The sequence below is a fragment of the Macrobrachium rosenbergii genome, chromosome 56 (assembly GCF_040412425.1).
Source record: "Macrobrachium rosenbergii isolate ZJJX-2024 chromosome 56, ASM4041242v1, whole genome shotgun sequence".
Taxonomy (NCBI): Eukaryota; Metazoa; Arthropoda; class Malacostraca; order Decapoda; family Palaemonidae; genus Macrobrachium; species Macrobrachium rosenbergii.
Genome location: NC_089796.1, coordinates 76547479 through 76619567, shown reverse-complemented (window position 1 = coordinate 76619567; position 72089 = coordinate 76547479).

The window sequence follows — 72089 nt, the reverse complement described above, 5'->3', positions numbered from 1 at the left end:
TAATCAGGGACCTAAAAATTGATTTCATAAGCGTGAACAAGAAGAATTTTACCTAAATCTTGAATTATTTGAGATTTGTGAACGCAATTCTATTATTTTTTCTCAACGAGATTAAAAATATACTTTTAAGCCGTTAGTAAATTTTTCGTTAGGTAACGAACAGATTCTCTTGACAGTCTTTCCAAATAAATCTCTGTCACTCCATATGGATAAAATCTAGCAGCAAAATACATTGGAACGTTTGATAGCAATAAGTTTTCAGTTTGCTCTAAATAAAACCATGATATCAGATACATTCTCTTGTTCATTTCCTTGCATTGCAATGCATAAGAATAATATATATATATATATATATATATATTATATATATATATATATATATATATATATATATATATATATATACATACATATATATACATATATATATATATATATATATATATATATATATATATATATATATATATATATATATATATATATAGTCACACATTACAGGTGAAAATAAGAATGGTGTAGGTCTGACCAGTTTCGACTTTATTTCAAGCCATTGATGAAGGACTGATACAGGGAGAAGTTCAAATATATATATACAAGTTAGTACTGACGACATACACAATTGCCTTCAGATCCCCACTCAGGCTGGTCCGAGGTAGGAGTGGCCTTTAAAACTCATTGTTAAAATCACAATAGACTCTCAGGGGACGTATTGTGATAAACAGACCATACCTCACCTCAGATCCACACCTGACAGGTGTCATGGAGGGAGTTTGGAAACTCATTAACATTACTACCCAAAAACTGTTTACAAATATGATAATCCTATTTTCATACATCATATTTTAAACACAGTACGAGGTGTAATGTAATGAGTTTCCAGAAACCCGCCTTCCATGACGCCTGTCAGGTGTGGATCTGAGGTGGGTATGGTCTGTTTATCAGCAATGTCCCCGAGAGTCTATTGTGATTTTTAGCCAAATGAGCTTTAAAGGCCACCTCACCTAGACACTGGCCTGAGTGGGGATATTGTGAGTACTCAACGGTTGTGTATGTTCGTCAATAACTGTTCTTAGTATATATATTTGTGACTTCTCATACTCTGTATCAGTCCTTCGTCAATGGCTTGAAATAAAGTCGAAACCGGTCAGGATATATATAATATATGATAATAACATATATATATATATATATATATATATATATGTTTATATATATATATATATATTATTATATATATATATATATATATATATATATATATATATATATATATATGAGCCTCGATGGCTCGGTCTTACTTTCCGGACAGGTCTGTGGCTGTTCAATCGCAAGCCGGCTGATCAGAGAGGCAGACAATCCGTGTAGACATCCCGGGATTATATATGAATCATGGATACTTAAAAAGCAAATGGATAATAATACACACACAAACAAAGCCACTACATAAAAACATAACAAACATCTCATATGTCTCGAACTCTCACCATACCGCGCAATAACTTCTCGCTGCTGGGAAGAAAGGGCGTTAGGTATGGTATGATATGAAACATACGTACCGGGGTCTAAGCGATCAGGCAGGGCAGCCGATCGAGACCACAGGTCTATATAAAGCCAAATCAAAGTCCTTCAAAAGAGGCATCGTGCTTACCATACAAAATGGGAATAAAAAGCACGTTAAAAAGAAGAAGAAGAAAAAGAATATGTAGATACATATATCTACACACGCACACATATACATACATACATACACACACACACACACACACACATATATATATATATATCCACAAACGCACACACACACATATATACATACAAGTATGTGTGGGCATATGTGCATGCGTATGTGTGCACGTACCCCCAAAGAAATAAGAAGCAGTGAGACAAATTTTTTTACTGGTAACAGCATGAGATGTAGCAGCAATTCCCAATAGCCAAGTATTACAACAAATACTGAGATTCCCCACACCCCCACCTACCCAAAATAAGTGTTGAACCTTAACCATAGTACAAGTGCTCCCAGATCGCGACAACTGTGCGCTACAGAACTAAAATGCAATCATCATTACACAAAATTCCGAACTACCTTTTAGAGTTTAGGAATCCGGAAAGACACAAAAAAACGAGGAACTTGGGCATATGCCCTTTACCATTTTCCAGTCGATAGCAAAAACTACCAAAATTACTTTTAAGTTTCTGTCGACTTCCAAAAATTATTTTCTGCGTGCTTCCACGATTTAAACTATGATAAGCAATATTTTTTTTTTTCAAGGCGGATGAGAGAACAATCTCTTATTATCTATTCTCTGGACGTACTCAGTCTTGCGGGAGGGAAAATAGAAATATAAACTGCGAAAAATCACACAAATGTGAAATTGCAAGTTCGTATGACGATTTCCTGAGCCTCCATCGTTTTTTTTTATTCTCCAAGGTTTACCATTTTTATGAGGAGAGACCTAAAAAACCAACAAGGCAAAGTGAATAAGAGAGCACAACCCTGATGAAAAATCTTTCATGCACACAAATTTGCGCCATGTGACATTTTCAATATGGTCACTGAGAACTGCGTATATTTTAAAAAGCACCATTTCCCAGACATAACCTATTCAGTCTCACGGAACTCTGAAGTCAAACAGCACCTCAAACGCAACATTCCAGATGCTAGTTGGGTAAAGAGTCTAATGAAAATGGCTAACTGCAATGTTTGCAAAGTTCAACTACCTCTGTTGGAACTGCATTCATTTGGCGAATGTCTAAGCGCTAGCTAGCGTTAACGCTCATACTTTTCATAGTGTTAATTTCACTTCTTCAGATAAAAGGATCATCGAAATGTTTCAAGAGGGACCTTTTCTCTTCATAAAACCCGGCAATGAAAATCTATGAATGCGTTTCTTTGTAAAGCATTACTGACCAAAAAGTCCATTTATATTTCTTGAAAAATTATATGGCTGCGTCAGCAGTTTTTCTGTAATAAAGTTTCTCTATTTTTTTCTAACGATTCTTTTCCTGTAGGGGGAAAATCACCTCACAATTCTGCCCAGAAATGGAAAACTGCCGTATCTGCAAAATTTTCGAAATTGAGATATGCCACCTACTGGGCTCGTGAAACACTACTACACAAGTCACTGCAGTTACAGAATGATTCTTCAATGCTTTCCACGAGTATTTAGGGGGTCCCATTTGCAGTATCTGCAAAATCAGTAGTAAGGCAAGGGAGTATCTACATTTTTCTCAGTTTTGTATTTTTGCAGATAATGCAGTCTTCCATTTCAGGGCATGCGGAATCTTGTCTATCGATGCTGTTCGGGCGGTAGGATTTCATGAAGCCAACAAGATTTCTTGATACTGAAAAACACAAAAAAATCTCCAGGAATTACGAAATTGTTCAAAACTTCTGGTACGTCCATAACAGAGACATCATATGGTTGGAGTAAATGCTGATCAACCTGGCTGCAATATTTTCCACTCTAGCGCTATATTACTTGAAGGATTTTAAGGCGATCAGGTTTAACTAGAAGAGTGTACAATCAGTTCATAATTTCTAAATTATCTTACCGTTAAACCAATTTCTAAATTATCGTACCGTTAAACCAATTCCTATATTATCGTACCGTTAAACCAATTTCTGTATTATCGTACCGTTAAACCAATTTCTAAATTATCGTACCGTTCAACCAATTTCTAAATTATCGTACCGTTAAACCAATTTCTAAATTATCGTACCGTTAAACCAATTTCAGAATTATCGTACCGTTAAACCAATTTCTAAATTATCGTACCGTTAAACCAATTTCTATATTATCGTATTAAACCAATCAATGATCGTTCCATAAATACTGGAAAAACCTTAAAATTTCTTTCGAGACAAAGTCTAACCAACTACTGAAACAAAAGCCGACCAAATTGAGTAACGCTTCAGAAAGCAGAACAACAATATACAGTAGTCTTGGAATTTTTTGAGGCTATGAGCAATGTTTCAGAAAGCAAAACAACAATATACAGTAGCCTTGGAATTTTTTGAGGCTAAGAGCAACGTTTCAGAAAGCAGAACAACAATATACAGTAGTCTTGGAATTTTTTGAGGCTATGAGCAATGTTTCAGAAAGCAAAACAACAATATACAGTAGCCTTGGAATTTTTTGAGGCTAAGAGCAACGTTTCAGAAAGCAGAACAACAATATACCGTAGTCTTGGAATTTTTTGAGGCTATGAGCAACGTTTCAGAAAGCAAACCAACAATATACAGTAGCCTTGGAATTTTTTGAGGCTAAGAGCAACGTTTCAGAAAGCAGAACATCAATATCTAGTAGTTTTGGAATTTTTTTTAGGCTACGAGCAACGTCTCAGAAAGCAGAACAACAATATACAGCAGTCTTGGAATTTTTTAAGGATATGAACAACAGTTCAGAAAGCAGAAAAACAATAAACAGTAGTCTTGGAATTTTTTGAGGCTATGGACAACGTTTCGGAAAGTAAAACAACAAAATTCACTTGGAATTTTTTTTAGGATATGAACAATGTTTCAGAAAGCAGAACAACAATATACAGTAGTCTTGGAATTTTTTGAGGCTACAAGCTACGTTTCAGAAAACACAACAACAATGTACAGTAGCCTTGGAATTTTTTCAGGCTACAAGCAACGCTTCAGAAAACAGAGCAACAATATACAGTAGTGTTGGAATTTTTTGAAGCTATGAACAACGTTTCAGAAGCAGAACAACAATATACAGTAGCCTTGGAATTTTTTGAGGCTATGAACAACATTTCAGAATGCAGAACAACAATATACAGTAGTCTCGGAATTTTTTTAAGGATATGAACAACATTTCAGAAAGCAGAACAACAAAATACAGAAGTCTTGGAATTTTTTGAGGCTACGAGCAACGTTTCAGAAAGCAGAACAACAATATACAGTAGTCTTGGAATTTTTTGAGGCTACAAGCTACGTTTCAGAAAACACAACAACAATGTACAGTAGTCTTGGAATTTATTGAAGCTATAAACAACGTTTCAGAAAGCAGAACAACAATATACAGTAGTCTCGGAATTTTTTGAGGCTTTGAACAACATTTCAGAAAGCAGAACAACAATATACAGTAGTCTCGGAATTTTTGGAGGCCATGGGCAACGTTTCAGAAAGCAGAACAACAAAATACAGTAGTTTTTGGAATATTTTGAGGCTATGAGCAACGTTTCAGAAAGCAGAACAACAATATGCAGTAGCCTTGGAATTTTTTGAGGCTATGGGCAACGTTTCAGAAAGCAGAACAACAAAATACAGTAGTTTTGGAATTTTTTGAGGCTATGAGCAACGTTTCAGAAAGCAGAACAACAATATATACAGTAGTCTTGGAATTTTTTTAGGCTACACACAACGTTTCAGAAAGCAGAACAACCATACAGAGTAGTCTTGGAATTTTTTGAGGCTAAGAGCAACGTTTCAGAAAGCAGAACAACAATACGCAGTAGTCTTGGAATTATTTGAGGCTAAGAGCAACGTTTCAGAAAACAGAACAACAATACACAGTAGTCTTGGAATTTTTTGAGGCTAAGAGCAACATTTCAGAAAGCAGAACAACAATATACAGTAGTCTTGGAATTTTTTAAGGATATGAACAACATTTCAGAAAGCAGAACAACAACATACAGTAGTCTTGGATTTTTTTTAAGGGATATGAACAATGTTTCAGAAAGCAAAGCAGCAATATTCTCTTAAAATTTTTTCACGCCATACAAGACGGAAAAATATTTTTAGATTTACCGAGAAAAAACATTTTCACGCCATACCCGGGAAAAATATGACCCGAATACTGTTCTCGTGCCTCTGGTGAGTCTTCTTTGCATAAATGAATCAAAGGCTAAACTCACTTTCTCTCTGAATCAACCCTCACTTCAATGTAAAATCTCTCTCCCTCTCTCTCTCTCTCTCTCTCTCTCTCTCTCTCTTTCTCTCTCTCTCTTATTCTCTTTTCTTGACGGAAAGATTTTTTGGAAAGATTTTTATCAAGCAAAACGAAACTATATATATATATCAAGCAAAAAAGAAAACTATATATATATATATATATATATATATATATATATATATATATATATATATATATATATATATTCTATAACAAAGAAGTAAAAACTAAACTACTTTCAATACAGGTAAATAATTTTTAACGGGTTTTAATTTACTTATTTTTTTTTTAGTTATTAAAATACTTTACTTTTCAACGCAACGATTCTCACTCTCAAGAAATCAAGTGACATAATAATAATAATAATAATAATAATAATAATAATAATAATAATAATAATAATAATAATAATAATAATAATAAACAGCTTGCAACAATAAGAAAAGTGTCTCAGTTTCAAATGTTACGCTGAAGATGATGAATGCATCATTATATAGCACGAGCTTGATGGCGCACGCTACACTGCGCTGGACCCCGGCACTGCCCGTCATGCCTTCCCTGCCCTCCTATCCCCTGCTAACCCCGCCCCCACCCGGGCGGACAAATAGGTTTGCAGGAGGATGGTGGATGTGTAATGTCTTCCCTACACCCTCCCGATACCCTACCTACCCCGGCCCCACCCGGGGCTGACAAACGAGAAAGGTACACTCGGATTTTATTATTATAGATTATTAAAGTTAAAGTCCTCCTGGTCCTCTGTAGGCTCATAGGGCAGACGCTGATCTCCTGTTTCTTAGGCCATAGATAGATAGTAATAACACGGGCACTGTAGCTCGCGATTTCTATGTTAACGTAAACTATTTCTCCCGACAAACAATCGCTCCAATTTTGCTCAGATATATACAGTCCATTTTCATAATTTATTTTTTGTTTGTTTGAAGCAAGCTCCTATTTCAATGTGCCCGTTAATTAAAGCTATTTTCCTCTAAGTTAAATTCATTTTCATCCAGTTTTGAATTACGCGTTTTTCCTTATCGCTTTCTGGCTTTCTTAGGCGACCACAGTTATTGGAACGCCAATTTGAAGATGTAAGTCAATCAACTTCCTGACCCTATACCTTGTTAAATTTTGATTTTCGAGTTAACGCTCAATAATAATAATAACAATAATAATAATAATATTATTACTGACCCTATATTTTGTGAAATTTTGATTTTAAAGTCAATATTCACCAATAATAATAATAATAATAATAATAATAATAATAATAATAATAATAATAATAATAATGAGTACCTGTTAATTAAAGCTACTTCCCTCTGAATTAAATTAATTTTCATTCAATTTTGCATTACGCGTTTTTCCTTGTCGCTTTCTGGCTTTCTTAGGTGACCACAGTTAATGCAACGCCAATTTGAAGATATAAGTCAATCAATAATAATAATAATAATAATAATAATAATAATAATAATAATAATAATGGAAAGAGAAACAATCGCTTTTCGTTACAGAACACGGGAGAATTAAAAAAAAATCCTTTCAAGGCTATTCCAAGGATTGCCAAAAGGATCTGCTAAGTCAAGAAGGACTCCTTCCTCCTCTGGTGAAGGAACCCCTTACCTTTACTTTGCTCTTCTCACAAAAAGTCATCTCAGAATTTTTTTTTTTATTTGTTCAAATGCGTATCTTTGTTTAATTGCTCTATCAGAACCTTTGTCAGAAAAAAAAATGAAGCTGTTTTCCGTATTGGAAAACTTTCTATAGAGAGTGTAAAGAAACTGATAATGGATCTTTCCTAGATAGTGAACCCCTAAGAGTTTTTATGCGTAATAGTGCTTAAAAAATGTTTTTATGCGCAATAGTGCTAAAAATGTTTTAATGCGTAATAGTGCTTAAAAATGTTTTTATGCGTAATAGTGCTTAAAAAATGTTTTTATGCGTAATAGTGCTTAAAAATGTTTTTATGCGTAATAGTGCTTACAAATGTTTTTATGAGTAATAGTGCTTACAAATGTTTTCATGCGTAACAGTGTTAAAAATGTATTTATGCGAAATATTGCTTGAAAATATTTTTATGCGTATTAGCGCCAAAAATGTTTTTCATCCGTAATAGTTCTAAAATAGTTTTTTTGTCGTAAGTGCTAAAAAAATCTTCTATGCCTAAAAGTGATAAAAACCTTTTTGTGCGTAATAGTACTAAAAAAAAAAAATGTGACAAAATAAGCACATGAAATAAAAAAAATATCAACATACTTATATACCATCTTGGAATATACTTCTAAACTTCAGTAAATCAAATCAAATAAATCTGAAAAGTATACTTTCTCATGGGTTTGACAGAAATCACAGATATATATATATATATATATATATTTATATATATATATATTATATATATATATATATATTGATTATAGTTACGGCAGTTACTCTATATATATATATATATATATATATATATATATAAATCTGATATATCACAGAAATATATATATATATATATATATATATATATATATATATATTGACGGGTTCGAACAAAAATGGGAGACAACTCCATTCTTCACAAAGAATAACAATAATACTGCCCCATATTGATGACTATGAGAGAAACATCTCGACCTATTTAATTCAATCCATACCCCAACATCTCAGCATACCTGCAGATAATGATGTCCATCGCTCTATCCTATTCAGTTTGAGAAAGAAAATTCTCGTGACTGACATCATGTGAGAAGATACATTATTATTCATGATCGAAGTAAAATCAAACCTCTGTAAAAGAAAGCTACCCGACAACACGGCCTACTCCAACGAAATAATCAATCTCCCTCTCTCTCTCTCTCTCTCTCTCTCTCTCTTTCCTGAAGATCTCATGAAAATGCGAAAGAGCTTTCCGAGTTTCAGAAGTCTATGCATGTCTCCTGTAACATAAGAGGACGGGTGCGTTCCATAATGCCAACGGCTTTGACATTATCCTTCAAAGAGATGTCTTGGTCTCTCTCTCTCTCTCTCAACACACACACACACACACGAGCAGTGTAAGACGACACAAATCGCTGCTGCAAGAACTTCGTCCTACATTTGAATGTATTATCTGAGCGGTAAACCCTTGAAAATACTTTAGCTAAATTTTCGATCTCAAAAGTCAAAAGCTTATCGTCAATTTCCTTATTTAAGAACCTACTTCTCACACTATAATTCAATGGCAAAATGCGCCAGTCCTTTCCACTGACACGAATAATTCAAAACGTTGAAACCTTCGGAACAAGCCCAGGCAAATCGACCAGGACCAGTTAAAATAATACACTAAGTGTAAACAGAATGGTCTACTTAGACAAAGGGAAGGCAAAAGCTTATAATAAAGTTTCGGTCCTCCGGAACTTGGCTGGCTGGTCGATGTCGACTTGATCCTTGTTATCTGTAGATAATTAGGAGGAGTTTGGTAGCAGATATGAACAAGGATTCGGGATTATTAAACTCGATGAACGGGAAACTTCGCTAATAATATTCGAACGCCTCTTCAGCTGACGTAGGAGCCTTTGCTAATTCCCACGATGAGAGACTTGGGACATTCGATTTTATCCCGGTGAGATTGCGACATTTACAATTCCATTCTATTTTTTTTCGTTTTTTTACATGAATCTTGGATCTTTCAAACCACCGGAAATGTTTCTGAAGGCTCGGAAATTTTGTATAAGGCCTACCGAGTATTCAGTGATTTTCACACAAATCTAAAAAAAATTTTCAGGTTATGAATAGCTGATTACCTATGTAGAGAGAGAGAGAGAGAGAGAGAGAGAGAGAGAGAGAGAGAGAGAGAGAGAGAGAGAAGGTAACTCAGTCATCCCTGTTAACTACAAAACTACTGCAAATTCTAAGTAACAGCAAAACTTGCAGTATTAACTTTTCTGATACATAAACAACACACATGCTATAGTTTTGGGTATGAACGAAGTAACCAGGATGACAAGATATTACTGCCTGAACTCTCATCTCCTTGTCAGCGAAGAAGCCCTGAAAATTTCCTTCAGAGAAGCTACAACTTTTGAATTAATACGGCATCGGAAAAGACACAGACATCAGACTACCATCAGCGGTAATAAATCTCCTTCCACTTTACACGCCGAGAGCTCGTCACAGATGAAGCTACTGAAGCTATCACTATCATTACTAAAATTATTATTTTATACATATTATCATCATAAGCACTGAAGTACGCGCAGATCTGAAATTAACGAGAACGACTGAATGTTCGGGCTTGAAAGAGACTAATTGGTACTCGAACTGCACCCTGGTTCTCCACGCGATGTAAAGCAAAGCGCATTCCTTGGAAGCGCCGATACATATCAATTTCGAATCACTTCAAATGTTTCGGGATTATTTACTTGGAGCTAACAAGTCCTTCACCGCAAGTTATAATTGGCCTTACAAGACACAACACTCCTTCGCAACCGCTTTTCATCCAACATTTGCCTATTGATTTCGGCCGAATAAAACACGCAGTAGTGAATTAAGGGTATATTTACCTGGGTGTATACACACACACATATGCACGCGCGCGCACACACACACACACATATATATATAGTACATCTACAGTATACTATATACATATATTACCATTTCAACAACGTGACGAAAAAGTCCCCATGATGCATACACACACACACACACACACACACACACACACACACACACACACACACATATATATATATATATATATATATGTATATATATATATATATATATATATATATATATATATACACACACATAAAATTATCAAGAGTAACAATGTTTCGTGATTCGCTCTAATTTCAATTATACAAAGATAAATAATGACTATCAGTAATGAGAATCAGACATTTCTCAAATAAAGACACAAAACTCTTGAACAACAATAAAATCCAAAAATTGAAATCTGGAGAAAAACTCTCTAGTGCAAAATTCACAAGAACCTCTGAAACAAATGAAGAAATGAAATTAGACGTGAAACAGAAAATATAATGAAAATAAGTTTAATGAAGAAAAAAGATTGATAAAACTATCAGCTACGACCTCGTAACGATGACTCGCTTAGCTACTCCCCCCAGACGCAGTCGGGTGAGGCTGCGTCACACGCCTCCCGAAAGGAAAGCGCTGCCAGACGCACGAAACATTTCTAACCTTAACCTTCAGTAAAATAAAAACTACTGAGGCTAAAGGGCTGCAATTTGGTATGTTTGATGATTGAAGGATGGATGATCAACATACTAATTTGCAGCCATCTAGCCTCAGTAGTTTTTAAGATCTGAGGGCTGATAGACAAAGCCGTCACAATAGTTTTCTTTTACAGAAAACTAAAACTGATTTAGGCAATGTGGACGGGTCCAGTAGATAACTGGCGGTCAAGCTATTAATCTTTGTCATTTTGCAGCTGACGGTAACTATCTGCAAGCGATGCTGACGGTCTTTACAACGATATTACATGACTTCAAATTAGGATCTTGCATTTCCTCTCTACTATTACTGTGCTACTACTCTACAGTGCATCAGCCAATCACAAGCAAGACAAGTTCTTCGTTGGAGGGGTGGGTAGAGCTCTCGGCTGGCACGCTGTTGGCCCAGCGTTCGACTCTCCTACCGGCCAATGAAGAATTAGAGGAATTTATTTCTAGCGATAGAAATTCATTTCTCGTCATAACGTGGTTCGGATTCCACAATAAGCTGTAGGTCCCGTTGCTAGGTAACCAGCTGGTTCTTAGCCACGTAAAATAAATCTAATCGTTCGGGCCAGCCCTAGGAGAGCTGTTAATCAGCTCAGTGGTCTGGTTAAACTAAGATATACTTAACAAGCAAGACAGAAACTCCAATTATTTTGGCGTCGGGATTGTACCCTCAGCTCGTGAAAAAACTCAGACTACAGGTTCTTGCTGCTTCATGACAAGTGACTCGAAAACCACGATATTACGGAGATCTGGCTCTTGAGCAGTAGCATCGAAAACTCTATGAAATTGCGATTTTACGCTCCATGTTCTCTGACGGTTTGAGGTCTTTATATTTCATCAGGAGTGTATCCGGTCCTATGATAGACTCCCTGAGAGAATCTGTGTGAGGTTTCAATAAGTTTTCGGTGGAACCAAAGTAATTCTCGAGTTTACATCCCGGTCATGCAAACGTGTAGACTACCTAAGGCTCCAAGAGAGTGAACCCTTATAATTAAAAATACACCCAAGGGTTCTTTAAATTTAAATTCAAGCTCCATATGAGGAAAACTATTCAAAATACCCTTCTTGAATTCTCTCCCAGGCCTATCATTATTAATATACGCTGAACAGACTATACCAGAATTTTCAAAAATGGTTGCAAATGTCGTGCAGGGCATTTTCGCATGACGTTGAGCTTGCTCCCTGAGTTCCTTGTTCCTTGTCTCTGCTATTGACGATGCGCGTCACTATCAAGATGCTTTCCTATGAAGTGAGGTTTTCCTTAGATACATCATTCTCTAGACGCTCAGCTATATCACCCAAGAAAATCAGCTTTGTACCAATGAATGACTGACAACTTCTACTGAAGTCTGATGTCTCTCATCTCAGTGCTTGAGAGTTGACACACAGTCCAGGCACCAATAAAAACCAGAGAGCAACTAGTTTAAGAATATTTGCCAAATACGGCACATATATTGCATGAACTTTCTCAAAGCTATTTCGACCTAGTGTAAAGTATTTTCTTTCCAGTTTTACTTCAAATTTCTTATGCAAAACGAGCAAGACGAACCAACCAGTATCTCAGGTTAGATAAGAAGAGAAGGGAAGAAGTTCTACGTTCCCCTTTGCGGCAAAGGAAGACAAAAAACAGCTCTTATGGCATAAGATTTATCCTAATAGGAAGGGTAGAGGAAAAGTCCTCTAAATAAGCAGCCTTTATGTGTGCCATTACCCTAAAATAAGAAAAACGGGAGCCGCCGCCCCCCCCCACAAAAAAAAATCGGTCGAGAGAATTAAATTGTTTTCTATACAAGGACTTAAGCATTGCATATTTCAACAGGGAGAAAGTAGTTACTTGCCTTAACAGGAAAAGCTTGTGATATAATATCAAAAGCCAAAATCATTCTGAGGGGCGAATATCAGAAACGAAAACACACCGCGAAATGCACAGAAGAATGAGTATTTTCCATAAATACCCAAATCCCTTCTGTGAAAGCAATGTACCCAGACCGCACGGAGTGTGTCTTCTCCGGGAGCAGAGCCGCATTTAATGCCTCTCCCGGTGATCCGCCTGTGTTACGTATTCAAATTAGTACAATAGGGTTGTACTTGGATCCATTAGCTTGTGAATGCAGAATTACCGGCGGCTCGTTTACATACGCCCGTGCAATGGGTGGGGGAGGGGAGTGGGGAGGGAGGAAGATGGTGTGTGGGTTGGGGGGTTGGGAGGGGGTTCTTTATTGCTCTCAAGACTTGCCTTCCGCAACTTCCAATTAGACTCTTCGAGTCCAAGATGGAACTGTGATTGGTTCCCGAGCGATGCTACTTGTTGTGGCTGCTCCTGATGGGGTTCGGTTTCTTTACGCAGCCGAGTCTTGCTCGGCGATAGTCTGCTTGCAGGCAGGCAGGCGAAGTTTGCGGTCATGCCACAGTACAAATTGGAGGAGTTGGTGAGTTTCTGCTGACGCGTACCTTGTGGTTTTGGAGATGAACATTTATGGGGTCGAATGTGGATCGTTTTAAGAGTAAGATCATATACTTTCCAAGCATAAATTCTGCTTTTACGTTGATAAGAATATCAAATATGCATTCCTCTGAGTTTTCTCGGTGCATCTTAAAACCCTACAGTGATTAACATTGAAAGAAATTCCTTCGGGTGTTTGAATTTCTTCCTGTAGTTCAACAAACGCTGAATTAGTGCTTTCTGCAGATCGGTGAATTTTTCGAAATCTCATATGGCTCTGTAATCAATGTCCATACATCGGCCTTGACTGTAATATACAATGAATTTCAAAGTAACGCCACGTTAGTATCTAGACTGAGTCTACAAACTCAGATATAGAATAATAAATCTAACCTTTTTTCAGGTAACTTTGAACATATTTAAAGTATAGTCAGTAAGTCAAGAAATACGACCGCTTTCTGATTAAATTACTGTATATGCGGATACAATAATTGAAAAAAATATATATTCCAAATACAATAAATAAAAATATCAAATACAATAATAACCAGGTCGATTATTTTCAACTCAGTTCACTAAGTTCAGAATTTCTTTTTTCGCGCGCCGTTCCGTTCCAAATTTGGCCTTAACACAAAGTGTCCCTTTTTGTGAACTGCTAAATTTTATTTCAGTTTGTTCTAGCACCAAAGAAAGACGGAATTCCGTTCCCTTAGCCCTCGTAATGTTTAAAGGTCCCAGTGCACCATTTTGTACATCTCAATGGTAACAGTTTCTCTTTAGCTTATCATAAAAAAAAAAAAAAAAAATGCATGATTCCATTCAATTCGTTTGTACAGGTGGTTATTGCGAGTCCGCTCGCGAGTTCCTCTCACTCCCCTGCCTCGCCCCTCAATCCATTCCATCAAATTATTCTATCAATCAATCAAGTTAGCCGTAGGTAGGTAACAGCATTATCCACTTGTTGATCGAGTGCTCCAGTAGCTGATCGTGTTTCTCATTTGTCGTCCGTCTATTTCCCCCTTCCGATCTGCCAGCAGTTCATTTTATCTACCAATTCCTTAAACAAATTACTCCCGCTCAGTAATCTAATTCCTTCTATAATAACACGTGCGTTGCAATGTCCATATGTTTGTTTGTGTGTGGACGTGTGCCTGATAGTGACAGAGAGAGAGAGAGAGAGAGAGAGAGAGAGAGAGAGAGAGAGAGAGAGAGAGAGAGAGTCATTTTGAGTTCTGTATCATTAGCTACGTGAGAAGGTTATGTTTTCAAACAGGAGAGTTCCTGCAGTTGTTCGTATGTTGGCATAAGAACTGAAACAGAAAATAAATTACGAATTGCTTCGAAGATATTCTGCCTGGCAACTGCCTTGGTTTATCCAGAAGCCGCGGCTCAGTCCGCTGGACTTGGTACTGACCTACTGCTGTAGATTTTAGTGACACAATTAGCACTAGGTAGGTGGGTATATGGTTGAATATCAGTCCCTATCTCTAGTTCCATCGATTCATTTCCAGAATTAGCATTGATATTTTCGCTGTCACCCCTATTCGTATATGCATCACAAAAGCGTCATCAGTGTTCTAAGGGAAAACTAAAAGAAATGTTTAAATCCAGCTTCGCATATCACTGCGTATAACACTGCTAACTTTCAGAAAAGTTTGTTCCTAAAGGAATACCAATCTGGCACCTGAAACACAAACAAACCTGAAAGAGGTCTGAACTCACACGGATAGAGTAACATTTCGTCATCATGGCAACCTAAGTCATTTTTCAATGATTTTGGATTTTTACTAAATCAAATCTATCTCTTAAAAGTCAACGTAGAAATGCATTGGAATAAATTTCCCAAAAAGCTTTCTGCCTAAGCCACTCAGTGGTTTAAAATCCCACTATGCCTAAGTCATGATTGTGACTTGGGCAAAAAAAATAACGGAGTTAGATGCGTAACATTTGGAACAAGTAAAAAATGCGCCGAAGTTTCTTCGGCGCAATCGAGTTTTCTGTACAGCGTATAATCAAGGCCACCGAAAACAGATCTGTCTTTCGGTGGTCTCTGTATAATGCTGTGTGAGTCGCGACCCACGAAAATTTAACCACGGCCCGGTGGTGGCATGGTCTACATCGTTGCCAGACGCACGATTATGGCTAAATTTAATCTTAAATAAAATAAAAATTACTGAGGCTAGAGGGCTGCAACTTTGGTACGTTTGATGACTTGAGGGTGGATGATCACCATACCAATTTGCAACCCTCTAGCCTCAGTAGTTTTTAAGATTTGAGGGAGGACAGAAAAAGTGCGGACAGAAAAAAGTGCGGACGGACAGACACAGCAGGCACAATAGTTTCCTTTTCAGAAAACTAAAAAGCGGAAGTGAGAGAAAGAGATTTTGATTCAACTCTACTGAGGATAACAGTGACAAGAATGAGAAAATACTCACAGCAGCAGTAGCATGAGTCTGGAAGTGGAGAAACAAATCCACAGTTATGTGGATTCGAAAATAAATCTCTACACAGAGCCTTTGAACAGATTCCAAAAAGCTCTCAGTAGAGATTTATTTTGATATATATGTACCCATACATAAATGTAGGTTTGTTTCTCCAGTGACAAGAGTACCTGCTCATATTTAAGATCACAGCTTGAGAGAGAGTGAAGACGCAGAGCAGTTTCAAAGCGATGAAATGGATCGTCTCGACTGTTCCCATTTAAAGCTAGCAAGTTAGCCGACAAAGATTTTATTCAAAATTATACTGATGGATTTGCGGATATATTAAAATCCTTCCACTACGCTTTTCTGGAATATAATACCGTAAACGAATAGTGTATATATATATATATATATATATATATATATATATATATATATATATATATATATATATATATATATATTTATATATAAATTTCTGACTCACATCAGGATCGAACCCAGGTCTTTCAATTGAAAGGCAAGGGCGCTGCCCACTAGGCCATACAAGTCATAAAAGAAGTTAGAACCTTGCCTTTCAACTGAAAGACCTGTATTCGATCTGATGTGAGTCAGAAATTTATTTCTGTTCTACACGTGATTGTGTGTTGATTATATATATATATATATATATATATATATATATATATATATATATATATATATATATATATATATACACATATATACATACACACATACATAAGAAAAGCAAGAATATTTTACAACATTCAACTGGAAAGTTCTGAATGAAGCATTGGCTAATTCGGTAATATATAACGATAATGTGGTATTCTAGACTGCTTAAAAATATACAAGTTACGCAAACATCAAAACCTCATCTGGTTTAGCGTAATCTTACTAGTTTAATTACAGCCAGGAACATTTTTGGTAACAATATTTTGGTAAGAATTCCCTCATAATTGGTTCTATTTTGTAAATTTTGGATATTAATACATAATTAAAACCTTACTGTTATTAATGTCCTATAGTGCACACAGGCTGACAGGTTAGATAATGAAAAGAGAGAGAGAGAGAGAGAGAGAGAGAGAGAGAGAGAGAGAGAGAGAGAGAGAGAGAGAGAGAGAGTTATCAATGTTCTATAGTTTATACAGGCTGACAGTTTGGATAATGGAATAAAAGGAGAGAGAGAGAGAGAGAGAGAGAAAGGAGAGAGAGAGAGAGAGAGAGAGAGAGAGAGAGAGAGAGAGAGAGAGAGAGAGAGAGTTATCAATGTTCTATAGTTTATACAGGCTGACAGTTTGGATAATGGAATAAAAGGAGAGAGAGAGAGAGAGAGAGAGAGAGAGAGAGAGAGAGAGAGAGAGAGAGAGAGAGAGAGAGAGAGATAGTTATTAATGTTGTATAGTTTATACAGGCTGACAGTTTGGATAATGGAATAAAGGAGAGAGAGAGAGAGAGAGAGAGAGAGAGAGAGAGAGAGAGAGCGAGAGAGAGAGAGAGAGAGAGCCATATTAATGTTCTATAGTTTACGCAAGCTAACAGTTTGGATAATGGAATAAAGAGAGAGAGAGAGAGAGAGAGAGAGAGAGAGAGAGAGAGAGAGAGAGAGAGAGAGAGAGTTATCAATGTTCTAGAGAGAGAGAGAGAGAGAGAGAGAGAGAGAGAGAGAGAGAGAGAGAGAGAGAGAGTTATTAATGTTCTAGAGTTTACACAGGCTGACAGTTTGATAATGGAATAAGAGAGAGAAGAGAGAGAGAGAGAGAGAGAGAGAGAGAGAACTTTCTCCCAAAGTAAAATAAGCGACACTGGGACTCTCTCCCTTGCCACTTTCTCTTTCTCTCTTTCTCTCAATGATGACGAAAACCATACATCATTAAGGGAATATGAAGTACCTTGTCTACCGTAACCAATTAGAATTTCAATTAAGTCAACTCTCTCTCTCTCTCTCTCTCTCTCTCTCTCTCTCTCTCTCTCTCTTCTTGTGTGTGGCATATAATTCAACGCAAAGCCTTTTTATTGTGTTGCTTTAATGAGGTTTCTTCTTTGCTCATTTATATTAAAAAACAAGTAAAAAATTCGCCGAAGTTTCTTCGGCGCAATCGAGTTTTCTTTACTGCATATAATGCTGTATGAAACTTTCAGCCGCGGCCCATGAAACTCAGCCACGGTCCGGTGGTGGCCTCAGCCACGGCCCATCAAAATCAGCCACGGTCCGATGGTGCCGAATTACGTTTGTGGCTAACTTTAGCATTAAATACAATAAAAACTACTGAGACTAGAGGGCTGCAAATTGGTATGCTTGATGATTGGAGGGTGGATGATCAACGCACCAATTTGCAGCTCTGTAGCCTCAGTAGTTTTTAAGATCTGAGAAGGACAGAAAAAGTGCGGACGGACAAAGCCAACTGAATAGTTTTCTTTCACAGAAAACTAAAAAAATGGAAATCCGATGCCACTTACATCTCGTCAGACATCAAAATGAGGACCAGAATAGGAGCTTTATCAAAAAACACACGCAGACACGAGCACAGAGCCATCTCTTGGGAGACGCAACAAGCAAACGCCACTCGTCCACAGAAGGAAAAGGTGGGAGGTAATGAAAAATACCTGGACGTGAAATTCCAAGGCCGCGAAGTCGTATAAAAAAAAAAAAAACATACGCTGTCCTTACAGAGAAAGAAGATTACGAACTCGATTTATAGCCTGGACTCTTCACGTAGAGACTGTGTGATCCTCAAATTCATGAGCAGCGATCCATTTTTTTTTATTGGGGGAACACAATACCTCTGGCTTTAATGATCAGGCCATTAACGACTCCGGAGATTTGTTGGTTAAAATTCGGACTTCATTTACCAGCAGTTCTTTTTATCGATTATTTCCTGCGCTGGCTACGAAGAATTCCAGCTTTACAGACGGGATATTTTCTCATGACGTGTTTATTTAATGGTGTTTATTTAATGGCAAAATTATCTGAGGCATCGCGGACGCTCTGGGCGGAAACCTGCTTCAGATATATCTAGTCTGAAACGAACATCTTAGGACGACGAAGCCTTGTCTGGAATTTTTCGTTTTAACCAATTTTCGTTGTTTTTAACTTTGAGTTGTAAATACTTTCGCAATACAGGATTCTTCAGACGAAAGCCTTGCCTTATCTTTTGGGATTTTTCGTCAATTCTACTTACTCTACCTACCTAAAAAAAGTATTAACCAACTATTTATCAAGTGTTCGTTACATATACCATTATCGGACAAATTCATTCCCCTTAAAAAATGTAACAAAGGAAAATATATAGAAAAAAACGCGCTCTTCTTGGTAAAACCAACAAAGGAAAAATATAGAAAAAACATTCTATTCTTGGTAAAACCACACTCTTCTTGGTAACAGCAACAAAGAAAAAACCACTCTCTTCTTGGTAAAACCAACAAAGAAAAAACACCCTCGTCTTGGTAAAACCAAAGAAAAGACAATCTCTTCTTGGTAAAACCAATAAAGGAAAAAACACTCTCTTCTTGGTAAAACCAACAAAGAAAAACAAAGAAAAAACGCACTCTTCTTGGTAAAACTAACAAAGGTAAAACAAAGGAAAAACACCCTCTTCTTGGTAAAACCAACAGAGGAAAAAACAAAGAAAAACCACCTCTTCTTGGTAAAACCAACTAAGGAAAAAATAAAGTAAAAACCATCCTCTTCTTGGTAAAACCAACGAAGGAAAAAAGAAAGAAAAAAACCCCATCTTCTTGGTAAAACCAACAAAGGAAAAAACAAAGAAAAAACCCCATCTTCCTGGTAAAAACAACAAAGGAAAAAACAAAGAAACAAACACCCTCTTCTTGGTAAAACCAACAACGGAAAAAACAAAGAAAACCCACCCTCTTCTTGGTAAAACCAAAAAGGAAAAAACAAAGAAAAAACCAACCTCTTCTTGGTAAAACCAACAAAGGAAAAAAACACACATAAAAAAACACCCTCTTCTTGGTAAAACCAAAAAAGGAAAACACCATCTTCTTGGTAAAACCAACAAAGGAAAAAACAAAGAAACAAACAATATCTTCTTGGCAAAACTAAAAAAGGAAAAAACATAAAAAATCTCTCTTCTTGGTAAAACCAACAAAGGAAAACGAAAGGAAAAAACCCACTGCTTGGTAAAATCAACAAGGAAAAAACAAAGAAAAACCACTCTCTTCTTCGTAACACCAACAAAGGAAAAGACAAAGAAAAAACCACTCTCCTCTTGGTAAAAGTAACAAAGAAAAAGCACTCTTCTTGGTAAAACCAATAAAAACAAAGAAAAAACCACTCTCTTCTTTGTAAAACCAAAGAAAAAACAGTCTCTTCTTGGTAAAACCAACAAAAGAAAAAACCACTTTCTTCTTGGTAAAACCAAAGAAAAAACAGTCTCTTCTTGGTAAAACCAACAAAAGAAAAAACCACTTTCTTCTTGGTAAAACCAAAGAAAAAACAGTCTCTTCTTGGTAAAACCAATAAAGGAAAAAAACAAAGAAAAAACCACTCTCTTCTTGGTAAAACCAAAGAAAAAACAGTCTCTTCTTGATAAAACCAACAAAAGAAAAAACGACTTTCTTCTTGGTAAAACCAAAGAAAAAATATTCTCTTCTTGGTAAAACCAACAAAAGAAAAAACCACTTTCTTCTTGGTAAAACCAACAAAGGAAAAAAAAACACAAAAAACACTCTCTTTTTGGTAAAACCAACAAAGAAAAAAAAAACACTCTTCTTCGTAAAACCAGACTGCCAACATGGCCTTGAAACAACTAGCGTCTCTACCACTTAGCAGAAAGTAATTAAATTGGAGGAAAAAAATTAAACGCCTTATTGGGTCTGCCCTGAAGACTCCCAGGTAATTAAAATTTCTGATGCAAGTATCGGCTTTTTTTTTTTTTTTTTTTTTTTATCAAACTGCTTCATGAGAAGCCTGGTGATGAAAAGGTGATAAATTAGGAATAATAATGACTTGTTAAACTGAGACATTTTCCGTTCCGTGCACGCACTTTTTCCAAACTCTACTTGAGATGAATTAGAAGGTTAATCATTATTTTGCCATTCATTCTTATTACGATAAATTGTCACGTAATTGGTAATAACGTTACTATATAATGAATTTATGATGCACAATAACAGAGAGAATATACAACAATCTATTTCCCATTACCTGGAATCAATGTTTGAACGCCAATGGAAAATTTAACCTTCAAAAAATTACGTTTTAGCCGAAGTTTTTGAATGATTCATTACTGTACCCGGAAAAATGATTTTAATGGAATCATAAGCTTCACAATGCAGCGAAACTGAGTGAAGTTACCGGAACAAAAATCAACTATACAGAAAACACGATTTCAAAATGACCTTGAAATTCGAACCTTGCTTTAGTTTTCGTGCCTATAAAATCATATAGCTCAATAATCTTGCATAATTTCCCATGTCTCCGACCCCGACAGCAGCCACTGTTACAGTTGTAAAAGAAACGGCAGTTCTGATATAAATTGGCTCCCTCGACCATTCGACGACCAGGATTCCCATTGACGGACACGTATGAATGGGCCGATCAACAACACCATTTATTGATGCTATGCCAGCTTTAGGAATGATCACCTCGAGACTTCCCTGAATCTACAAATCCCTCGACAACAATCATCAGTGGGGATATTAACCAATAATGTCAATGCTATCCATAACGAGGCAACAAGCCAGTCACAGTGCTGGCGACAAGTGATGGCTTTAAAAAGTAATAAAATCTTAAATCTTAACATCCAAAAAGAAGTGGGGTATGCGGAATTTAAATTTAGCGTGAAACACACGAAAATATAATAAAATAATACAAGCGCACTCTGTAGGAATAATGAATGATGGCAGAGCCGATTTACATAACAGGAGAAGCAAGAAAGGTATGAATGGTATTGACGCAGACTTGGATTGGCTATGGAAGCCAAGTTGAGCCTACTCTCCTCTATGAAATACGATATGGTTCCGTCATCATCAATGCTCGTACCAAAAAAATGAAAATGATGTTGATTCTACCAACTTTCCTTACGCCTGAGGATAAACACGGGTCCCTTCCGCTATAAATGTGAGGCCCAAAGGCCTGAGAATATCACACACATACTTTCATTATAGTTCAGGTAACATAAACATGTTCATTACGACAGTACATAAAAATACACTTTTTCCATTTCATTTTACATTCCAAAATGGCGTAAGGCATTATGGTCACGAGTTCAGTTTATCATATGTAAACAAATCTTCCCACAAGCAAATGTTGAAATATGCCACATTCATCTCTGACAGAATTACAGAAAATGAACTGTCCTTAGATTACTTTGGGTTAGAGACTGAAGAACTATAAAGGAACGTGATACGGTTATAGGTCACAGCAGACCAATATGTAGCAACTCTGATGCTAATGTACCTCCTAAGCTCGGCTACAAGGTTTCCCTGACTTGTAAAACAAAAAAAAAAAAAAGCTACTAAAGGAAAATTTAAGTCTTCAAATGCAGATCATGAGAGTAAAAGAAAAAAAAAAGCGAACTATTTTCTCTTTCTTTCCAGTTCTAGTCTTCATTTTTTATTCTGTTTTTCTTTTTGATAACAGAACAAACGAGAAAAACACTGGGACTGAAAAGGAAGTTAAAAGAAACGAAAAAAATAAATATGGCTTCCGGCCAAAGATGGCACGTGAAGAAATACTGTACATATATTCTGGACTGAGACTGGAATCTTCCAGAAACCAAGCTGTATATCTCTCTACTTCCCTCTGCCCAAGAGTACTGACAACAAAAGCCATTTTTCCCCACATCTACCATGACATCCCTTGTGCTACTGGAGAGTGAATCCAGATATTCGGACAAAAGCGACTGACACTTCACTTGCTTTTTTTTCCAGTCCCTTGGGAAGACGGCTAGCCCAGATGGAAAGACCCTACATTATAGTACTGAAGGATAAGCGATGAAATGGATTTGTATCTTGCATTCTTTCCTGAAGCAGACCAATTGATTTGAAAATATAGAATTTAGGCCAAGGGCCAAGCACCGGGGCCTATGAGGTCATTCAGCGCTGAAACGGAAATTGACAGTACAAGGTTTGAAAGGTGTAACAGGATGAAAAACCTCAAAGCAGTTGCACTACGAATCAGTTGTTAGGAGAGGGTTGGAAGCAAGGTGGAAGAAAGAGAATATGAAAGGAGGTACAGTAAAAGAGAGAGAGGGGGGGGGGGAAAGCAGACCATACGTTCGTTTTCCCGAGGCTCCCAGGATCTCGGACGATGTCAAACGTAGCAAAAAGATAAGCACTTTAGTTTAGTCCTTAACGTCTTTAATGACCGGCCCATTATAGAGCTTGGGATTTTATTGGTCGTTAATGCTCAAAAGTTCCAATGTTTCTTATTTTTTTTTATCTTCTCGACTCAACTCGTTGGTCTGCCGCATTATCTGAGCGCTTCAGTTTTCTTTGTTCATATTATGGTTCCATGTATTCCAATACGGCAAAATAACATAAGCAGATAAGCGTTATATACGCTGTAGCGGCTGTACAGGAAACTCGACTGCGCCGAAGAAACTTCGGCGCAATTCGTACTTGTTTGATTAATGTATACCATCGGTTGTCAACCTGTTTAATCCAAATTCTACGATTTTCATCGGCATTCAATCATCGCTTAACCTATTACCCTATGCATATATGCTTCGTTCATACAGTAATACTGTTTTCGACTATTAACATTAATGGAGCCATTACCATACGTATGAATTACAATGGAGTGACTAACATATGTACGTATTCATTTAACGCATAAACAATATTTATCGCTTATTCAGGTTTTTATTCATCAAATTTTTATTTACTATTGCATCTTAGCACAGCCCAGCTTGAAATAACCACTATGTCCTCTTGGCTTCTCGATTTGTCACGATTTTTGGAAATGGTTGGTACCAGTTGGTTCTTAGCCACGTAAAATAAATCTAATCCTTCGGGCCAGCCCTAGGAGAGCTGTTAATCAGCTCAGTGGTCTGGTTAAACTAAGGTATACTTAACTTTAACTTGTCACCACGAAGCCTGAGATCCAAATGCAAGAGTATGAAGCAATTCAAGGCAGGATCCGAACCCGCGTCCTCGTTCTGAAACTCGGCGTGCGGGATCGACTCCTGAGGCTATGGACGTCAGAACTGCTTCATATTCTTCCCATTTGGGATCTCAGGCACTGTCGCATCAATTCTGTCCAGAAAGCGTGAAGAGAGAAAGCGAACTGTGAAAACATATTCTGTTAACCATTTCATCCAAAGACGAGTATGAGTTTTATATACGAGAGCAGTTTTACGACAAAATAGCTGGGACAAGCAAAACATGAACCAATTAGATTAGCGAGGACATGCCCAAAACCCCCTTGCCGACGTGGAGGAACATTCAAAGTCCAGTTATACCGAAATTAGCGTCGTATTCGATAGCAAACCTCATAACCCGGCAAAGGACCGTCAAACAGCTCAATTCTAGACTTCAATTTAACACGTCAGGACACCGGCTCATATCCCATCCCGCTTTTTTCATTTCCAGAAATAATTCTGCTGATATGATTTACTTTATTAAGCCCTTCCTCGATCGTAGAGAGAGAGAGAGAGAGAGAGAGAGAGAGAGAGAGAGAGAGAGAGAGACTGAATATGTTGAAAGTATACTTTTCAATACTTATTCGACGAGCATAAAAGGGCCTACATCTATTTCGGTTGCCCGAGATACCAGCTTATGAATTCAATCTTGGGTTCTTGTAACAAAGAAATGCCAGTCTATTTGAATGTAAATTTCTAGGCCTCCCTAGGGGTAAAAGTTCGATTTTCCATTTCACAGAATAATATATAATAGATGTTTTAACGACTAAGTAGACCATATACATAGACGCACACCACACACACACACACACATATATATATATATATATATATATATATATATATATATATATATATATATATATATATATATATATATATATATATATATATATATATATATATATATATATATATATATATATATATATATATACAAAGCGAAGAACAGGAATATCTTCTTCAACATGTTATTCTATTTTTCATTGTGCAATCTTAAATTCTCTTTCTTTTATGTTTAATTTATGTGTAATTTAGTGTATAGGTTTACGTGTGTCTGTGATTTTACTTGCGCCTAATTCTCTTTTGTATAATTTTAATTCCGTGGTTTTTTTATGCATAATTTTTAAGTGTAATTTATTGCATATATTTTCAAGTATTTGCCTAATGTGTTGAGAGCACTCTCATGTTTGACATTTCATTCATAGATGTCCCTGATGATGAGACAACGGGTCACGAAACGTAGGATTAAACTACTTTACATGGCATCTGCTTATTTTCCTGCACCATCTTATTTTAACACACACACACACACACACACACACACACACACACACACACATATATATATATATATATATATATATATATATATATATATATATATAACAGGATAACTCATTTACTCTGGATGGTATCCAGCGGAGACATCTGTTCAGGAGAAGTTGCAGGCTTTCTAGGACTAACAGTCCTCATCGTCCTTAAAAAAATTGTAACTTTCCCTGAATAAATATCTCCGCCAGATACCACCCAGTTTAAATGAATCCTGTTATTAATTGTATTAATGTCTACAGAACAACTGTGAAAGTGATAAAGTTCATATATTATATATACATATATATATATATATATATATATATATATATATATATATATATATATATATATATATATATATATATATATATTTATACACACACAGGCATTTAAAGGTGGGTTTCATTGGTGGGTGACAGTCCGGGATTGAACCACAGATCATGCTAATATGAACCCACTGCTTTACAACATGTAGTAGAGGAGTGGGCTCGTTTTAGCGAGGTCTGCGGAAGCTTCTCAGTCTGCAGCCCACCAGTCGATCCAAGTTGTGAAATAATACCAGCGTCATCTGAGCTAGGAAAAATGCTTGAAGGGCATGAAACTCGGACTCATCCTTCGAAACTGGCTGAGAACCTACAGGATTTACCATCCTAGGGCCTCCCTTCCATTCTAGAAAAGGCGTATATTTACACACACACACATACATACATATATATATATATATATATATATATATATATATATATATATATATATATATATACACATATATTATAGAAAGAATTCAAGAATTATATATATATATATTAGATATAAAAGAATATCATATATATATATAGTCCGGATATTATATATTTTAGACAAAAAGAATTCAAAGAATACACACATTAAAGTTAGTTGCCACACACATACATACATACACACACACATACATACACACACACAGACACACACACACACACACACACTGCCCTTGTGGGAAGAAAAAAAAAAAAATGTAAACTTGCGAAGGAAGAAAAAGCGGCGCTCGAGTCCCAGGAAAACATCAAAAACAAAAATCACTTACTAAGGAGATCTGGACCAGAGAATCTCCAGCGTTAATGGACATAATTGCATTTTTTAGCCCATAAAAAATGGCAGTTTTTCTTGTAAACTTTGAGGTTCAATAAAAGTGAGACGAGCTCTGAGACGAAAATTGGAGAGAGAGAGAGAGAGAGAGAGAGAGAGAGAGAGAGAGAGAGAGAGAGAGAGAGTTGAAGGTTTTGGCGTGACGGAATGCATCCGACCTGAGAGAAAATAACAGGGAATTGCTTGCACTGAGAGACAGACAAACAGATAGATAGATAAAGACATAGGTAGAGAGAGAGAGAGAGAGAGAGAGAGAGAGAGAGAGAGAGAGAGAGAGAGAGAGAGAGAGAGAGAGAGAGAGAGAGAGTTGAAAGCTTTGGAGTGACGGAATGCTACTGAGAGACAGACAGACAGATAGATAGATGAAGACAGAGAGAGAGAGAGAGAGAGAGAGAGAGAGAGAGAGAGAGAGAGAGAGAGAGAGAGAGAGAGATTTTGCTGCCCCGCGAATGAATTGTGTGAAAGGAATCATATAGTATGAATCAACCCTTTCTCTTACAGTTTGTCATAGTTTGAATCAACTCTTTCTCTTACAGTTTGTCATAGTCTGAATGAACCCTTTCTCTTATTGTTTGTCATGGTTTGTATCAAACCTTTCTCTTACAGCTTAAAATTTTTGTAATTAAATGAATTCGTGCCCGGACATTTTCTTTTTCGTAATAAAAATTGAAGTTGTAAAAGAAAGGGTTGATTCAAACTATGACAAACTGTGTAACAGAAAGGGTTGGTTCAGACTATGACAAACTGTAAGAGAAAGGGCTGACTGAAACTGTGACAAACTATAAGAGAAAGGGTTGATTCAAACTATGACAAACTGTAAGAAAAAGGGTTGACTGAAACTATGACAAACTGTAAGAAAAAGGGTTGACTGAAACTATGACAAACTGTAAGAAAAAGGGTTGACTGAAACTATGACAAACTGTAAGAAAAAGGGTTGACTGAAACTATGACAAACTGTAAAAAAAAAGGGTTGACTGAAACTATGACAAACTGTAAGAAAAAGGGTTGACTGAAACTATGACAAACTGTAAGAAAAAGGGTTGACTGAAGCTATGACAAACTGTAAGAGAAAGGGCTGGTTCAGACTATGACAAACTATAAGAGAAAGGGTTGATTCAAACTATGACAAACTGTGTAAGAGAAGGGCTGGTTCAGACTATGACAAACTATAAGAGAAAGGGTTGATTCAAACTATGACAAACTGTGTAAGAGAAGGGTTGGTTCAGACTATGACAAACTATAAGAGAAAGGGGTTGATTCAAACTATGACAAACTGTAAGAGAAAGGGTTGGTTCAGACTATGACAAACTATCAGAGAAAGGGTTGATTCAAACTACGACAAACTGTGTAACAGAAAGGGTTGGTTCAGACTATGACAAACTGTAAGAGAAAGGGTTGATTCAAACTATGACAAACTGTGTAAGAGAAGGGTTGGTTCAGACTACGACAAACTATAGAGAAAGGGGTTGATTCAAACTATGACAAACTGTGTAAGAGAAGGGTTGGTTCAGACTACGACAAACTATAAGAAAGGGTTGATTCAAACTATGACAAACTGTGTAAGAGAAGGGTTGGTTCAGACTATGACAAACTATAAGAGAAAGGGTTGATTCAAACTATGACAAACTGTGTAAGAGAAGGGTTGGTTCAGACTATGACAAACTATAAGAGAAAGGGTTGATTCAAACTATGACAAACTGTGTAAGAGAAGGGTTGGTTCAGACTATGACAAACTATAAGAGAAAGGGTTGATTCAAACTATGACAAAATAAAAAGAAAACGGTTGGTTCAGACTATGACAAACTATAGGAGAAAGGGTTGATTCAAACTATGACAAACTGTGCAAAGAGAAAGGTTGGTTCAGACTATGACAAACTATAAGAGAAAGGGTTGATTCAAACTATGACAAAATACATTAACCATAAGGGTTTCTTCAGACTATGACAAACTATAAGAGAAAGGGTTGATTCAAACCCAATGACAAACTGTGTTAAGAGAAATCTTTCATTTCAGACTATGACAAACTATAAAGAAACATCTGATTCAAAAAAAAATATGACAAACTGTGTAAGAAAAGCTGGTTCAGTTAATGACAAACTATAAGAAAAGGTTGATTCAAACCAGACAAACTGTGTAAGAGAAAGGGCTGGTTCAGACTCATGACAAACTATAAATGGAAAAAGTCGGTGGTTGATTCCAAACTATGACAAACTGTGTAAGAGAAAGGGCTGGTTCAGACTATGGCAACCATAAGAGAAAAGGGTTGATTCAAACCGTGACAAAATACATTAACCATATTTAGGAATTTCTTTCCCTATCTCCTAATAATAAGATTACGACAGTTGATCCAGTATGTCTACCCAATCCAAACCTATTGCTGTTCATTAAAAATCTTTCATTTTACAAATACGATACACCTCCCAAATTATTTTAATATCTTGCAAAATTATTTCAATATCTTACAATACACCATCTTGAAGTACTAAGCTATCGTTAATGATGTTTCTATATTTCAAGGTCTGAGCCACGACCAGAAGCCCCGAAGAATTGGACAGGTTACTTTCAGTTAGTCCTACTTTCAGTAATTTGTCTCTGGAATGGAAAAGTCGGTGTTTTCCTTCCGGGAGGTTTGTCAAATCCTCCCGTAAGCATAATCTACGGGATGACCGTCTCACTGGAGATGGCTACCAAAAGTCACTGCCAAAGGAATGCTTTTGCATCCCCACTCCATTTCTCTTCCTGGAAGCGTCGGCACGTGTCTCGGAACTCTCAACATTAACAACGTAATTTGATCATTTACGAAGAGCTGAATTCTATGCTCTGTGTAAACGATTTATCTCACTGGAAAATAATCTATGGGATGAAAAATCTCACTGGAAAATAATCTACGGGATGAGAAATCTCACTGGAAAATAATCTATGGGATGAGAAGTGTTTTTGCAAATTCTCAGCTTTTCCTTAGCTGACCCAAAACAGCAGACTTTAACCACAAAAATTCTATGCTTAAACTAAGGAAATCCCGCAGGCTTTGCGCAGCCAGATACTTCAAATAATTTCCCCTTTCACCTTTCAAAGTAACTTTCTAAATAGAGAAAGGGTCCTAATTAACAACTTGTCATTTCTCGAAGTGAAATGATCTCAAACCATACACAAACACTCCAAGTTCCATTTATCCTTAGCATACATGAATGATACTTACATGAAGGAAAATGAGCAAAAAAAAAAAAAAACACACACACACAAAAACAAAGTCAGTCTTCTGGGTAATATATCCTCCACTGATTTTCAAGAGCGATTCATGGCGCAATTAAAACTCATTATCTATGCTCTTACCCGAGTTGCAATCCTACTTAAAACTCTTGAGGTGTTAATCCTTGAACCCAAATAAGAATCAGAACTATGGAATGGAATGGAATATCGAATTTAGGCCAAAGGCCAAGCGCTGCGACCTACGAGGTCATTCAGCGCTGAAAAGGCTTGAAAGGTGAGTGACAGGCGGAAAATCTCAAAGCAGTTGCACTATGAATCAACTGTTAGAAGAGGGTGGAAAGTAAGATGGAAGAAAGAATATGAAAGGAGTTACAGTAAAAGGAATGAAAGAGGCTGCCACTAGGGGCCGAAGGGAAGCTGCAAAGTACCTTAAGTTATGCCTACAGTGCACCGTACGAGGTGCACTAAGGGCACTAATCCCTTACAAAAAAAAAAACAGTCAGTGCATAGTTGCCTAGCCTAAATTATTACCAGATTTTCATGACATTATCATAAACATATCGAAACCAGAAGCTTGAATTACAATAACGTTGACAAACTTAACAACTAAAGGACACAAGGTTTCACCTTTAAACGCTGACCCACGACATGTGACATCAAGAGGCGACGAAAAAAAAAATTCATTTATATTTTCTGTCATACTTAAACTACAAACGCTACAGGACTGAGCAGTTCATAAAAATTGGAGCCCTGAAAGCAACGGTAAGAATCAATGCAACAGTTCAGTAATCCAATATATCACTCTAGTCTAATTTATTCAGCACAACTCTGGAGTTGGCATAGATTTAAGCTCAATATAAAAACATTCAGTTTCTTACTTGCAAAAACGAAAGTAACAGACAAACGTCAATGAGAGTTATGTCAGTTTTCCCCATAATTCACTCGCTGCCATAACTCTAAGGACATCTTATTAAATAAATACCTCATCACAAAAAAAAAATTACCAGTAACTATATTATCTGAAGTTCAGAAAACGAAGGCTAATCAAAACATGTTTCTAACAAAGAGAGTCATTTTTAACTCAAACAACCTTAAATTGTTAATCATTCAACCGACCTTGCGATTCACAGAATATTTATGAGGAGAAAAGAAAAAAGTGAAGCACTCAATCTGGAACGGGGGGACATCTTCCTTCAGCTCCCGTCAACCCCAACTATTCCACGACAAAATCAGATGAAAGTAGGTTCGTAGCTTGCCACTCGGTGGTAAGCATCCCATTCAGGCAGTGGTGCTTGAAACAGTCGAGTTTTGGAGCCATTTTCCCTGCCTTTGATGTGGTCTTAATACGATGGAACAAGTGGCGCACGCGGCACTCACGTTTTATTAGTCTACCGGAAATGATGCTTCTACGATTCACTTTGCAGAGCTGTTTTCTCATATCTCCTGGGAGAGAGAGAGAGAGAGAGAGAGAGAGAGAGAGAGAGAGAGAGAGAGAGAGAGAGAGAGAGATTTTTTTTTTAAAAGATCCCCTTATGAATTCAGTTCCAACCTCATCTTTCACACGGTAGCAGCTGAATGGCGGCGGAGGCTTACAGTGACGAAACACCAGAGCTATAATAAGAATTATATCACGGCTTCTTGTGACATCAAAAGGCGCAATTCTCAAAGAGAAATTTTCAAAGCTACCGGCCGCCCCACCTCCCACAAAAAAATGAAAAATAAAAATAAAAGGAAGGGGGAGCTTCCTCTCATAACATGACATCATATGTGATATTCATTTCTTTTTCTACTCTACAGCGTCAGACTTCATGAATGCTCCAAGAAAAGTAATGTGGCGCTTGTTGCTTTAACTAGGGAGAGATGAAAATATCTTTGGAGGGTAAATGTAATGAGGAATTACGTACAGAAATACCAGTCATCAGTCAAAAGATTAAAAAATTTACGAAAGAAACAACCCACGCTAGATTCTTTGCGGGGCGGGTAAAATTCAATGCTATTTGGTTCTTAGCTACACATATTTATTTTGAAGCAATATATATGTGTATATACATATATATATATACATATATATATATATATATATATATATATATATATATATATATATATATATATATATACCCTCCGTTAAATCCTATTATGTATATATATATGACGAAAAATATGTAATTCTTTAATACCTGGTAGTCAGTCGTCTTTGGTATGGTCGCAGAAACAGGTTGAGACGTAACAAGGGCTTGAATAGCGGTCGCAAGTATCGAAAAGTATATACATATTCACATATACGTTGCCGATATATATATAGGTATATATGATATATATATATATATATATATACAGTATATATGTATATATACATATATATATATATATATATATATATATATATATATATATATAATACAAAAAACACACATATATATAATTTATATATATATAATATATATATATATAAAATGACCAGTATATTATACATATATATATATATATATATATATATATATATATATATATATATATATATATATCCTTCTTATACATCTATTTTGGACATAATTTAAAAAAAAAAATGCAATAACCTGGTAGTCAGTGATGCAGGTAACAAATAGGTTAAGACGTAACAAGTGACTGGGCACTCTCAAATGAACATATATATATGTGAAAATATATATATATATAGAATTCAAGCAATGCAATATAAGCACTATTTCCATTACAGCTTATAATTCGCTTACTCTCCGTTACATCAGTCTTGGGCCAGCCCCTATATAGATGTTAATAGCTCATATGGTCTATCAAACTATATATGCTTAACTTTTATATATATCATTTAAAAAAAATATACATATATATATTCTTTATTGAATCTTGCTTATTTTGGACATAATCTAAAATAAAAAAATGAATAAGACATGAAAGCGATGCAAATAAGAATATGGTAATGACTTGCAAGTGACTGACACTAAATATAAGAAATTTTATGTGAAAATATCATTTTTAATTCAAGCAATGCAAGCATTCACTATTTCCATTACAGCTTATAATTCGTTTACTCTCCGTTACTAGAACTTGTTCCAGGAGATTTGTTAATCCAGCTCAGTCTCAGCGTAAGCCAAGTATACTTAACTTTTTGGGGTTCATTTAAAAAAAATATCAGGAGACTGAATTGCTTTGATAAAAGGGTTACTATCAAATCGAGAGTTTGGGAGAGAATGATGTGTAGGATCTTTTTGATGACTTTTAAATATAAGAAATTTATAATCAAATTTTTATTTTTTACTTTGTGGAATATTATTATTCAATATTTCATATACAATTCAACTCAACTTTACTAGAACTTGTTCCAGGGTATTTTGCTATCCACTGTCTCAGCGTCAGCCAAGATACGTTGGATATACTGAGGAAAAACATCAGGTTTCCATGGAAATCGTTTACAAGTACTTGGGAACGAACTGGCGGTTTTGATGACTGAAATAGCGAAAGGCACACTCAGCGGGGAGCCGTTTCAAAGGTCAATCTTCACTAATACTACTACTCCACTACGATTACAAGTACTTCAACGAAGCGTTTTTGATGACTGAAATAGCGAAAGGCACACTCAGCGGGGAGCCGTTTCAAAGGCCAATCTTCACTAATACTACTACTCTACTACGATTACAAGTACTTCAACGAAGCGTTTTTGATGACTGAAATAGCGAAAGGCACACTCCGCGAAGAGCCGTTACAAAGGCCAATCTTGACTAATACTACTACTATACTACGATTACAAGTACTTCAATGAATCCCGTAATGAATTTTTCAGTTCGTTGTTTAAGAAATCACAGATCATCTTCAATGTTTCATTTTTGGCGAAATATCACGTCACATCAAACCGAAAGTACGTACCACAGTAATAATTCTGTTAAATCGGTATCTAATTCACGTTTCCTTGACCACTAAATGCGTGTTCATAGAAATCACACACTTTGCCAAATTCGTTTAATTATCAGAATTCAATTAAGTCTTCAAATCTGATTATTCTTCATTCCAATGCCATTACACTTCATTCAAATCCAATTCTATGCACTTAAAATCCAATTAAACTTTATTCAAATTTAATTACACTTCATTAGAATCTAAATGAACCCCATTCCTCTAAGGCTAAGCAGTCTTCAAGGAACCATTGTGACTAGGGTCAGTGATATTCTCCGAAAGTTCCGTAGGCTTTCGCGGCATTTTATCTTGGCTGCTTGGTGGCCTTTTCAACGTTCAAATCTCCAATATACAAAATACATACCGTGACAAAAGCATTATACATTACAATTACCTTCGGAGCACATTACTTCCTCGTGAACCAGAACTGTGAATAGGGAATAAACTGGCTAGCTGACTGCATGAAACTGAGAGAGAGAGGGAGAGAGAGAGAGTGCAAATGTTTTTGAGGTATCTCTGAAGCCTTTCACCGCTATCTCTGTCACTATAAGAGGCTAAATCACTTCACAATAATCATGAAATCATTATACAAATTGTCACCGCATCACAACCGCAATACAGTTTTGCTTATGATGAACAATGGTCGTCAATATTACGTCAACGATAATGAATAATGTGGATTCCCAGTTTATACAGACATCTCAAGATTTTCCGATTCATTAAAACAAATCACAAAAGGGGTTACAAGTCTATTTTGCACCAACGGCCAGCAAAAAAAAAAAAAAAAAAAAAAAAAAAGAGGTTCCAAGCAACGAAATTTATCTTTCAGAAAATCTAACTCAAACGAAAGTGTGTTGAACTGAATTGAATATAGAACTAAGGGCCAAAGGCCAAGCACTGGGACCTATGAGGTCATTACAAAAACAGAAATTGACAGTATAAAGGTTTGAAAGGTTTAACAGGAGGAAAACTTCAAAGCAGTTGCACTAAGAATCAATTGTTAGGAGAGGGTGGAAAGTCAGAAAGAAGAAAAACATAAGAACGGAGGTACAGTAAAAGGAATGAAAGGGGTTGCAGCTAGGAGCCCAAGGGACGCTGCAAAGAACCTTAAATAATGCCTACAGTGCACCGCATGAGGTGCTTAAAATGTGGTTAGTTGCAAAGGATTAGAAGTCTTTAATTTGATGAAAGCAAAATCTGTGTGCAGATGCGTTGACTAAGTCATTTACTTTCTCCTTCTAATTAAACGATTAATAATTTATAGAATAGCATTAATGTCTAACTAAAAATACAACTTTTTTCATTCATGAACAGGAAAACAAAAACGTATGGACATTACAATACTGAATCTGCACGGCACTGTGAAAATGTAAAAATAACCAATACTGAGTAAAACTGTTGTCTGATATACACTATGAATCACAATGCTTTTTCAATTTACTGATCAAAGAAAGCAATCTCCAACTTACAACCTTCGATGCAAAAAACAATTTTAGCTGATGTTTAGGCACCCAATTAATACCAGACCCTCCTTTACCCTTCACTTTACAATCCTAGATCATCTAAACCTATAGCTGCAAAATGAACTCATCTTCTGATGATTCTGCCTAAGCACCCCTAAGTGGCATCATCTGAACCTGTAATGGGCATCTTGCCTCTGGCAAAGAGTCAGTGATGACAATTTTCAATGAATGACCAAGAAGGGTGGCCACTTGAGTACAGTGTCTTGCCACTGCTCGGCCACGCACTGGTCCGCTGCAGAGCGGACTTTGAAGAATATGTTTTTGTAGTTTTCCTCGTTGCCTGACTACCACTGGCCAATGTTCAATGTTCGCCCATCTAAGACTTCTGGCACAGGTTTGTTCACTGTTCCTAACTAATATAATGGCATTCCCCTTATGATTCTCGCCACAGGTTGTATGTACACTGCTGCTCCAAACTCCTGTAACTTCTGTAAGTTCTTTCCTGTACGTGTCTGGCTACAGTCCAGGTATTTCAGTCGTGTCATTTCACGCACACACACATTTGAATGCATTATATATTATATATATATATATATATATATATATATATATATATATATATATATATATATATATATATATATATATATACTTTGGTTTTCGAATTTCATTTGGAGCTTACCCAAACGTAGTATTTTGGAAACGTGGTAAACATTTCCAATCCAGATCAAAAGAATACTGTGAAGCAAATTGATCTGAAATGCCTCTTGTTGTGTTTACTCAATTAAGGACATCTTTCCCTACCTCTAATGTTTCTCGTCATATTTAGCTATCTACATTAAACTAGTCTCTTTATGTGTCTTCGTTTGTATTTATCAAATACGCCGAAGTTTCTTCGGGCAATCGAGTTTTCTGTACAGCGTATAATGCTGTATGAAACTCTCAGCCGGCCGTGGTGGCCTGTGGTATTGCGGTGCGGTATTGCGGTGCCAGACGCACGATCATAACTAACTTTGACCTTAAATCAAATAAACACTACTGAGGCTACAGGGCTGCAATTTGGTACTTGTGATGACTGGAGGGTGGATGATCAACATACCAATTTACAGCCCTCTAGCCTCAGTAGTTTTTAAGATCTGAGGGCGGACAGAAAACGTGCAGACGGACAGACAAATAGACATCTCCACAGTTTTCTTTTAAAGAAAACTAAAAATCTCCACGTAACAGGTACGACTGACATATCCGCGTTACTTCCTGTGTCTCTCTTCAGCGAGAGAGAAAACAAGCACATAAAAGTTCTCTCATCAGACGCATCCACGATTTACACACATTTCCAAAACACTTGGAGTTAGTACCACAAAAGAGGTCGCGGTACGGTGTCCAAACAAGGTTCCCCGAGCGAGAATTGGGCGCCCTCCCAAGCCCGTGGCTGACTTCTAAGGCGGAAAACTCCCAAACTTTTAGAATAGGAAAGCACAGGTCTCAAGACCCTCGGAAAGAAAGAGAAGAAAAATGAACGACGCAGGAGAGTTAACCCTGGGATTCTGCAGCGCTGATGGACATAATTTCATTTGTCTCTCGAAAAGGAAGCCTTTTTCTCCTCGCAACTTCAGAGGCTGAACAAATCAGAGGCAAGTTTTGGGAAGAAAATTTCGAGGCGAAATAGATTCCACGACACCGGCGGCGGTTAAGGATAAGGGGGATTCTGGGGAGAGTGGAGAAATGCTCTTCAAAATAACCTGACATATGGAGAGAAAATTTCTTGCATTTCCTTTCAAGTAAGTAAAACTTTAGCGCAAAATACTGACTAGAAGTCATGACTCTTATCAGATTTATACTGTTATTAAATCTTGCGTTAAGTTGCTCTTGAGAGAGAGGAAAGGTCACCTAAAATGCTGATAAATCTTAATATGGCTGCATTCCGTAAAGTAATATCGCAAGAGAAAAGCCATTTTTTTGCACGTCAATCGAACAGGAATATTTCCGTCGTTAATCGAAATGAAGAGAGAGAGAGAGAGAGAGAGAGAGAGAGAGAGAGAGAGAGAGAGAGAGAGAGAGAGAGAGAGAGAGAGAGAGTAAGGATAAACAAATTGCTGGTCGGTGATACGGGCACAAATAATATTGCCGTGAATACGCTGAAGGGAAATATTAGTGCAACAGTTTGTTCTAAAATTATAACTGTTTGAACTGGATGAGTTCAACGATAGTGCCACTTGTGATGAATGGTTCGTATTTACAATTCCTGTGGTGCATATTTCGGTTCATAAAATTGATGCTGGCTTTTGTTATCATAGTTATTTTTCTTCTGCACTATTGTTAATAGGGAACAAATAGAATACAAAAGGAAATGATGAGCTATGAATTGGTCTATAAACTAAAAATGAATTGTCTTATTATAACTGTAATGAAATTAAGTTAAACTGATAAACAATGGAAATCAGTGAAATTAAGTTGAACTGATAAACAATAGATTATAAGTGTTAGAAATTAATGAAATTAAGTTGAACTGATAAACAATAGATTACAAGTGTAATGAAATTAAGTTAAACTGATAAACAATGGAAATTAATGAAATTAAGTTGAACTGATAAACAACAGAAATTAATGAAATCAAGTCGAACTGATAAACAAAATAAAACTCATGCGCAAGAAAAGAAAAGAATGAAATGTAGAACTGCAAAATAATAAATAACGAAATATAAATAAATATAATTACACTGACAAACAGCCTCTAACAAGTAATACTCAAAGGTGAGAAGCCGATAATCAAAACATTTCAAAGGTTAAGTCTCAAGAACATAGCAGCTTCAAAAACTGATCGAAAGACATAAGGATACGAATTGGGGTGCCATGGAGGGGTAGAATGTTGTACCCTAGGTTAGTTTAGGTTTGAGAAAGTTAAGATAAGATGTATCTCTGTAGGAGATAGCTCTAGCATAAATTTTTCGCAAGGGTAACTGGACGTCTAAGATTGGAATCATCCACTTCCCTAAACCTCACTCCAACGCAGTTCTCTAGGTTACGGTAGGTTAGGTTAGTTTAGATTAGGGAAGGATGGGTTAGGATGTATCCCTGTAATGACTTTACTAGTCTGTGGCCCCTTCCAGGTGAATAAGCGACCGAAACCTATTAAAGAGAAAAGTTTTTGAATGGACCCTCGATTTATAATCTCCAGATTATACAAATGCCTATGTTTTTACCACGAGTCCTTTAAATCAATATACCCATACTGCCCTCAAATGGAAAAGTGCAGTATCTGCAAAATTTTCGAAATTGAGATATGCCACGAAATACACAAGTTACTGCAGTTTCAGAATGATTCTTCAATGCTTTCCACGAGTATTTAGGGAGTCCCATTTGCAGTATCTGCAAAATCAGCAGTAAGGCAAGGTAGTATCTACCATTTTTCTCAGTTTTGTATTTCTACACATACTGCAGTCTTCTATTTTAGGGCAGCATACTCATATTATTACTTATACTGGGAGTTCAGTGTAAAACACACTGCATTGCTAAATTTCCCATGGAGTGATAATGCCATTTGGAAGCTCTGAACTATGGTAGGACGTTCAGTAACCTGGAATGGATAACCAACCAAACAGTCCAAAAGTCCCTGACCGACATGGAAAAAAATAACTCAATCATCTTGCCTTATTCTTTACTTCTAATCCCCAGAACAATGGCGATTTCTTTTTTGAGAAGGGGAAAAACTTTTGGACTCTTGTCTTCCTATTAACTCATCCTCATATCCTTATATGATTCCATTACAGCTTACCCTACCTTCTAACTTTTCACCAGTCTTAAGGTCTGCATATCAAATGTGGGTAAAAAGTCTGTCAAGTTCTGGGATCTATTAAGATGGGAATATACTTTGGGGCTGTTGGCATCCCTCCCTAGATTTCTCAAGATGTTTCTGGATGTGCTTGCTTTGTTTCTGTTTTTTTTTTTTTTTTTTTTTTTTTTTTGTTTTACATTATTCTAGAATTTCGTATTTACCATTCACCTCAGAAGTACTCACTCGTGTATTAGGCACTGAGTGACTTTTCTAATGCTTTCAAATACCATATTTGGCTCTTACTATTTCTCGTCTCTGAAATAATGTTTATCAATGTGGATTCAAAAGGGTAATATTAAATCCGGATCACCTATTCTACCTTATTTGCACGGGGCTATATCATGAAGAACTTCAGGGAATCACATGCCACTGTTACAGATATCTATAAGGCATCAGACAGGATCTGCTAGACTTGCTTAAAACTCCTGGTAAGACCCATCCACCTCCTGCTGCTTATGGTGCTAACACCCTCTCCCTACAATGGTATTTCCTAGAGATTTGTTCTCCCCTCAATTTTTTTCAATTTTCATTTTTTCATCAATGACCTATCTGCAAGTCTACTCATTTCTATGGAGATGATGCTACTTTCCACGACTGGATGCCTCTCTTTCTGGAACCTTTCTGGATTGTTTTAAATCTCTCTTAATTCTGTTTGAGGACATCAATGCACTTCTGAATACTAACCGAATGGTGGCATGTCTTAAAAGAATAGCACCATGAGCATGGCTTAGTCCCCTCCTAGGAAGCTATTTGTCATCTTTAGTTCCTACATAATATACTTTTCCGCCTGCAGAGCTACATATATACAGTATATATATATATATATATATATATATATATATATATATATATATATATATATATATATATATATATATATATATATATATATATATATATATATATATATATATATATATATATATACATACTGTGTGTGTGTATACACACACACACACACACACACACACACACACATATATAGTATATATATATATATATATATATATATATATATATATATATATATATATATATAATATGTGTGACTTATTCACAAGAGTTCAATCAAAGTAACCTGCCATTCTAACTTGGGCTCTAATGGCTTTCAGTGTAAAGTCAATAAAATTTGTTATTTTACAGATATCACTTAAGGCAATACTTTCAAAAATTCTTGACTGTTTGCTGCTTCAACCTCAATATTCTTGATGTATATATCTGGGTTAAAAATCTCGTCGACAATATGTAGACTTCACAATTTCTAAGGTCAACTGGTTTGATCAAATATTCATATCAATCACCTCTACGGTTTGTTTAACACTTCTTTTTTCTTGGTATGTTTTTGTTCCGTTTGCCATTCATTTTCCAAAATGCAGTTCCCTCCTCACCCTTTAATATAGAGATCAATACCCTTGAGTTAGCTGTGAAATAACACTATTCACATTTTGAGGAAATAATGCGGAATGTAAAAAAAAAAAAAAATGATGATCCAGAAAAACCATAAACCTGTGTTGTGAATGAAGCAACAAAAGAGTTTTATCCATAATAATCGTTACAAACTGGGGAAAACAAAAAATTAAATCATCGTGTACAAAATGGAGTTCTAGGGAATCATTCCGAAACAAATCGTCCACAATCAGAACGGGTAAAAAATGCGCCGAAGTTTCTTCGGCGCAATCGAGTTTTCTGTACAGTCGCTACAGCTTATAATCAAGGCCACCGAAAATAGACCTGTCTTTCGGTGGTCTCGGTATAATGATGTATGAGCTGCGGCCCATGAAACTTTAACCACAGCCAGGTGGTGGCCTATCTTATATCGTTGCCAGAAGCACGATTCACGGCTGACTTTAACCTTAAATAAAATAAAAATTACTAAGGCTAGAGGGCTGCAATTTGGTATGTTTGATGACTGGAGGGTGGTTGATCAACATAACAATTTGCAGCCCTCTAGCCTCAGTAGTTTTTAAGATCTGAGGGCGGATAGAAAAAGTGCGGACAGAATAAAGTGCGGACGGACAGACACAGCCGGCACAATAGTTTTCTTTTACAGAAAACTAAAACTGGAGTTCGAAGGAAGCATTATGAAACAAATCGTTTGCAATCATAAAAAAATATACCAGAGATTTATTAAGAGCAAAGGATCAGGAAATGAACGGATATGATTAATCATTCTGTCATGAATACGTTTTGTATTCCAAGAAATGTAAGCTCGTATATTAGAAAAAAAATTATAAACACTTCCATTTATCCTGGAATAGTGTTTCAGGAGACTAGCGATATTTAGAAATTGCATTAATATTGGAATTTTACACGAGAGAATGCATAAAAAAAAAAATCGTCTGGACAAAAAGAGTACATCTAGATAAAATAAATATTATATCGATACACAAATAATTTGACTGTAGGTGACCAGACTAAGAAATATACTAACCTGAGTCGAGTTAAATTTTTAAACTACATTCAAGTAGCTTAAGGCAACAGGAGGAAAAAATTTTAGCGTTTTACTTCTTGTGAAACTTTTTATCTTTCAATATATACATATATATATATATACATATATATACATATATATATATATATATATATATATATATATATATATATATATATATATATATATATATATATATAATAAAACCCACGTTAGGAGCTTCGATACAGCATAAGGTAAATCTGCAAAAAAAAAAAACAGATGAACTGCAGAAAAGATCTGGATGTGAACTGAGTCAAACAAAACGAAAATATGCAAGGATAAATTAAAAGTGAAATCTTCAACAAATGTTGCCAACTGGCAGGAAAATGAATACTGTAGTACTATCTAATGCCTATGCTAATTCTTTTTTCCGAAATGGAAAGAAAAGATTTTCTTATAACATACAATGGCTACAATGAAAATGCAAGGATTCATTTGCTGAAGTGCCAAATAGGACGATTTCTTTAACATTTTACGTGTGTTTGTGTGTGTGTGCATATATATATATATATATATATATATATATATATATATATATATATATATATATATATATATATATATATATATATATATATATATATATATATACATTCATCCTTTCATACAATGGCGCTTCAACGAAGGTAGTACTACTTCACCAAAAAATAATAAAAACTACAATTCTACGTTTCTCAAGGAAGCCAAGACACCCACCTTCTAACTACCAGTTCGTATTCAAATGAATTCACCTCGCTGTTGCTTCATAGTCTACTTCTCAGCCTTTCAAATTCGTTTCTTCTCTTCGCATTACTGGAGACCTTGGAAACAGCTTCATACCGATCCCATGGAGTTATTTAAAATGGAGACATCGCCTTGGATACTTCCCCCGCCCCCCCACACCTCCCAGTAACTCGGTACATTCTATCACACTGTCCAACTTGTCATCTAGGTCATTGCAGTTCATTTTTCAGAATAATGGGGTCTCTCTCTCTCTCTCTCTCTCTCTCTCTCTCTCTCTCTCTCTCTCAACAAGATACTCATGCTTGCGTTCTTTTCTTCGGATGATATGTTCTGGAAATCCTATATATATATATATTCACTAACGGATCAATAAAAATTTCATGGGGGGGGGCCACCAATTTTCATATATATTATATATATATAATTACTTTTTCTCTAACTTTTATTATTTTTATAAGAGATTTTTAATTCTTTTTTCCATTTTTATATTTCTCATTCATGTTATCATTATCTAAATCTACAATATTATTATTTCGTCGTTATTTTTCATTGAGGGGGCGCGTGCCCAGGTCGCCCCCCCCCGGATCCGCTAGTGCCTATAATTATTATTTTTTTTTTACCGTAAATCTCATGTATGGAGATAAATACAATTGTGCTGTACAGTTGAAAAAAAGAGAGAATATCTATCGGGAGATTAAACGGGCGCTACCTATTCCCGATGAATCAATTCGACCGCCCAGCTAAAATTATATTATCAATTCGGATGAACTGGGTACCAGTGACGCCGAGAGTTTTCTTCTGTCGTTCCGCAAGCCCTTGATCATACGAGCCAAACTTTACCCTCCGGCATTCATCAAAGTCGCGGCCGGAACGTTCCGAATCAAAAACCGTTCGGGATGATTATGATTATGATGATTTGGATCAATAGGGTCCCCGGACCTTTACACAAAGGCTTCGGTTTGCGATTAAGCGTGGGATTTTGCTTCGCGGCGGGAACGATTTCGTTCTGTACTTCGCTCATATTTCTTTTTGAACTGGTTAAGCCTCATTAGCCATCATTTGCCGGTCTGAATTACAAAGTGGCCGATCGGATCATCCTCGTCCACGCCATTTAAATCGGGGATAAATCATAATGTAGCTTACTGTGAACCGCTCATTGTACTCAACGCATTTCTTCAATACATAATTCCCCGTAGGGGGGGGGGTGGTTAGTGCCGTCAGTGCACCTCACGCTGAGCACTGTAGGCATTACTTAAGGTTCTTTGCAGCGTGCCTTTCTTAGGCCCCTAGCTGCAACCCCTTTCGCACCTTTTTACTGTACCTCCTTTCATATTCTCTTTCTCCCATCTTACTTTCCACTCTCTCCTAACAATTGATTCATAGTGCAACTGCTTTGAGGTTTTCCTCCTGATACACCTTTCAAACCTTTTATTGTTAATTTCCCCTTTCAGCACTGAATGACCTCATAGGTCCCAGTTAGAAAGTACCTCGTTACCCCGCCAGGTCTCCAGTTCGAGAACCGCTGACTTAGATCATGACGGCGATTGACAGCAGTAAAACAACAGAGTTTCATTTCTCGATGTAGTAAAAAATCTCCCTCCTATAGTTTTACAAGTGACAATAAGCACTGTAGAAATTCAAGTCTTAGGATGGTTCTACTAGTTGCTAGTAGTGTTGAAAGATTTTATTCTGATTTGCCTGTTCACAGGTGGTGGCGTTATGTATAAAATAAAAGGAATTCAGGTTGTCTGGGTTCAATGTCGAACTCAGGTTGTCTGGGTTGAATGTCGACTTCAGGTTGTCTGGGTTCAATGTCGAATTCAGGTTGTCTGAGTTCAATGTCGAATTCAGGTTGTCTGGGTTCAATGTCGAATTCAGGTTGTCTGGGTTCAATGCCGAATTCAGGTTGTCTGGGTTCAATGTCGAATTCAGGTTGTCTGGGTTCAATGTCGAATTCAAGTTGACTGGGATCAATGTCCGTGGTGAATGGTGAGGAGTAATAAGACCCCTTTGAAATGGGAATCTTTTAATTACCTGTCATTTTGCAAAAACAGTTATCTATTCTTACTATTCTCAACACTTAGCAAAAATTAGTCTTCAGGCTTTCCTTCATTTAATTTCTTTCAAGGGTAAGAAGTAACTTTTAATGCTCAGTACTTGATATTGAAAGAAGGTCGAAGGCTGAAATTCAGCAGGGAGGTAAAGAATGGTCTCAAAATGCAAAGGATTTTATGTAACAGGAAAAAAATAATTAAATACATACAAATACGGCTATGCATTCATCTAGAAATAAATGCTAACCATGCATGTTGTAGAAATTGTAGTGTGGTATCCGTAGAGTTTTCCAACCCCTCCGCTATTTTTGCCAAGTGGTAGAGGCGCGATTCAAGGCAGCAAAACCATTGCCTAGACGTTTATTCTATAATTTTAATAAGACGATCAAGTCACAGCGAGAAGTGAATAGTTCACAGTGATTCCAAACGATTTATCTCTTCAAGTGAGTTCACTGCCCTCACAGCAAATTTTGCAGCCAACATTAAAAAGCAAACAAACGTTCCGGGAATCTCGCGAGTTTTCACCACTCCCTCACATCTTGCTTTTAAATACCCAAATCAAAAACTCGCAACTTCCCGTTATTTCATTCCTGCTTTCCTGAGTCACATCTGGCGGGAAAGTCTATCTTCATCTAAGGAAACAATGGCGTTTGAAATCCACAACTTCGGAACTTTCCATTCCCTTATTCGGATCTTTTTCCCCTAGTTTCTACATCTGAGAAGACAGTTATGCATCGAGTCTCTTGGACAATACAGCCCAATAACATTAATATGCTGGAAGAACAGGTTGAAGCGTAGGAACAAAGAGATGGCGGTTGCAGTAAGCAGAGGCAGCTGATATATCTTCTCAGAAGAAGATTCGATTGACGGAGCTTCTTATTTTAACTCCCTCCTCCAGCACGAAAGCTCTCAAAAAAACAGAACATCGTCCTACCTCCGCCATCCATCCAGACTTGGGTACCAGCCCTCCCCAGACACCCCAACCCCGGTGAGCCCGGAGGAGGGGGGGGAGGAGGAGAGGACAAAAGCTGTAATGTCCTCTCTTACATATTTATAAAGTGACGCTTGACTAAATTTACAAAGAGGCTGTCAGTGAGGGGGTCAGGTCAGGTGAAAGTGACTTAGCCTAAGGAATCCTAATTTATTTCTCAGGGCCGTTCATTAAAAATACTTTCATTCGGCTTTCATCTTCACGCGAGCTATTTATGTGGGAAAGCGGCATTTCACTTACCGTTTTTTTACTCTTCACTGCAAAACTGAGTAAGTTAATACATACATAATCAAACTGCTTTTCAGACGCATTAATTTGCGTAGAATTTAAGAATACAAAAATCTAGAACAACGCTTCAAAGTGTGCAGACCTGAAAAGAAAAAACCTCGCATAAAACAGAAATTGAAATATCGATGAATAAGTTAATATATACACAAACAAATTGCTTTTCAGACGCATTAATTTGCGTAGAATTTAAGAATACAAAAATCTAGAACAACGCTTCAAAGTGTGCAGACCTGAAAACAAAAAGCCTCGCACAAAGGAGAAAATGAAATAGCAATTAAATAATCTTGAAAATAATGAAGCTACGAGAAATGACAATCCAGAGAAAATAAATGTTGTATTACTAGCTGAGATCGTCGCTAAACAATTACGTTTACTCCTTCCCAGATATAATGGATAAAACAAAACCACTTTCTGTGTTATTTTGCCACCGAGATGCGTTTTCAAATGAATACAGTGCAATGAAGTTGAACACCATAAAATACAACTCTTCAACTGAATGGTTCTCGTATGAATTAGTGTTAATAATAATAATAATAATAATAATAATAATAATAATAATAATAATAATAATAATAATAATAATAATAATAATAATAGCATGAGTCCCTAAAATGAAGAAATCCACAGTGTTGTAGACGTAAATTTATATTCCAGAAATATATATACAGACGAGAGCTTTCGAGAACCTGCTTGATTCTCCATCTCGGCTGAGAAGAGAATCGAGCAGGTTCTGAAAGCCCTCTTTTGTGTGTGTGTATATATATATATATATATATATATATATATATATATATATATATATACACACACAGATTGATAGATAGCTATATATAGGCAGGTAGATAGATAGAGATTAGTTTGTACTTGAGCATTTCTAATGAATGCGCATTACTTCCGAAATTTACAATTACCCTTTGGAAAATAATGACAGGAGGAATTTAATTAAAATGTTTTTCCCAAAAATTGCCCCCAGATCTTCGGACAAGACTTATCCCTAAAGTCCAAGGCGCTCCAAGAGTAACGGAGAAAGAAATCAGTTCGGAATTCTCTCTCTCTCTCAGCATGAAAAATCTAACATGAGTTCACGGCATCAACAAGACTCAAACCACCTTTTAAAACGGCAAACTAGCGCCATTTCCAAACTAACCGTACCAACTAACCATAAACTCGGGACTAGCGCCATTTCCAAACTAACCATACCTACTAACCATAAACTCGGGGCAGGGGTTCCCGTGAGGACAGCGGAGCCATTAATATTCCGGGGGAATCCTCGGGCAAACTAAGCGAGTATGAGAAGAAAAGAGGAAGGCACTTTGCAGTTCCAGGTGTTGCCGCGTTCTCTTTCCAGGTGTCTTGGACCATGCAAATGGGATATATTTATTCCCCCGAGATCCTACGCAATATTGGCAGGTGTGCGTGGATACCCCTGCACCTGTGGATAAACACTCCTGAGGCACATACGCAATCTCGGGTATTGATCAAAGACTCCTCCGTATGATACCGGCGGGCGGAGGGGGCTCAGGACAGAAAGGTCATTCGGCCTTCGATAAATGCGTAATTGTTACACACAACGCAGAACCTGTGAGACTGGTTAGCATCAAAGGAGAATCCATTTTGGAATCAGAAGCTTCCCAGATCAGATAAGGGGAACGTCTTATATGGAAATCAGTTGATATCCTTTTCGGACAAATGAAACGTTGTAAAAAAAATCAACTTTAGCTCCAGATAATCTCTGCACATTGAAAATATAATCATTATAATGGTGATGATGATGATAAAAAGAATAGCAACGGCACTGGCAAGACACCGCAACAACACCAAAAACAGTAATGATAATGCCGATAATATAGGAGTAGGCCTGACATCCGGAGGCCTATCACGGCCATTCTATCACGCATCCAGACGCTTCCCTCCCAAAATATCATTAGCATAAAATCCCACCTCTCCCATCTTCCCCTTTGGACCGAGAAGTAAGGTAAACACAATAATAGAGGACTTTGTAGTGCACGAAGGTCCTATCTGCATTCTGCATTATCGTGTTTATTTAGGGTTGTACAAATACCCATCACTTGGGTGATGTGCCGCTCCGCTAAAAAATTTGCACCGCTACAAGAGAGTTGCAACAGAATGCGTCTACAATAACAAGAGGCCGCGAGAGACGAGGACGCAAGTTTTACAGAACTCTGACGTTCCCCCTTGCTCTATAACAAACAGCTAACATGATTCTCTCATCGGCCTTCCCCAAGAATACTAATAAAGACCCGAGTTTTTCACGGAAGGGAACTCTGGGCATACTTGGGATTTTCAGGGCTAAATTAACGGACCGTTTTCCGACTGTCAAAAATGTCTACTTCGAAACTTGTAGGAAGAATGGGTCCATTTTATAACAGCACAAATACGAAAACTTGGGATGTAAAGACTTATATTTTAAAACATTAGTACCCCTAGGAGCTTGCGAATATGAAACATTCAACAATACCTTTTTTAAAATTTAATTATTTTTAGATTATATTTGCTCAGGTTAAATGATTGGTCTTTGATATAATGAGTTGCCAAGTAGCAACGGGCATGATGTATGAAATGATAATGCACTAAACTGCCTTTTCATAAGCAAAGCCCACACAAATTGACTTCTGAGCAGAGAGATTAGAGATTATAGATAAGTCACTTTACACTCGGTGTGCAATGTCAGTTGGCAATATTTTAGATCCCCCAGGCATGTGATGAATAAGAATAATTATTTTTAGTATTATCTCAACGTTTATATATACAGTATATATATATATATATATATCTATATATATATATATATATATATATATATATATATATAATATATATATATATATTATATATATATATATATATATATATATATATATATATATATATATATATATATATATATATATATATATATATATATACATACACATAAAAGGCAAACAACGGCGTCATACAACTGTCATAAGAAAAAGTTTGGCTAATGCTCTGAAAAAAGCTGGACGCCATATCTTAAAAACTAACCACAGAATTTTCTTGTAAATAATCTCGTTATGTTTCCCACACCCAAATTACCCATGAGGTACTTATCTTGTCTAATCTAACCTAACCTAACCTTAACCTAACCCAACCCAACCCGGGTCTGGTGTTAGCACACATGTCAGGAATCTGCACCCGGGACAAACTTATACTAGAGAATGCAGAATCCTTCCAGAGAATACAGAATCCTTCAAGGATGTCAATTCTCTCAGGGTCGGTTCCCTTCCTATGGCTACTAGCTCAATGGTTACTCTCGCATATATTTACATTATCCTTTCCTCAAACATTTGACAACATTAACATCAGACACTTTCATGTTCTTATGACTTCAGTACAAAAAGGCATAAAAGTGAGATTTGGAAGTTGAGACAAAGATGTTCGCCTTCCCCAACAAAGAGCACAATTAGACCCATACTTCTTTACTGAATTGAAAGTTATTTATTTTGATGTTAAATAAGTCACGTTTTAACATCAGTTTGTGCAATTCTCAGGATTTATGATACACAATAAACATTTTCAATTTCCTTGATATTTTCGACTCCATGTGTGTTTATTGGAAATTGTGTGAGTGATTAATGTTATTAGATAGTAAAAAATACTAGTAGTGTGCGTTTACACACTTGCCACTTGATACGCCATCTTTACAGTTGTTTATATTTTCCTTGTGGTAAAAAAAAATATTTACATGTATTTAATGTATTTATGGTCTAATATAGTTTCTTTGTTTTCTTTATATTGCTATCAATCAAGAGCACCTGAGCAGAAAGTCTTAAAATTGTGTAAAAAATAAAAAAAAATCTATTTCAATATCATTGAGAGAAACTAATAAATAACCAACTCCCGAATCAGAAACCAAAAATTTGTGAAGAGAACAAATATATATATATATATATATATATATATATATATATATATATATATATATATATACATATATATATATATATATATATATACCATATATATATATATATATCATATATATATATTGCTGGTTGAAATGAAATGGTAAAGTTTTCTCAGTTGTTGTTTTCAATGACTATCGATCATTTTAAGCAAGCTTATTAAATAGTCAGTTCATTATTATTATTACTATTGTTATTATTTGTATTTTTTATTATTATTAGTTTACAAAATTCCAAGACACATCTATTCCATACATACACACACATTATATATATATATATATTATATATAAATATATATATATATATATATATATATATATATATATATATATATATATATATATATATATATATATATATAAACAGAATGTCTCTCAGAATTTTGAAAGGTAATAACAAAAAAAAATAAAATAACAATAATAATAATAATAATAATGAACTGGCCATTTAATAAGCTTGCTTAAAATGACCGATAGCCATTGAAAACAAAAATCTGGGAAAACTTTCCATTTTGTTTCAACCAGCAAAACAGAAAAAAAAAACAAATTTGTGTGACAACTTCAGAATCCAACGAGAAGCCAAATTTGCTGAGGGGAGCACCTTGCCGCGCCTCAGATTAAAGAAAGGAAGAAAAATCCGGCGGGCTCTTTAAATCGGAAGAGAAAAAAGAAGAGGAAAAATCTGTCGTGAACACAGGATGGGGTTTAGTGTAAGATTTTATGCTTTAAAGAGCGGCTCGCAACCGGGGCGATGGAATTATGCAAATTTAACGTGCGCCTCCTCTTTACTTTGTGCAATATCGCGTGTCTTTTATGCCTTGTTCCAAAATGGCGGATTCTTTTGTCGCATCCAATATCTGATATGTCGCGCGCGCTCTCGGCCTTTATCACCAGCGCCGAAAAGAACAGGCGCTTCCGAACCCTCCCCAAAATACCACCTCCTCCTCCTCCTCCTCCTACCGCATCCCTCCTCCAAACGAGCACAGCCTCATCCGTCTTCCTCAAACATTCTCGTCTTCCCTTATGCTTCATGGAGGTGGGAGTGAGAATCCGCCGCTTGAGAACACAACGTTCAACCGCAACATGGCATCAAAGGCGCCCGTCACAAGGAAGTCCCTTCGCCACCACCTTCTTGAGGGAGGTGAATGTCTCGGTAATCACAGTTCTTTATTCGCGTAGGTCACCACTTAGGCATGTCCATTATTACGTGTAATTGTATCAGAATGACAATAACACTCGACTGGTTATGTACCTAGTTACGTACAGAAGAATATGCCTTGGACCATGGAATTTGGCTCTTGTCCACTCCGGAGTGGAGTGAACCCTGGGTTTGGGAGGCCATCCTTGATGGATTAGCTTACCTTCCATATGTGTACATACATACATAATACATATACATATATATATGTTTATATATTTGCATATATATATATATATATATATATATATATATATATATATATATATATATATATATATAAAATAACAAAGCACATTCACGTGTGGAACAGAGATAAATTTCTGACTCACTCAGGTTCCAACTTCTTTTATGACTTGTATGGCCTAGTGGGCAGCGCCCTTGCCTTTCAATTGAAAGACCTGGGTTCGATCCTGACGTGAGTCAGATTTTATATATATATATATATATATATATATATATATATATAAAAATAAATATTCCTTGATAGTACTGTAAATGAATTCTCACATCATCTTCTCTCTCTCTCTCTCTCTCTCTCTCTCTCTCTCTCTCTCTCTCTCTCTCTCTCTCTATATATATATATATATATATATATATATATATATATATATATATATATTATATATATATATATATATATATATATATATATATATATATATATATATATATATATATATAGAAGAGAAGAAGAAGAAAGAAAGAAAGAAAGAGAGAGAGAGAGAGAGAGAAAGAGAGAGAGAGAGAGAGATGTAAAAATCCATTCACACTCCTATCAAGGAGTACGTCCCCCCAAAAAGAAAGTGCAAATTTGTAAGGCGAGGACGAAGTTCTCAAAGATTTGTCATTATCCGGATGAAAACACCATATAAAAATAAAAAAAAACTCCCTCTTCTACTTCAGTTCAAGCGTCAATTCCATACAGCGAGACAAATACCTCCGTACACTGCCTTCATAAGAAGGGAAATTAGGTATTTCATTAAATGTAACGTATACTTCACATTACAAGTTTTGACATCATATGAATGGTAAGCAGCACGTTATTCAAATTAATGGAGAATTCTCTCCGAATGTAATATAAACTACAGGGAATAGGTCATGGCGCCCATTCCCAAATTTCTTTCATGTTGCAACGCCGATGACTCAGACTTAAATGAATCAGGGGAAGAAATCTTTCACAGTTTGTCACAACATTTCGACAAAAGAATTATTCATTCTGAAACACTGACGACTGAGAACAGGATTCATTTACGACCACATAAAATAGCCTAGCACACCCATTAACGGAGCCACCGATATATATATAGCAAGTACATTTTAAGTTTGTGGAAACAAAAACAAAAAAAAATTAATTTATAATATTTGTTGTTGTGATGAGGACGAGAATGGGACAAACTTTGCTTATAGCTGCCTCACGGCACTTTCAAATCTGCTGTTATTTACCTAAGCAGTCGACATAACGCCAAGAGAGGATAAGAAAATAGAGCACTTTCAAATCTGCTGTTATTTATCTAGTCGACATAGCAACTGAGAGGCAGTCGCACTTTCAAAATCCTGTTATTTATCTAGCGCTGAGAGGATAGGAAAATAGAGCACTTTCAACTCTGCTGTTATTCATCTAAAGCAGTCGGCCTAGCGCTGACAGAGGATGGGAAAATAGAGCACTTTCAAATCTGCTGTTATTCATCTAAGCAGTCGATACAGCACTGAGAGAGGATAGGGAATTAGAGCACTTTCAAATCTGCTTATTTATTCATCTAAGCAGTCGATACACCACTGAGAGAGGATAGGAATTAGAGCACTTTCAAAATCTGCATTTATTCATCTAGTCGATGGCGCTGAGACGATAGGAAAATCGATACTCTGCTGTTATTCATCACAGTCGATACAGCGAGAGAGGATAGGGAATTAGACCACTTTCAAATCTGCTGTTATTCATCTAAGCAGTCGATCAGCCGCGCTGAGAGAGGATAGGAAAATGGAGCACTTTCAAATCTGCTGTTATTCATCTAAAGAGTCGAGCGCTAGGATGGAAAATAGAGCACTTTCAAATCTGCTGTTATTCATCTAAGCAGTCGACATAACGCTTGAGAGAGGATAGGAAGAAAAAGAGCACTTTCTGTTATTCATCTGCTGATTGGTACTTTCAAATCTGCATTGTTCATCTAAGCAGTCGATGCAGCACTGAGAGGGATAGGAAAATTAGAGCACTTTCAAATCTGCTGTTATTCATCTAAGCAGTCGATACACCACTGAGAGAGGATAGGAAATTAGAGCACTTTCCAAATCTGCTGTTATTCATCTAAGCAGTCGCGATACAACACTGAGAGGATAGGGAATTAGAGCACTTTCAAATCTGCTGTTATTCATCTAAGCAGTCGATACAACACTGAGAGAGGATAGGGAATTAGAGCACTTTCAAATCTGCTGTTATTCATCTAAGCAGTCGATACACCACTGAGAGAGAGTGATAGAATTAGAGCACCAAATCGCTGAGAGGATAGGAAAATAGAGCACTTTCAAATCTGCTGTTATTTTCATCTAAGCAGTCGATACACCACTGAGAGAGGATAGGGTTAATAAGCAGTCGAGAGCACTTTCAAATCTGCTATTCATTATTCATCTAAGCAGTCGATACAGCGCTGAGAGAGGATAGGAAAATAGAGCACTTTCAAATCTGCTGTTATTTCATCGATACAACACTAAGCAGTCGATACACATAGCGCTGAGAGAGGATAGGAGGAATTAGAGCACTTTCAAATCTGCTGTTATTATTCATCTGAGAGAGCAGTCGACATAGCGCTGAGCAGGATAGGAAAATAGAGCACTTTCAAATCTGCTGTTATTCATCTAAGCAGTCGATACACCACTGAGAGAGGATAGGAATTAGAGCACTTTCAAATCTGCTGTTATTCATCTAAGCAGTCGACATAGCGCTGAGAGAGGATAGGAAAATAGAGCACTTTCAAATCTGCTGTTATTCATCTAAGCAGTCGATACACCACTGAGAGAGGATAGGGAATTAGAGCACTTTCAAATCTGCTGTTATTCATCTAAGCAGTCGATACACCACTGAGAGAGGATAGGGAATTAGAGCACTTTCAAATCTGCTGTTATTCATCTAAGCAGTCGATATAGCGCTAAGAGAGGATAGGAAAACTGACCTCTGATTCAGTAACGATTAATCAAAAAATCCTCCTTCCCCCTAACTGTTCGACTCCTAACATTCTTCGAACCGACTGAATTTTCACGACATAAAACACCTTTTTAAGGATTGCATCAGTGTCAGATTCCAGGAAACCCTAACACCTGCACGTTAATGAGTCTTACCGGAAAATGGAATTACATGCTTCCATTTCCGAACAGGTAAAATAAATAGCACTTGCCACGAACGGCCTGCGGCTGCTCGGAATGAAAAGCAGGACGCCCAATTAGACGGCCGCGTCATGCGATCCACCTGTGGATAAAGAAATGCAGAATGTAAAAATTGTTAAATAAAACTGAAATTGCATTCTATCATATTTCAAATGCTTCTTAGAAAAATATACATCTCAATAATAATAATAATAATAATAATAATAATAATAATAATAATAATAATAATAATAATAATAATAATATCTCGTATATACATCGTCTTATAAACTTGTGCAAAAGTTTGCTTGCTACTTATATGATCTCGTAAATAGCAACTACTTGCTACTCGACCCAAGGAATGCCACAATGGCCTCAGGTCTGACGGCAGTGACACTTGTGGTCGCTAAATATAAAATGCATAAATATCTTTTGTTTATTTATTATCTATTTGAGCAAGCATATATCAACACGTGAGAGAAGAAGTGTCCCACTCGTTAGAAGCTGTCCTAGGGAAAGCACTGGCATCCTGATATTTGGTGAACAGTGGCGCCCCGTGGTGGCTAACTTTATTACAGTGCATATTCCTTTGGCTGTTACTTACAGCAGCTAACGTGTGGCAATCCCAAGAAAAGCCAGCCTGGGTATTCTGCCTGAAAGAAGAACATGCTGGATACCCACTCTGGCTCAAGCCTGGAAGAAATTGACACCCAGGGAGGCTGAATATAGAATTAATGGATACCTAGCTTTGTGTCTTACCTACAAGTCCTCGTCTATAGCAACTTTTGAAGGATAAAAGGGCTATACTATGATTAATTTTCCAGCAGAAATGTCACAGTGGCCTCAACTTTGATGAAAGTGGCAATCCGGATGGGTGAACATTACATTGCAGCATATCAATGTTTCATTTTTACCTACAGCAATTTTTGACTGCAGCAATTTCCAGAGAATCACTGAAAGTGACCTTTACAAATGTAATTATGTTCTAGTTTCCAAATGAATTATGAAAATATTTACTGAATATCTGATATTATATCAGGTGATATGTTGATTGAAGGAGGATTAGAAAGTCACTGTGCTGAATGTTAACTGCGTACCAAAACTACCACATTTTATCAGGCCATCCCAATTTTTGTGTGTGTTACCCTGTACACCACTCCAGTTTCGAGGTTTTAATTGTTTGGTGCAATTAGAACGTTTCCTGTCCCTATATAAAGCTAAAATTTTGTCAACATTTCTCGGCTGTTTCCTACACTCAGATTCGCACGTTGAATACAAATTCATGGGAAATACACAATTTACTAGCGATTATCACAGCGCGAAACAAATTCCCTTACGCCATACTCTGCCTAAGCATATTAAATTCAGGAAAACAGGAGTATATTTGCCACTTGTAAGTGAGGGCAAGAATGCATATAAAGTTGTGTCCGTGAATATACGAAAGCATAAACACATATCAGTTTTATTTTGCATGGAAACGAGTAAATTACTTTTAGATTGACTAATCTCTTCCAAAGTAAAACGATACTTATCAATTCTGAATACCTGTCAATTAGTGACATTACTTTCGATCCAATGCCGAATGTTTGACGATAAATAATGTCACCTCCGATCCAAACTTTCTTTTTCACCTTCTGCAAACATATCTAATGCTGTCGAGAAACAGTGTATTGTTAATGAGGCTTCCTATACATAAAAAAAAAAAGCGACAGTATTCGTATTCACCTTTCTGGATTGTGCAACTTTCCAAATTGTTTCAATTTTAGGTAATATTGATCGAAGTTGTAGATTCTTTCAGTCTCATAATGTTAATCATGGTTTCAATCTGCACGCTTCTCGATCTGCTAAGAATTCAGTTGTCACACTGCCAGGAGTAGATGCTTTTAGTTTTCTGCAAAAGGAAACTCTTGTGCCGACTTTGTCTGTCCGTCCGCACTTCATTCTGTCAGTGCTTTTTCTATCCGCCCCCAGATCTTAAAAACTACTGAGGCTTGAGGGCTGCAAATTGGTATATTGATCATCCACCCTCCAATCATCAAACATACCAAGTTGCAGCCCTCTAGCCTCAATAGTTTTTATTTTATTTGAGTTTAAAGTTAGCCAAAATCGTGCTTCTGGCAACGATATGAGAGGCCACCTCCAAGCCGTGGTTAAAGTTTCACGGGCCGCGGATCATACGTCATTATACCGAGACCACCGAAAGATAGATCTATTTTCGGTGGCCTTGATTATATGCTGTAGCGGCTGTACAGAAAACTCGACTGCGCCGAGGAAACTTCGCGCATTTTTTACTTGTTTCATTTCGTATATCGTAAAACCGTGGAAATAATCTTCTAAGCCATATTATGTTTGCCGAAGCTCATAAGGTTAAGAATCTTTAATAACACTTTCAAGTGGCATGCGCTACTATCTGCTGTTTTTATATCTGCAAGTTTAGAGATATCTGAATTTTATAGATATATATATATATATATATATATATATATATATATATATATATATATATATGTATATATATATTATATGTATCAATGTTTAGAAATCTATCAACTTACAATAATATAAAATACCAGTTGATAGTAGACACAAATATGGAAGTTGAAAGTATTATTACAGACTCTTAATTTTTCAAGCACTGACGAAAATAATATTGCTTGGAAGACAATTAATGATATATATATATATATATATATATATATATATATATATATATATATATATATATATATTATATAATATTATATATATATATATATATATATATATATATATATATATATATATATATATATATATATACATACATACAGACATATATATATATCCCACATTCACGATCAGCTCTCCTCCGATAGTCATCTGATACCCAGTAATCCACCACTCCCAGAATTTCTCGCTGAATTACTTGATCCAATGACAATGGCTTTCCTTCCCCTGCAAAGCCATAAAATCTCACTCATTTCCTTATTCTCTGGCTCCTTAACTTTCACTCCCAATTCAAAATTCTGCTTTCTATCTGACCTGCCACAGATAGCTTACGTTATAGGGGTGCTTCCACCTCTGCCTTCTCTAAAGCATGCACGCAATGGCGCATATACACACATACACACACACGCAAACAGAAAAGTTGCTTAATTCCCTTTATAATTACAATTCTAAGTAAACACGGCCAGTCCGGGAGTCCTATACATGAGCTCTTCAGTCGAGAAACATGCCAAGTGCCATTTTTAAAATATAATAAATTAAATCAAAAATGACTTTGGCCCAGGATGGCGCTTGGCATCGACTGAAAGGCTCATATGAAGTGGGGACGAACTGGAAGAGATTCTCAGATACTGACAACACAGAGGAGGTTAATCTACATATCCATTTCTCTTTCCAGCCAAGGATGTTTTTTCCTCCATTAGGCCTAAGCAAGGACATTTCGGCTAAAGACACCAGGTCTAAAAGGCGGGCTGAAAGGGATGGTAGAAGGACGACAAGGGAGAACCGGGACTCGCGTAAAGCCGATGGAGCGGAACGACTTATGAAAATAAGCCTATTCATAGGCATATTATATATATATAATTTAGGACTTGTGTTGCGGTACAGTCTTTCATGTGTGTTTTTTTTTAATCGGAACAATAAAAAAAAAAAATTATTTCCATTACGCAATGATTATTTATGCGCGATTCTGAAAGTCTACAAAATGCTTTTATACGGAAGAGACATCTTTTTAGTTTTCTGAAAAGAAAATTATTTTGCCGGCTTTGTCTGTCCGTCCGCACTTTACTCTGTCAGCACTTTTTCTGTCCGTCCTCAGATCTCAAAAACCATCGAAGCTAGAGGGCTGCAAATTGGTATGTTGATCATCCACCCTCCAGTCATCAAACACAACAAATTGCAGCCCTCTAGCCTCAGTAGTTTTTATTTTATTTAAGGTTAAAGTTAGCCATGAATCGTGCTTCTGGCAACGCTACAGGCCAGGCCACCACGAGGCCGTGGTTAAATTTTCATGGGCCGCGGCTCATACAGCATTATACCGAGACCACCGAAAGATAGATCTATTTTCGGTGGCCTTGATTATACGATGCACAGAACACTTTCTTCGGCTCATTTTTTACTTGTTTAATAGCTTAACTTATTTCATTCATACAACATTTATAAATAAACACGCTTAGAAAGGAATGTGCCATTTATAAATGAAAATATGTGTATGTTGAAAGTAAAAGGACATACTGTACATTCAGTTTTCAATTAAACATACATTAAGTTCTGTGACCTGGTTCCTGAGAGAGAGAGAGAGAGAGAGAGAGAGAGAGAGAGAGAGAGAGAACTAAGCCATCTCCGAATAGTTCGGGGAAATATCGAAAAGCTCGTCGCAGCTAATCTCTCTTGCCTCTCCTCGTTTCTGCTCCCACCGGTGTCCTCCCCCCAAAAAAAAAAAAAAACAGCAGTTTGCAAATATTTGTATAAAAAGAAAAGATACTGAAGTCTTCGTCGTCACATGAAATATTGTACGATACATTTTGGAAGACATCGAAGAAATACCAATTCCAATGATTATATTACGGTGGCGTTAGACTGAACATGTCAATCACAGGCTGCTTCACCTTGGAAAACATGGATAATATAGAAATTCCAATAGATCTATTTCGGCACGTGTTAGACTGAACATGTTAATCACAGGCTGCTTTACCTTGGAAAACATAGATAATATAGAAATTCCAATAGATCTATTTCGACACGCGTTAGACTGAACATGTCAATCACAGGCTGCTTTACCTTAGAAAACATCGACAATCAGAAATTCCAATAGATCTATTTCAGCACGTGTTAGACTGAACATGTCAATCACAGGCTGCTTTATCTTGGAAAACATCGATAAAATAGAAGTCCCAATAGACCTATTTCAGCACGCGTTAGACTGAACATGTCAACCACAGGCTGCTTTACCTTGAAAAACCCGATAAAAGACAAATCCCAATAGTTCTGTTACGGCACACTTTGAACTAAACTTGTCAATCACACTCTGCCTTGCCCTGGAAAACATCGATACAATACAAATTCCAACAGTTCCATTACGGCACACTTTGAACTAAACTTGTCCATCACAGACACAGCTTTTGCGAACACAGAGAAAGGCGGCACATCAAATGGACTGCGACGTGCCTTCTGTACCAACCAATCGAGAGCTGGAAAAAGAACTCTTCTGCAGCTGAACGCAATTCGTTAGTGTTTAAGCAGGCACTCGAAGCCCAAGTTTTAATTAGATTTTCGGCGGAACTTACGTCCGCCTCTTTTCACCGTGGATGACGAATAATCAAGGCTTAATGCTTTTGCCATCACAAGGGCTCTGTCTCTCTATCTGAAAGGTGAAAGGGGTCAGGACACTGAATGATGAAGTCCGCTGTCACGAACTGGTATATAATCACGCCGGGGCACTGTCGCCTTTGAATGAATCTCATTTCAGTTTAATGAATATTTCTAAATTAACTCCAACTTTTCAGCGGACGTTTGTGTTGAAATGTTTTCCTCAACAATACTTTCCTTCAAACCACTGCCCTACATATGAAATGATCTGGTATATAAGAACTCAACACGTGATCTTAAGGAACATATTACATGAAATAAATAAAAAATTCCCTACAGTATAAATTAACTCCAAATTTTTAGCGGACGTTTGTGTCGAAATTTTATCCTTAACAATAATCCGCTTCAAAACACTGCCTTATATATGAAATGATTTGGTATACAAGAACTCAACACACAATCTCAAGGAACATGTTACATGAAATAACAAAAAAAATCCCTACAATATAAATTCACACCAAAACTACAAAAACATTCGATGCCGTGATGGCTTCTCTCTCCGCTGAAAATGAATAACACCTGCCAAAAATATTTCAAAACTTCTTTAATGTTAGACGACCTCGGTGACATTTTCTATCTCCAATCACTTTCTTATCACGTTTGAAGAATATTCATCTCTATTTCATCTCGATTTACCAACTGCATTTGAGCCGTTCCACATCAATTCTGTGGACGGAATTAAGCAAGAAAAGAGAGTGCAAAGTCATTCGGCGAAGAAATTAATGGACTTCATAAATATCTTTGAAACATTAATGGAATACGTTCAGAATTCACGACTCGTAAAACACGAAGCATTAGTTATTACACATGAATTTTCTTATTTGAGATTTTGCAACCAAATACTTACAGTCAAACAAGTTACAGTGCGGGTTGAAAAAGATAGAATTCTTAATAACAGATATATATATATATACTATATATATGTATATATATAAATCTAAATATATATATATACATATATATATGTATATATAAGTATATATAATACATATATATATATATATATATATATATATATATATATATATATATATATATATATATATATATATATATATAAATTAGCCGTTCCAAAGTAAAGGTATCTTACCTTTCACATAGCAATCGACATACCAGAAAGCGATTGTAGAAACCTGAAATCAATTGGTTGGAGAACAAAATATTACAATTTAAATAAACATATGACTGTCTACAGAAGACCTGTACTAGTGAATTCCACCCAAAGAAAACTCCACCACGCCGTTTTAAACAGCCAGGCGAACGTTAACAAAAGTATTTCAACTTTTATTTAAGAGATCTACGTAACTCTAAAGTATTATAAAAAGTTACTATACTCTTTTATTCACTTTTTTCTTTGTAATGCGGTACGTAACTGTTAAAAATCATCTTAAATAATAATAAATACTTCAACAGCATCGTTAGTTCGTTAAAGAACATGCGATTACAATATATGAATATAAATAATTGTATTCTCCTATTTTTAGTTTTCTGTAAAAAACTATTGTAAAAGAAGCACTTTTTCGTCCGCCCCTCGATCTTTAAACTACAAACAGGTTTCGAGGACGCAATTGGTACGTTGATCATCCACCTCCAGTCATCAAACATACCAAATTGCAGCCTCTAGCCTCGGTAGTTTTTATTTTATTAAAGGTTAAAGTTAGCCATAATCATGCATCTGGCAACGCTACACGTGTCAACAACACAGGCCACCACCAGCCCGTGGCTGAAGTTTCATGGGTCACGGCTTTAAGTGTCAATGGCCGTGGCTGTACAGAAAACTCCACTGCGCTGAAGACACTTTGGCGCATTTTTTACTTGTTTATCATTAAAGATCATTTCAAAAGCATCAAGAACATCGGAAGGTGGATGAGATTTGAAAGAATGAAAGCATTTAACGTTATGGGTGAGCGCATTACAGTACACTAATTTGGGAGAGGTCACAACACACACACAAACAAAGCCACTCCAACATCTCCTAAAAGCATAACAGACACCTCACACGTCTCGAACTGTCAACCTAACCGCCCAACGTCTCCTCGCTGCTGGGAGAAAGGGAGCTGGTGACTGGTACAATACATGTATACGCTACCGGGGTCTAAGTCCTTCAAAGATGGCATCGTGCTTACCCCATACAAAAAATGGGAAAAAACGTTAAAAGAAGAAGAAAAAGAAGAAGAAGTAGCCAAGGATATAGATGTACTTTCTAGTAAGTCATCAAACCCAGATTCTGTTACAAATTTAAGGATTTAATCACAGTCGCCGATACCTGTACCGAATACCATGAAACACGACCCATTTCAGAAAACTTGAATGAATCCGGAAATTTGTAACTGGTTGAAGAAACTTGAATGAATCCGTAATACAGTAAAAAGGTTCGACTATCTGTGGTTCGGAATATTTAAAAGTTGTAAGAATTCATCACTTGGCAACAAATATAAACAAGTAAACAATACGCCGAAGTTTCTTCGGCGCAATCGAGTTTTCTGTACAGCGTATAATGCTGTATGAAACTTTCACCCAAGGCCCATGAAACTCAGCCACGGTCCGGTGATGGCCTCAGCCACAGCCCCATGGAATTCTTAGCCGCGGCCCATGAAATTCAGCCACGGTCCCGTGGTGACCTAAATCGGTGCCAGAAGTATGATTATGGCTAATTTTAACCTTAAATAAAATAAAAACTACTGAGGAGGCTAGAGGGCTGCAATTTGGTATGTTTGATGATTGGAAGATGGATGATCAACATTCCAATTTGCAGCCCCCTAGCCACAGTAGTTTTGAAGATCTGCGGGCGGACAGAAAAAAAGTGCGGACGGACAGACAAAGCCGTCACAAGAGTTTTCTTTTACAGAAAACTAAAACTAAAATCCCAGTATCTTCAAAAACCTTTCTTTTCGCAGGGTATAAATCCGGTGCTTCCTCGTAGCTGTCATAAAATTTCCCCTCTATTTTATCCCTTGTAATGATAAACACTTCCTAGAAATGGAAATGATTTTTGGTCAAAGTTTCATAATCTGTGCGATGTTCGTCATTAAAACTAATCCCCGTGTTGTTAGAGTTTTCAGCAGGATGGCACGTGGGCCAATAAAAAAGGACGCTGGTAAAACTTTTGTGGGTCGAGTTTTTAAGAGGATATTGCCTTAGGTTAAATAAAACATATGGTCTTCTTCGTAGCTAGCATTATTAACAAAATGAGATAAATTATAAAAAAAAATATCACAGCATACATTTTTATTTTCCTTACGTCCATAATCTTCTGCATTTCGCGCATAGGAAGCTATGGCGGCGCAGAATTCGAGTGTTGTAGCTATACCGTTTCAAGGACTAACTCTCGAAGCTATGGCGGCGCAGAATTCGAGTGTTGTAGCTATACCGTTTTATACTCGAAGCTACGGCAACGCAGAATTCGAGTGTTAACTCGTTCGAAGGACTAACTCTGGCGGCGCAGAATTCGAGTGTTGGAGCTATACCGTTTCAAGGACTAACTCTCATCATAACACGTCCCTGTCCCGCTCCTTAATTGGTTGTAAGTTGCATGTTCCTGTAGCTAAAGCAGTAGCTTCCTTGAAAATGTTACAGTAATTGAAAAACCTCATATCATAAGCGAGGCCGCATACTGCTGACACAAGTTATTGTCAGCTATAAGCGCAAGTTCGTTCTCAGAACTTACGAAGAAAGTAATAATTGCAAAATAGCAATTTATATGTGTTAGTTTAGCTCTTAACAAAACTTAAATTTCTGGTTTTTGCCTCACGTTAGGTATTCCTAATCATTAGTTTTCTATATCCGATACGCTATCGAGTGAGGAACAAATGGTTTTATTATTTGAACAATTATTGATTGTTCTTGCTTCGTTCACCGCGTGTGGTAGTACGCATACATACATACATACATACATACATACACGAACACACAAAGATATAGTATATATACATATATATATATATATATACATACATACATACATATATATACAGTATAAATATATATGTATATATATATATATATATATATATATATATATATATATATATATATATATATATTATACAATTTCTTGAGGGAAAGCAAAATCCTCACAGCACTGCAGCATAAAACAACTATCTTACCGATGCTCACATCCGTCCCTTTAACTGTTCATGCCAATCACACTACTAATTAACCAATTGGTTCTTAGCCACGCAAAATAAGTCTAATCCTTCGGGCCAGCCCTAGGAGAGCTGTTAATCAGCTCAGTGGTCTGGTAAAACTAAGGTACACTTAACTTTAACACTACTCAAACAACCAAACCTACAGCTTAAGTCTTCTTTTTCTTCCATTTAACATCCACAATTAACTTCCACAGAGGAGAAATGGCTCCAGTAACTTTTCATACCTAGGCTGTTAAGTATACCTTAGTTTAACCAGACCACTGAGGAGCTGATTAACAGCTCTCTTAGAGAGGGCTGGCCCGAAGGATTAGACTTATTTGACGTGGCTAAGAACCAATTGGTTACCTAGCAACGGGACCTACAACTTATTGTGGAATCCGAACCACATTATACCGAGAAATGAATTTCTATCACCAGAAATAAATTCCTCTAATTCTTCATTGGCCGGCCGGAGAATCGAACGCAGGCCTAGCAGAGTGCTAGCCGAGTACGATATCGACCCATCCAACGAGGAACTATACCTAGGAGAGGGTTAAGGACAGTAAGATGGAGGAAAGAGAATATGAACGGAGGTACAGTAAAAGGAATGATAGGGGGTTGCAGCCAGGGGGCCGAAGGGGCGCTGAAGAGAACTGAAAGTAATGCCTACAGTGCACCGCATGAGGTCCACTGACGGCACTAGCCCGCCCTCTAGGCGTCTGAATGATAGACTCACAAATACTACCCGAATCTACTGCGTTCATCCTTCCACCGTCCGTATTAACATTCGTTAACAAATTTTCCTTACTCCAGTTTACCACCATAATCACTTTCACTCATAGCTTTCTACTCTTTGCAAACGCCTTAAAACATAAGTCTTCGCAGTTTCTCTTCACTATCCACAATCAGCACTATCATATAAGGACATCAGTCATTTGACACCCCATTCACAACCCCTCATCCCAAAACTTTGCACCTAAATTAATTATTACGGTGTAATATCATTGGAATTCCTTATTGAATTCCTTTACATTCTTCAAGATTTCAGTAACCAATAAAACATCAAATCCTAAACTCCACTGCACCTGAATTCACTGCCCAACCAGGTTGGCAATAATAAAATTTAATCCTAACTATAGGAAGACAAAACTAAAAAAAAAAAAAAAAAAAAAAAAAAAAATCTGGCAGGTACGAGTGGCAAATGTCACATTTACAGAAAAAAAATATTATGTGACCAAATTATTGCATAAAAATATAATGTCTATTCACTGACGAAACAGAACGATATCAGTGATCGAAAAGAAAATCGTGAGCTTTAAAAAGTCTGGATATAAATATATACATATGCAAATTGTAAGGACACTGAACTCTTGGCTAACTCGATCATCACAAAATTTCTTTTGTAAAGCGTCATCCCACAAAAATTCCCCCCCCCCATTTTTTTTTTGTCTCCTGTTTATCTATTCTCCAAGAACCAATAATAGACTCAATTTATCTCTGTCCCTTTTCGTATTTTTTATTTACATCATGCAAGAACGAAGCAAAGTGGTAATGATACAGTATATACCAGTAATAATCAATTTTTCATAAAACTACACTTTACTAGAGAGAGAGAGAGAGAGAGAGAGAGAGAGAGAGAGAGAGAGAGAAGGGGGTGGGAGAGAGAGAGTTAATGAAGACACTTTAACCATCAGGAACGAAACAATGCGGTAATGTTATAGAATATACCAGTAATAATCAAGTTTTCATAAAACTACACTTTACTATAGAGAGAAAGAGAGAGAGAGAGAGATTAGAGAGAGAGAGAGAGAGAGAGAGAGAGAGAGAGAGAGAGAGAGAGGGGGTGGGAGAGAGAGGATTAATGAAGACAGTTAACCATCAGGAACGAAACAATGCGGTAATGTTATAGAATATACCAGTAATAATAAATTTTTCATAAAACTACACTTTACTATAGAGAGAGAGAGAGAGAGAGAGAGAGAGAGAGAGAGAGAGAGAGAGAGAGAGAGAGAGAGAGAGAGAGGGTTTATAAAGACAGTTAACCATCACACTCAAAAAAATGGAAGCATTTTTCATAGTGAATAATAAAGAAAGGTTTTTCATTACTGGCCATTTTAGTTTACATAACAAGGAGGATCTGACTTTATTCATTACGATATCATAAATTAGATCTCAATTTACGCTCGTTTTGTGTGGGTTAGCCTCGTTTATTACAGTGGCGTGATAAATGGATCGCATTTCCATTTGAATCAAGCGAATCTATATTTTATGTGGGTATAACTGATCATTCTAGTATTAATAACCCCCCCCTCTCTCTCTCTCTCTCTCTCTCTCTCTCTCTCTCTCTCTCTCTCTCTCTCTCTCTCTGCACGGTATCATCATTTACGTTTCGACAAACAGAAATAGCATTTCACATACATAGTCAATTGACACATTATATACAACATCGTTGCAAAATGAAAGCAACTCTTTTATTTAGAGGTTGTTCAGGATTGTCATTATTTATAGATATTTTCGTGTGTCAGATATAAACGAAAAACCGAAGTACATATTACCTAAAAAAAAAGATCAAACGTTCCTTTAGAAAAATCAGTAACTCTGCTCTCCTTACAATCAATAACACAGCGCTGATTATCAGATATTTCCCAGCAGTGAGATGTGAGCACAATTAGTAAACAACATATAGGAGATCTGGAACCCTAAGTTAATTATATAAATAACAACCAACGATGATTTCATTAAAATACATTTCATCTATACCATTACTAATATTATTAAAATAGTTCTACCAGACCACTGAGCTGATTATCAGCCCTCACAGGACTGGCCTCATCAAGACAGCCAAAATTCTACGGAGTCAACCACTTCCAGACACTGATAATTTAGGTCAAGCATGAGGATAAAATGCATTTTCATATACTTCCCTTTTCCTAAGAGCAAAACCTTTTCAGGGTACGTTAAACTGATTCAAGAAACAAAGAAGGCAGAGTGTTTTAGCTTCGGATCAGACTAACTGATATGAAGTCATTGGCTGCCAACCAGCAACTGCAAAATGTTAATCTTCCCTGGAACAATGAGCCTGGAGATATGGCTGCAGCGAGAAGTGAACTTAAGACCAAAATCATAAATAAAACCTCAAGAATAATCATGCAATAGCAACCTTAACATGGACTTTGGTGATACAGTTGGAAGTAAGAGCTGATACGATGCAGAGCTTTAATCAACTTTATTCAAACAAATGGTGAGTGCAAATAGGTCCCATGATATTAAAACATTACTCCATACAAGGAAGGGTTAAATTACAACCAAATATGAGGAAGATTTATCAATTAAAATAATATCGTACACGTTCTTGGTGTATTAAGTAACATCATGCCCTTAAGATTCCCACAGTCTTCTGTACCACCTTTACCGTTATAAAATGGAACAATATTCATTCAACCCTTGCTTTTGGAACCTTTCCTTCAACCAATTATACCTTACACACCCCGGCCAGTCACTCAATCACACTTTCACCACCTAACAACATCTTCCTATTCTTCCTATTCTACAACCTCTTAATTATCATTCTAGTATCCTCAGATCTACCTCCCTTTCCATCTTCCATATTTTAAATAAATACTTTCAAATATTTACTCAGTCGACCGGCGAGGGATACAAGACAGTTACAAGAAACCGATTAAACGATCGTTGTATCGATAAATGAACCTAAATATTGTTCGTCAGGGCAAAAGCTCTTTCAGTTATAATACCACACATAACTGTAAATGGTTCTCTGATAAGGTATTCTCCTTTACCTTGGTTCTGAAATGCAAAGTAAATAGGCTTACTTTAATGTTTATATCTCATGCGTATTTACTCATTAAAGTTACTATTTAAAAAATCATATGTGACAGAAGGAAAGAGTGAATAAAATCATACCTGTTGGGTACAGACAGATATACCCTTTTACCATTCCGAAACATACAACAAGTAAGATATACCCTTCCATCATTCCGGAAAAATACAACAAGTAAGATATACCCTTTTATCATTCCGAAAAAAATACAACATGTAAGATATACCCTTTTATCATTCCAAGAAAATACAACAAGTAAGATATACCCTTTTAGCATTCCGAAAAAATAAATCAAGTAAGATATACCCTTTTAATCTTTCCGAAAAAAACAAAACAAGTGTTGTTATTGTTATTGTAACAAGAGCTGTTATTGCTCGTTTAAATAGCAATTCTTGAGAACAGCCATATTCAAAGTCTTTTTAATCGTCACAAAAATAAAAAAAAAAATGCCCAGGGAGATGGAAGAATTAAAAATAGAAAAAGAAAAGAGAACAAATTCCCATGAAGTTCTTGTGTCCAATCCTACAATCAGAGGACGTCACAAAAACCAAGCAATCCTGAGATCCATAAGACGTTCCTCGAACGAACTCCTTCCAACCCCCACGCTTAAACCTCACCTCCCCACCAAACCCAACACGTAATGAGCCAAGACGGGTGTTTGCATTAGCAGTTAGCCAATCACGGTGAATAAATCTTTAAAACTTGGAGGCAAATTTTCCGCCGAAGATAATCGCAATCAGCAAAGTTAATCCTAAGTTATAGAAAGGCGTCGGCGCGAAACATTTCATTTTAAGTTTGGAATTAAAGTCAACGGACATAACGTTCCCCCAAAATCCCGTTAGACTCTCTCTCTCTCTCTCTCTCTCTCCTCTCTCTCTCTCTCTCTCTCTCTCTCTCTCGCATATTGAGACACAGATGTGGCTTGTGAATGATTCATCAGAGTATGAGCAATAAGCGGAGCCCCCACCCCCACCCCCTAAAAAAATGGCGATATATTAATTCTTACATTCAAAGACTTTCTCTTTCTGTATATCCGGTCATTCGTAAATATTATGATCAATTATAACTATTATATAAGGAGCAATAAGCGGAGCCCCAACCCCCCCCCCCTCAAAAAATTGCTATATATTAATTCTTACATTCAAAGACTTTCTCCTACATATCCGGTCATTCGTAATTTACAGAGAGTATTATATTTTTTCAGTGTTATTCATTATTTCTCAAATTAATAAATAAAGTCCTGTAAACCTTTCCAAGTAAATTTAAATAATGAACATTTTTTCTGTATTTATAAGCATAAATCACTTGCTGTTCTTTTTCCAAAAATGGATAAAAAAAACTAAGGTTTGGGCATTACCCTATGAGAAAACCTCTGCTCCGACCTAATGTTTTTCATGCTATTATCCATTCCCTTTTGCTCTCTTGAACTTGAAAAGAAAGTTAGAAACATATATTTTAGTTGTTCATGTTTTGCCTACTTTAAGCACTGGCATCAAGACAGAGAGAAAAACAAAGAATAAAAAAAAAGGGGGTGGAAATATCATTCGTCTTCGACATAAATAGCAAGACTCCCCGACTTGCATACAGATCCCATTTATTTCTTCTAGGAAGGGAAAAGAAAAAAGAAAAAAAGAGAAGAGAAAATGAAGGAAAAGGAACCGCCAGCCAAGGCCAAGGGAGCTGGTTATCTCTCCTCAGAAGAAATATTCACAGCCTCTGAAGAAGAAACTTTGAAGGGAAATGTTGTAGGAAAGTTTGTCTTTTCCTGATTATAAGTTCCCAAGCCACGAAGAGAGAGAGAGAGAGAGAGAGAGAGAGAGAGAGAGAGAGAGAGAGAGAGAGAGAGAGAGAGAGAGAGTCCTTTGATGTTTGTGGGTCTGAGAGGAACAAAGGTTGCGTTCAGTCAGACGCTTATGAGTAGAGATTCCAAGCCGTTGCCTCGCAAACGCTTAAGATATCCAGTAATGTGTCAATATAAATTATTAATAAAGTTTACTCAGTTGGCAAATCAATTTAAATCATTCAGATGATAAAGAGAGAAGGACAACGTTCGAAAAAAAATCTCCCATTAAACACAAGTATTTCAGTATGATACTTATATCTGGAGATTTTCTGCCACCAAAAGAAGGCAAAGAAACGCGGCCTTCTCAAACGACTATGGGACAAATGAAAGGCCCCAGGCAACGTCTTGCTTTAATGAGGTGAGGGACATTTTCGGAACACAGCATTATTAGACACAGACTATAAGAATGCCCCTTCGATTTTCCTGATACTTGGTCACATTATTCAGATAAGAGAGTAAATATCTCAATTTTTCTTCTTTGCCATTTTCCTAAATAATCATCCAGAGACATTTTCTACCATTTTTTAAGATTTAACAAATTTCATTCCACCATTTTCCATCCAGCGGGCTCATTCTACCATTTTCCATCCAGCAGGCTCATTCTACCATTTTCCTTCCAGCAGACTCATTCTACCATTTTCCATCCAGCAGGCTCATTCTACCATTTTCCATCCAGCAGGCTCATTCTACCATTTTCCATCAATGAGCTCATGGGCCATTTTCCATTCAGCAGGCTACCATCCATCTACCACTTCCAGCAGACTCTCCCATCCAGCAGGCTACCATTTTCTACCATTTTCCATCCAGTAGCCTCAGCAGGCTCATTCATTTTATCATTTTCCATTCCAGCAGACTCATTCTACCAGTTTTTCCATCCAGCAGGCTCATTCTACCATTTTCCATCCAGCAGGCTCATTTCTACCATTTTCTATCATTTCTCCATCCAGCAGGCTGCCATTTTCTACTCATTCTACCATTTTCCATCCAGCAGGCTAGCCTCATTCATTTTCTCATTCTACCATTTTCCTTCCAGTAGCCTCATTCTACCGTTTCTTTCCATCCAGCAGGCTCATTCTACCACTTTCCATCCCGCAGGCTCATTCTACCATTTTCCTTCTAGCAGACTCATTCTACCATTTTCCATCCAGCAGGCTCATTCTACCATTTTCCATCCAGCAGGCTCTTTCTGCCATTTTCCATTCAGCAGGCTCATTCTACCATTTTCCATCCAGCAGGCTCATTCTACCATTTTCCATCCAGCAGGCTCATTCTACCATTTTCCATCCAGCAGGCTCATTCTACCATTTTCCTTAGGCATTCCACCATTCTCAACATTTTCCATTATCCAGCAGGCTCATTTTCCTTCACCATCATTTCCATCCAGTAGGTTCATTCAGCAGGCTCATTCTACCATTTTCCATTAAGCAGGCTCATTCTACCATTTTCCATCCAGCAGCCTCATTCTACCATTTTCCATCCAGCAGGCTCATTCTACCATTTTCCTTCCAGCAGAGGCTCATTCTACCATTTTCCTTCCAGCAGGCTCAGCGTTAATGTCATACGATGACCCCCAGCGAAGAAAGGCCGTTGTCAGTCAGTGTTCAGCCCAAATACTTCAGAGAACTCCCCCCCTCGACAAAGTTGGCCAGATGGCAGCGGAACGAGGACCTTTATGAAGGACCCACTGCTTTCCTTGGATAAAATTTGTTTCAGAAGTAAAGTAGTAAAAGTGCAGTCCCTGTTATGACTTCCACGAAGGGAGAGTACCTTTAAGCCAGGCTTGACTCAAGAGATTTGGGGCGGGAAGATGGGTGGGCTGCTTTTGTTACAGGACAGATTTTCTCAGCAAAGTTTTCTATTGTTTTTTTTTTTCCTTTGAGTAAATATAGCCGATGCCATTACCATGGCTTTTCCTGTATACGGACTTAAGTCAATTTGTTTATACAACCAAATAATATGTTGAAAATGAGTTAATTTTGTAGAAAATCTTACGTCATCACTCTAGTTCTCGATATCAGTGCCTGGTTACAATAGTGTGTAGCAGCAATTATATATGTATGTATATATATATATATATATATATATATATATATATATATATGAATTTTATCACATTACGTGATTCATATACAAGCATTGTTAGCAAAATCTCTTAATATCCAATTCACTTCTACCTTGAATAATATATTTTCTTAGAATAAAGTGCTGAATTTTTTTAGTTGATAATAAGTTCGTCGTCCCGAGCCCACGGGACGACGAACTTATTATCAACTAAAAATTCCCCTTCGGTACATATATGAAAATATTTTATTTCCGAGGTAAAGCGAATTGGATATTAAAGGACGTTTGTAGCTAAATGCTTATATATATGTATGTATGTATGTATGTATATATATATATATATATATATATATATATATATATATATATATTATATATATGTTTATATATATGTATTATATACAGATTGAAATATATATTAATACGTTAGATAACTTATCATTACAAATGTGCATTCACGTTTCACATAATGGCACACACTGACGACAGAAGTGACATTGCTGAGAATAAACCGTTGTGGGTCAAATACCCTGCGTGCTTTGCTTCAACTTTTAACTTAATGCGGATTTTTACAGGTTATACACACCTGGATTTTCCCGGTGTTTTGATTAAAGGACTTTGCCACAAAGCGATATCTACAATCTGCCGAACGAAGCATTCAACAAGTTCTCGCTTTTATGTTTTACCATAAAAGATTCGTTAGCCGCTCCCTCAAGTTGTGTAAAGAATACGCTAGTCCCCCCCCCTCAACTTCTGTAAAGAAACGGTGATATATCTTTCATTATCTCTTACGTAAAGTTGGCCCACTTTTAAATAGATGCGGGTCTTCATGGATGTCAACATGTTTCATAATAAAACCGCATGAATTTGGCAA